Raw genomic sequence first — 72,089 nt, 5'->3', positions numbered from 1 at the left:
GGGAACGATATTCACAAGTTCTGGGTCAACGGAGAACCAGATTAAGGGTGTGTCATTGCTGCTTAGACACCTGCTTTTACTGTACAGCATCGTACTGCAAGTACTGATCAGGTTTGCGTTCAGCCCTGCCTCCACCACCTTCCAGGCATGATGCAATGGTGACCTATGGGGCCACTTGCTCGTGCTAACACCAATTAACTTGATGAACACAGTGAAAAGAGGAAAAAAAACTGATTAGCAATTACTATGTAATTTCTGCAAGTAAATATCAGTGTCATATTTGAAGAAGAGAGGTAAACATCCAATTGTTAGTTACAGATTGCATGGAGTTTTGGCAGAATTTACTTGAAGCATTTCACAGGACAGCGTTCGAATTGCATCTCATTCAGGTTCAAGCTAAAAATGAAAGACCACAAATTCTCAGTTGATTATGTGGCCATGTAAACTGCCTTTAGATAATTCATGTTTCATCCTTGTCTTGCAGAAAACTTCATATCAATGGGGAAGTAACAGCATCCACTGCTTTAATGGACATGTTAAACAAACATACACCAGTTAAGCCCTAACTTATTAAGACTGTTCCCTCAGCCTGACTACTCCCTTGGTTTGCAGCCATAGCTGATCTCTTCATAGAATTAGGACAGCTGTGAAAGCTGTTAGACATATTTACAGGGGGGTTCATCCAAAAGTCAAGTTTCCTATAACCTTCAGTATCCTTCATCAGCTCAGAATGATCCAATATTTTCACGTTCTTGACTATTTCAATGACCTAATGCGGAGTGGGCCCATTCTTTAGCTTCCTTTGGGTTACTTCATTGTGCTGAATTTACTGCATCCTCTTTCATCAGGTTAGGGGCCTATTTAAAAAGATTTAATTTCCAGACAGTGACTTATACTTTTACTGACATACTAAGTCATTCAGGTCCATATTAGACATGTATAATTACTGTATTATGATAGATAACATAGATAATTACCACAGCAACCATACAGAATGCGTCACAGATTGTTTCAGTGTGAAATTTACCCTGTGAACATGGTAATCAATGCGGGTAACAAAATGTTCCTTCAATGGAAATCTGCTGCTTAAATTCTCAGTTTTTTTTTAAGTAATTAAAATACCACAACTGGTGTAAATAGGAAACAGATTGTTTTTTCAATTTGGGATTATACATTCTTCCAATCAGATTTTCACTGCAGTGTATAGTGTGCAAATCAATGATCTACTTATATGACACAATTACTTCAACACTTCCTGTCAGGTAAATAAAAAAATGAAAATAATTAAAGAGCACATATCTCTCTCTAGTGGTTATTCTTGACTTAAAGGTGGAAGCACGAGGCATGCCAAAGGAAACCAGGACGTGGTCACTGGAAGATAAGAATACATTTTGCCGCTCTTCTCTCAGCACTTCATTTGATTGCATCACCCATTCTATATTGGCTGGTTATCAGCATATATTTTAACAGCAATAAGGCAAGTTTCCAAATTAAAACTTGTGACCACTTCCTTTTTCATGGGGGTGGGGAAGGTTGTACTATTAGGAATTTCCAGCATGCAAGCCAGAAATGTTTGTGTGTAAATACATTTATCAGAAATGATGGTGTCTCTTTTAACTTCTCTCTTTTGCCAGGCAGTATTCCCTGGACACTGTGTAACTGTTGTCAAGAGGTGCTATAAAATGCGTTGAGGTAAATTCCCCTTTATCTTTTGCTTCCTCCCCTGCGGAAAGGCCTCCGCTTAGTGATTTGGGAACTCACTACAGGGAAAAGAGTAATCATGAATAAACATTGTATAGGTCTATGTTGTAACATGTTCGCACCTTACAGTAATTTGGGAGACAAAATATTTCTTTCCTCCTGGAGCTTCTCCCCTTAATCCTACCTTTTCTGAGAGGAGAAGCTCAAGCACAGGTACTGATCCAGAGGCCCAAATGTGAGCCTGAGGAATGAGAAATTGGACTGCCACCCAAAGAGGCGGCAAGTTGGCAAAGTTTGCCCAGCTGTCCTTGCCAACCTCTGGCCTAATTGAAATTCAATGGGGAGTTTTTACTTCCCGACGCACTGGGAGGTGGGGAGGGGGCTGTCTGGTAGTGAGCAGGAAACCCGGTTGTCTGGGTTTGCCCCTACCCACAGTATGCGACTCTTGGCCGTGACAGGTTTCCCCGCCCGGAAATCAGCCTGCTTGACAGGCTTGGCATCCAATCGGGCGGGGAGTACTCCGGAAGAGGCCATAGGACCTGATCTGATCCCTGACCCCAGGGCTGGTCTGATCTCGAAGGAGGGTCCAATTCCTGACCCCGGGGAGGGGGACTAATTCTGGAGAGGGGTTTGTATGGGAGGGGGCGGGGGTGGGGGGGTGGTTCTGACGGCAAGGGAGATTTAGGCCAGGTGAAAGCACTCCTGCTCCTCCTGGCCCACAAGAAGTGCTCCCCGAGACAGTCTTTGCCCTGCTGCCGGGTTTCCCATGGCCCGGGAAACCTGGTCAGCCAGAGTTAAACCTGAGTTCCAGCCTCATTAACATATTTAAAATGCCAATCTGCTTCCTGGGACCAGGTTGGCTACTCTCCCCTTGTCTCCCCACAGTAAAAGCCAGAAGTTGGCCTGTTGGATCTGGCTTCCCGATACACTTGGAAATTTTGCCCATTTAACCCTCCCCCCCGCCAACCGCACCCACTCCCACCCACTCACTGATGTTAAAATTCTCCCCTTAGTCTCCAGCCTCAGTTTGAATTAAGCAGGCGAGATGTTTATACCAATTGGGTGTCTTGGTGTAGCTCTCCGGTGGGGGCCTACCGAGTACCACCCGGCTCCACATTGAGCTGACCTGCTCCACCCATTTGTACATGAATTTAATTTGGGGTCTGACAACTGGCATTAGGGCCTTGATTTGCATATGCAAGGAACCTAAGTTGTTGTTGTTGTTATTGTTGTAATACCTGTTACATGTGTGAACCCTTGGAGGCCTAATTGTTGCTGGCTTCCAATTTGGTGGCAGTGCACTTTCAGGGGAGATCGGGTGCGGGACATTGCGACCCGAAATATGTCTGCCTATCGTTCATTTTATGTCCATAATACAGGCAAAATGTTGTCCAATTTCTCCCCCCATCAGGTATCTAACCTGGGATCTTCCTGGACTTTCAATGCCATACCACATAATGTATTTAGCCCTCGAGCCACTTGAGGAGCTAATGTAATTGAAAATTGGGGCAGATATTTGCGTGCTGATGTCAATCATGAGCAAAAGGGGTGGAGGCCCAATGTTATTAGGCTGCTCTCTGTGTTACTCCAGGGTATCCTCCCCTTAGGTCACTATTGTAGCATGCCTGGAGGGTGGCGGAGGCAGAGCTGAACTCAAACCTTATCAGTACTTGCATTGGTTCTGACAGCTTATGCTGTATTGTAACCTGAAGGAATCCTAGCAGCAGATGACACACCCTTAATTTGGGTCTCTGCTGACCCAGAACTTGTGAAGGTAGTTCCCCGCAGTTATTGCCAGTTCGGTGCAACAATGACTGACAAGATGGTTGCTGGCACCTTTTTTGTGCTGTAATACTTACAGTACGCACCGAGCATTCGGAATATGAAAATTGGCTCGTATGCCTTTCTTCCTGTTCGGAAATCTTGCTATTGTGAAATGATGTCTGATTCACGAGGCTGCCACCCTTTTTGACACTCCTGTATTGGCTTCACTTACACAAAGGAATGTCTGGCTTGCAACCGGTATTCTCCATCAGTTGTGAATCATGGGCCGTCTAGCAACCCAAGCAGTTGCGAGCCGAACACCCAGCCATGATTTTGCTGCACACGACCTGTCACTGCTCACAGATAAAATTCACCTACCTGTCGTCACAGGTGGCTGCATTTTTGCAATTTTGAGCCCAGTTGTCATGTGGAGGGACAAACCATAATTCCATCTCGGTAGGGGTGGGTAGAAGGAAAATCTGTCGCCCCAACCAATCAGGAATTGTGTCAATGAGCTGCATTCATTCTGGCTATAGGTGACCAGGCACCCCATGTGAAGGGGTTTGATGGGAAAATATGTTAAGGGAAAATGGGGAAAATGATTTGTTTAAATGAAACACGTTAACATTGCAACTTCTTTAAACAGAGAAACATTATCGTAGTCGTCAAAGAGTTAAATGCAAATTTAAAGATTACAGGCAGTCCTAACCACTACGTGGGTGGGGGAAATAACCACACAGATATACGTAGATAATACTAATACCTTGCATTAGTTAAACACAGATAAGAGAGTGAGGAGTTCTCTTTTCCACTTTTTAGTCAAATGGATTTTTTTTTGCTTACCTGAAAGTTTTATGTGTTTTCCCCATGATTGAAAAACATGTTCATTTGATAAACTTATTGAGACAATTACAAAAATTGTATGCAGTGTCATTCCATTGCTTTTATTTTGAATATCATGCATACATTTGGAAATAATAATTGAGTTTAGTGTTTTTCATGCACCTAGATTTGGTGTAATATATAAATGTTTTGAACATATTCTCCGTGCTGTTTTTTTTCTTATAACACGCCTGTGAAGCGCCTTGGGACATTTTACTATGTTAAAGGCGCTATATAAATACAAGTTTTTGTTATTGCGTTGTTACTGATTGGTCATTCCTAACAGCTGTAGAGAAGTTTGATGCTGCTCAGAACACATGGTAACCGTGTGGTTGTGATGGCACTTATTATTCTCAATAATATGTGCTGAAGGCAACTGGAGGGTCAGAGCACAAACTGATGAATTTATGTTCTGTTTTATTTTTGTAAATTATTTCAAATGTTTATCCCCTTCCCAGTTTTGTTTTAACCATTGCTGACTCAAAGGCTGGGCTGACGACACGCTTCTGATTATCTGTCAATGCTTTGTAACTTACCATGAGGGTGGCCTAGTGATTCGTTCTTTTATTTTTCTTTCCATCACTGTGGGAAGTTCCTGGTATCTGCTTAGCATCAACCTCTGCCAACATGAGTTTGGGACTGTAGCAATATTGTACAAGACAGACTGGAGATCAATGTAGTCCAGGAGCATTATCAACTTATAGTACTTAAATACATAAACAGTTAGAACCAGTAGCTATAACAAATGTCCAGAAATGAAAAGATACTGGAGCAGTGACGAACCCACGCAATCTGGTGTATATAGATAAACTTGTTGAGAGGACCTCACTGTGTGGGTAAGTGTGGGCGTGAACCTGTATCCTATCACTTGTAAGATCGTGTACTGAAACTGTTGCAGAGCAATGCTGCTAGGCATTCTTTATGATATCCCATATACACATTGGTATGGAGAAGCAATACTGATCTTACAGCAGTGCATTATTGATGAAAACCCCTACTAACGATATAAAAAACAGGTGCAAATGCTTTCTACCCGAGACTTGTTCTGAAAACAGTTTACAGTGATATTGTGTAACATGATTGCTCACCAGCAGCCTAGTCAGAAGCAAGCCCAGGTCAATCAGGTCCAAACAATAGATCGAGACAAATGTGCAGGCACAGACAATTGGCCTTTTCTTGTTCCAGGCTCTCTTACGTTCCTATGACACAGGCAGTTAATTGGCACGCAATTCATAAAGGTCCCTTTACATATTCCTGAACGCTTGCATTACAATATCCACCTTATACAGCTCACTTCATACCGACCTAGAGCGAAGACAGTTGCAGACTAGAGTAAGGAGTGGCTACCAAATAAAGCAAGTAGTCACGTGGCAAAACAAAACGGGGTAGGCATATCCAGCATGTTAGAAATGTTAGTTGTGCAGTAGATTATCTCTTGGGTTTAGTGTCACCTATCTCTTCCATAATAGGAACTCACATCCCTTCCAATCAGAAGTTTATCTTTATTGTTAAATAGCTAGTCATATAATAGCACAATTCAGGGGTCATAACAATAAAAACATCCTTGTTATGTCAATTACATAAGAACATAAGAACATAAGAAATAGGAGCAGGAGTAGGCCACTCGGCCCCTCGAGTCTGCTCCACCATTCAATAATATCATGGCTGATCTGACCATGGACTCAACTCCACTTTCCCGCTGGCTCCCCATAACCCCTTATCCCCTCACCATTTAAGAAACTGTCTATTTCTGTCTTAAATTTATTCAATGTCCCAGCATCCACAGCTTTCTGAGGCAACGTATTCCACAGATTTACATTCTAGGAAAAGAAATTTCTCCTCATCTCTGTTTTAAATGGGCAGCCTCTTATTCTAAGATCTTGCTCTCAAGTTCTAGTCTCCCCCATCAGTGGAAACATTCTCTTTGCATCCACCTTGTCAAGCCCCCTCATAATCTTAAACGTTTCGATAAGATCACCTCTCATTCTTCTGAATTCCAATGAGTAGAGGCCCAACCTACTCAACCTTTCCTCATAAGTCAACCCCTCATCCCCGGAATCAACCTAGTGTACCTTCTCTGAACTGCCTTCAAAGCAAGTATATCCTGTGGATGCTGTAATATTGTAAGGGCCCCATGACCATTTCTCCTACCTCCCAGAAGGTGGACTGATGAACACAATAGTAGCATGAGGTTAATTGTAAACCAACAGACTGGTTTATTTTAAATATAATATGTGAAAGAATTGAATTTTAATCTATTTCATAATGCTCCTTTTAACATAGAAAACCCTCCAAAGTAGACCACACTATCCCTGTTTACAGATTAAATATATTTTATGACCAATAATCTCTCTGAAACTAGTCAGCACTAAAATCAGATAGGGATGTCACCCTCACTGTATCTGTCCTTTACTCCAGATCTCTGCAAACTGTGTGTCCTTTCTTTGCTGGATTGACCTCTGACCTTCTCCCGGCTCTCCTTATCTGGGGATTGGGCAGTTGAGCTGCCAATCAAACTACTGCCACATTCCTAAGTATAGGCTCCTGGCAACTAACCTCTGCTGAGCGTAAATGAATCATTTTGTGATGAGTTTACATAGGCAGTGCCATTACATATATTGAAACAGGAATTTATCATGTAAAATGTAAACACAAAGGTGGGACACAAACATGACAATAGGAAGTCAGGTTTTGTAGACAGGAAGTGTGCGCAGATGCAATATTATTAATATATTATACAGATTTACATAACAATGTGCTTCTAGTGCCTACTGCCATGTTTCTCCTTACTGATCCTGTAAGGCATACTCTTCTTGCTGCCTATGTTTGAGTGCTCCTTCAATGGGAAGAGCAAGTGTGCTATCAGACTGCCGTTGTTCATGGCGGATCTCAAGAGATTGTTGTGACTTTGCACCTCTAGGTGCAAGGTCATCAGATTATGCTATTACAACTGGCACTTCTTCAATCCTCTGAGGGGACTGGTTGGTTTGAACAACTATCACCCTGAAAGGATACTTGCTTATTTGTCTCTTCTCCTGCCATATGCCTGGTGCTGGGCACACTTGTCGGATGACCTGTGATCTGTATGAGAGCAGAGCGTGGGGTATTATTGAGCACTGTGGAATCCACTATCATGGCTTTCCTGAGCTACTCTCCAGCCTGTGAAATTGAGTAGTGACGGGCTTCTGTAAGTTGGAGCCCAAGTGCTGAATTGCCATGATTTTGCTCACAGTGCAGTTCCATCCAAGCAGTTCAGACCTCAACTTTGACAGGGGGGTGTCTTTCCATTTCAAAGAAAGCTACCTTTCCTTGTCCCATCTTCTACAATATGTCTTTCATGGAATCAGTGAATTGTGGGGGGGGTGGGGGGGGCTGGGGGTGGAGGCGGCGGGGGGGGGGAGGCGGGGTGAGTTCCTGACATTTCTTCTTGCAAATATTTCTGGTTCATTGCAGCTGTGGCAATGTTTTGTGAATCTTGTTAGTATTTTTCCACTTTAAGAAGAGCTTTCCTAACAGCCAACCCTTCAAGAGGAAGCAGCAGCTCTTTAAGTGCTGCTGCCTTGCTGGATTTTTCACCCGCAGTCAATTGTTCTGCTCTCTGGGCTCCTTATGCATATGTTTCATGCAATGGGGTACCTATTAAAATTGGAAAGAACTGCTACCCTTGCAATTTTTGGCAAGGCTGGTCTTCTCTGATACCCAGTGCACATCTCGCTGATATCACAAATTCGGTGCCATTTTGTCCTGGATCTGTCACTTTCTTTGGGTGTTACTGGCAAGGACTCAAAAAAAACAAGTAACAGTAAAACCACACCTACTTCAATGATATCTCTTTATTTCTTTTAAACATTTTAAAAACAATTTATCCAGGAATGGCTGATGCTCCTCCCCTGTGGCACATTCCATTCACTGAGGTCCGGTGGTAGCTCGCTATCACACGCACTCAGAGACAGCATGAGTTCATGGTTACTTGCCAGAAGGGAAGATTAATATATTGCTGGCAGTAGTACAGCTCCTGGGTATCCGCTGAGGGAAGATTGTACCTTTTGCACCACGGAGGGGAAACATTTACCAGCGCATTCACAAAGGGACATATACTGCGACTTTTTTTTCCTGACCTTGACAAAATCTGAATTGATTTGGGTTCTCAGTGCAGTTTTGGATTCATTTCCATTCAAAGTAGCATTATAATATTTTAATATATCACTTAAAAATAGTAAAACGATTCCTCCCAAAATTAAAAATACCCTTTGCAGTTCAAAGTTAACCCCCACCTAAAACATGGATTATTTTATCAAACAGTTAATTCTAGTACATGGTTGATTGAGAGCGTATATTCCAGCACCTGCCTGCCTGTGTATATCTTCTTGTGTCTTTTTATTTCTTATTTAAGCCTCTCTTCCACCTGCAATTTTCTCCCCTTCTTTTTATGAAGATACTGATTCACCATAGGGTATGGTTCCATGGGTGGCAGCTGCTCTCCGGAACCTCTTCACAACTGAGCCCATCAGCAGGCTATATGTCCGTAGAGAGTAACAAGGCTTTATTTCCCCTTCTCTAGGCTGGGGGATGGGGGCAGGTCAAAGGCCAATTGTAGTTCTCTGACAGAGATCAACTAACTTAGTAAAGATTAGGGATTGGATCTGGGACCTGGGATCTGAGCCATGGCTGAGTAGATAACACTCTCTCCTCTGAGTCACATCCAGAGACTTCAACACAAGAATCTAGGCTGACACTTCAGAGTCATACTGAGGGAGCGCTGCACTGCCGGAGGTGCTTTCTTTCAGATGAGGCCCTGTCTGCTCTCTCAGGTGGATGTAAAAGATCCCATGGCACTATTTGGAAGAAGAGCAGGCGAGTTATCCCCGGTGTCCTGGTCAATGTTTATCCATCAATCAACACCACTTAAAAAAAAACAGGTTATCTTGTCATTATCACATTTCTGTTTGTGAGAGCTTGCTGTGCGCTAATTGACTGCCATGTTTCCTACATTACAACAGTGACTAGACTTCAAAAGTATTTCATTGGCTGTAAAGCGCTTTGTAATGTCTTGAGATTGTGAAAGGCGCTGTATACATGCAAGTCTTTCTTATTCTTTGCTTTCTGTGTTGTATCGCTCTGTACCTCACTGGACAGCGCCCCTTATAAACAAAGTCATGGGGTAATCCTTGGACATTAGTTCCAATTAGTCAGCAATGATATCATCATTTATAATAAACCATACCTTTAAAGTAAATATATTGTTCATCCAAATTCATTTTAATCCGAGGGCTTAAATGATCCATCACTTTTAGATCTGGCTACTGGCCAGTAAAAATCTATGTGTGACTTCACCATTTGTTGACGTGTTTGGGAAATGATGTGAAAAATCTTCTTCTTCCCTGCCTTCAATGAGCCTCAACCACAGATAAAGGACATCTTTGCAGTTTTTATTATTTTAATTTAAAATTTTGCTACACAATTTCCTCCCTTTTTATGAGCTGTAATTTGACTTAAAATATAGAGTTTCTTGTTCACGAACCAGTAAAAGGCTCACACTGTTTTTAGTATAATTCAGTTAGTAACAGTGACAGCTGCAAATGACATGGAGAGGGGGTTTCACAGGCAGACATTAGGGGTAAGACTGTGATTGGCTAGGAAATAGTTTCAAAGAGGAAAAAAAAATCAGGGAGCTAGGTGGGGGGAGGGGTGGATAATCGGAAACGCTGATGTTAGATAATTAGTCTTTTGTGAAAGAAGCGAAGCATACAACATTGCTAACAAACAAAATTATGCGGCAAATGCCTTACAAATGAGGGCTTCCTGACAGAGATCGTCCTTGAGTTTGGGGAGCTGCATCTGTCATTTGACCTGCAAAACTCAGTTAAGTGTGACACGGCATCCTGCGCATTTTTCATGCATCTGTAAGTTTTTGTTTCTAAATTAGTTAGCTGTCTAGGCAGCCTCATCAAATGTGCACTGATCAAAGTCACTGACAGGTCCCCCTTCCACTGCCTCAGTGCAGAAAATGACACACTATGGTACATGTAGATTTGTTTACACAGAGCAGGTTTTAAGCCCAGACCAAATGGAGAGAAAAGAGAGTTGTAAATTATCGCTCTGTTACTGCGATCATTCTACAAAGTCAAAACAAAATAAAACAACACCAAAAACCCACCCTTTTACATTGGGTAATGACTTACCACAAGGCTACTTAAAGGCAGCATTGTTGGGAAGTGACAATGTTACAGATGCATGATGGTTCGATTTGGTTATACAATGACTGATTCCCGAAGGGAATGTTGGCTGGCCGATGATGCTTCTCTAAAACGCCCCTTGTTTATTCCTTTCTGTTTTATAAAGTGACTCCTGGAGAACATTGCTTAATGCTTTGTAAGTAGTCTTGCTGCATAAATAAAAAAAATTTTGACACCTTTTAATTACAATAAAATATTCCTTTATTAAATGCTCAATTTTCTCCTTTTTTTTCAAAAGGTTTTTCTTCCTTTCTTTCGTAATCTCTCGTGACATACCTTATCTTGAACTATTGGCTACAGGAGGCAACCTGCTCTCAATTTCTGCAATAAAATGTTCTATGATGGCCATTAGGCCACAAGAGAGGCCCAGGATTTCCTCTGTGAAAGTGACCGGTTCCAATGATGATTGGCTACAATGGCAGATCTGAAATTGGTAACTCACTTTTAGTAATTGTGGGCACAAAACTCAATTCCACTATTCTGTGGGCCAACCTATTATCATAGAATCATAGAAATTTACTGCACAGTATTGTGTTCCTAACACAGATGAGGCTGCACACAGGGAGGTTAAAGTAACAGTGACCTCAGACTTTAATAAGACACTCCAGAGTGAGCAACAGGCCTTAGGGGCCGGCTTATATACAGTGCTCCCAAGGGAAGCTGGGATCCCTTGGGACTTCAGGGCATGAGCTCCCTGGTGGCGGAACATGGGAGTGCATGCTTTACAGAAACACAACACACAAAAGTAGGCCATTCGGCCCATCGTGTCCGTGCCGGCTGACAAATAGCTTTCTAGCCTAATCCCATTTTCCAGCTCTTGGTCCGTAGCCTTGTAGATTACGGCAATTCAAGTGCAGTAATCCAAGTATTTTTTAAATGACATGAGGGTTTCTGCCTCCACCACCCTTTCAGGCAGTGAGTTCCAGACCCCCACCACCCTTTGGGTGATTTCTTTTCCCTCAAATCCCGTCTAAACCTTCTACTAATTACTTTAAATCTATGCCCTCTGGTTATTGACCTCTCCTATCCACTCTAGCTAGGCCCCTCATAATTTTATACACCTCAATTAGGTCTCCCCTCAGCCTCCTCTGTTCCAAAGAAAACAGCCCAAGCCTATCCAATCTTTCCTCATAGCTTAGATTTTCCAGTCCTACATATATATTCAGTGAATTGATGATTTTAACACCATGGACTCTAAGGGGCTGATTTTCATCAGGGCCTCCGTCCACCCAAGTGCCAACCAATGTGCCGCCGATAGCCGCCGAGATACCGGACGGTACTTTGGGCGGGATATTCATCGCCGAGGCCCCTCAAAGGTTGACGGGCGGCAAATGGACGATGTATGCCGCCAATCTGGGTGGCAGCGGGCGGGAGCTCTCATTCTCGGCGGCAGAGGCGCTTGCCGTTCAAGTGCCGCCAAGGATGGAGTCGGGCCCACGGAGGGTCGAAGACCTGAAAATAAAAATCAACAGTAAAAAATAAAAAAACTTTCCAAAGACCTTCAGGGGACCCCCATCCAGGTAAGTCGCTGCCGGGGGGTGGGGCTGGGGGCATGGCCAGAGAGCTTGGCGGGGGGGGCGCGTGGCAGCCCAGGTGACGGTTGGCAGTGGAGAGCGCGCGGTGGCCACAAAGCCGGGCTTGGTTCCTCCACACTGGAGCACAGATCTTCTTGTGCAGTGAACCCCAAACCTAATAAGAACTGGATTGAGACCAACCAGGTTAGTGCCAACAGAGTCCAGGCTACATCCCATTATATTCAACCCTGGAAAGCAGTTCTTGTTTGGTACAATTGTAGCCCAGAAAGCCCTGATCTTCTCCATCTGCAGTCGGGGCCATAAAAGGAGCGGCGTGCGGCCCAGGGAGCAGCGTGGAGGGAGGCCACTACAGGGTACAGCGTGAGCTGGTGTAGGAGGGCAACGGCAGCGAAGAGTGACGTCACCAAGGTCCAGGTCGGTGATTGGAGCGTGGGCAGATGCAGCAAGGGCGGCGAGGTCAGGTCGAAGGAGCTGTGACAGATTGTGGAGGAATGTGATCGGGGCCCAGGGGAGGCGTGAGTTCGGGACCAGGGGCCCAGTGGCAGCACGGACCAGCCCACACTGCGCTATGTGTGCGCACTAGGTCCGTGCAGCAGAGCAGGTCTCCAGTTGTCAGGTAACCCTTGTCACTGGACCAAGACCTAGCTCCGTCAAGCCCATGTGGTGGCTGGTGTGCAACGGCCACCACACGTTAAAAAAAATCCTCAAGGCAGCTTCCACCCTTGAGGATGTAGTTCGGGTTCTTCATTCGAAACACCTGTGAACTCATCCTTTTTTTTTGGCGTGGAAGCAAGTCATCCTCATTTCGAGGGATTGTCTATGATGATGATGATGTTGAAACATTTAAAAAAAATGTTCACTTACCTTTTTTTTCAGGTTCGCAGTGGTCTATCCCCGTTCTGCTGCTGAGTCCTGCCGACTCCCACCCACAGGCATCTGGGAGCTCGGCAGGCAGGAGGTCAGTTGCGCCACTTGGCCGCCCGCTGATGTCAGCGGGCGGTTTCCGGCGGCTCTCTCCTCCCGCCCGCCCCCTCCAGGCCACCTCCAAAGTGGCACTGGGCGGATCTTCAGGGGGAATGTCGGCGGGAGTGGGTGGCAGTCAGCGGCAGCGTGCGGTGAGGTGATGAATTTTGGCCCTTCTATCTAGCACTGTACCTGGGAAAGCTGAGAATGTGGCAGCTCAGCATTTCTTATTTTATATACAACACATTCCCAGTGAGAAATCCAGGAAGTCACACCTTGACCCGATTTAAATTAATGTGAATAATCTTGGGGCCCTTAATAAGGCTCTTGCACATTTTGTGCAGCAACACTGCGAAGTACATATTTATCTTGGTATGAAAATCACACTTTCAGTGCATTGGCCAAGAAATGGGCCTAAGATCTTCTCACTCGATTTCTGGACTCAGTCGTCCAGCCCACACTAGTTTCATGAGTGATGCAATTCGGAAAAATAGTCTTCTGTCTTTGAGATGAGTCTACACGACCCACTCAGACCTGTTTTATTTCATCTTGGCCTTGGTGCAATTTTTATGTCTTTACCTCCTCTATTTTACATTCAAGGTTTTCCTTTGCATTAAACTAGTAACAGAGGCTCAGTGGGAAGCACTCTCACCTCTGAGTCAGAAGATTGTGGGTTCAAGTCCTACCTCCAGAGACTTGAGCACAAAAAGTCTAGGCTAACACTCCAGTGCAGTGCTGAGGGAGTGCTGCACTGTCGGAGGTGCCGTCTTTCGGATGAGACGTTAAACCAAGGCCCCATCTGCTCTCGCAGGTGGACGTGCCAATATTTATCCCTAAATCAACATCACTACACTGATTATCTGATCATTTTCACATTGCTGTTTGTGGGAGCTTGCTGTGCGCAAATTGGCTGCCATGTTTCCTACATTACTGCAGTGAATGCACTTCAAAACTACTTCATTGGCTGTAAAGCGCTTTGGGACGTCCAGTGGTCATGAAAGGCACGATATCAATGTAAATCTTTCTTTCTTCATTCAAAGGGGGTAAATTTGATTTTGGGGGGTAAAATTGGCAGCCCGTTTCACATCTCTCTCGATTTTTATTTCCATTGAAGTCATTATCGTTCAAAATCAAAATCTTCCCCAAGGAATGTCTGTTGGTTCCAGGCATCCAGCGTTCAAAGGTTGGCACAGAAGGGCGAAAATATTCCTCCCACTGCAGGACCTGTGCATCTCTTGCCTTGCAGAGGCCTCAGGAGGAAGGTTCAAAAGTTAATGAAATAGATGCACTTCACCGGTAGTGTGGATGCTACCAGTAGCCTATGCTGCAGGGAGCCTCTAAACTACGGACCCTTTCTGGTGGGACTTCCCGTCAGAGGTCGGGGAGCGGGTCTCTTGTATTTAAATGACCCGATATTTCGGCCAGGGTAAGGGTTGCATATCTGTAGAAGGTGGTAACTTAACCCCATTGGAAGTGCATCCCAATCAAAGAAAGCTGGAATTCCAAGGATACCTTCCACATCACCCCTGGAGGAGATCCATACCCCTCTTATTCCCTGGAATTCATACACAGGTGAATGGATTAATCAATACCCACTTATGGAGTCTAGGTTTTAAATACTCTCAGCTATTATGGGATGCTCCATTTCTTATGTCGGATCATTTTCTCATTCTATGCCAGCTGCCTATGCGTTTCCGATATGTGCCGGAGGCAGGTGAAGTTCGCTCACTGTGCATAATCACAAATCTAGGCAATAACCTGAACATTTGCTTCTGCACTATTCTGCAATATCACATTTCTTCTATTTCTAGCATTTTCAGTGGACTGTAAGTCAGTCAGCCAGCAGCTCAGTGGGTAGCACCCTGACCTCTGAGTTAGAAGGTTGTGATTCAAATCCCGCTCAATAGATTTGAGTACAAAAATCTAGGCTGACACTCCAATGCAGTGCTGAGGGAGTGCTAAACTGTCAGAGGTGTTGTCTTTTGGATGAGACATGAATCCGAGGGCCTGTCTGCTCTCTCAGGTGGATGTAAAAGATCCCATGACACTATTTTGAAGAAGAGCAGGGGAATTATCCCTGGTGTCCTGGCCAATATTTGTCCCTCAATCAACATAACAAAAACAGAATATTTGGTCATTATTGTTGTGTATGCAATAACTGTTAGACTGAGTACTGTTTTACTCCAAGAGGTATTTACGCAATAGTAAGGAAGGACATTAGTGTGGATGAGGTGGAATCTTTGGGTAGAGCTGCGGAACACCAAGGGGCAGAAAAGGCTAGTGGGAGTTGTGTGCAGACCACCAAACAGTCATAGTGAGGTTGGGGACAGCATCAAACAGGAAATTAGGGATGCGTGCAATAAAGGTACAGCAGTTATCATGGGTGACTTTAATCAAAATATACATTGGGCTGAACAAACTGGTAACAATACAGTTGAGGAGGATTTCCTGGAGTATATAAGGGATGGTTTTCTAGACCAATATGTCGAGGAACGAACTAGAGAGCTGGCCATCCTAGACTGGGTGTTGTGTAATGAGAGAGGATTAATTAGCAATCTTGTTGTGCGAGGCCCTTTGGGGAAGAGTGACCATAATATGGTAAAATTCTTCATTAAGATGGAGAGTGACACAGTTAATTCAGAAACTAGATCCTGAACTTAAAGAAAGGAAATTTCGACAGTATGAGACGTGAATTGGCTAGGATAGACTGGCGAATGATACTTAAAGGGTTGACGGTGGATAGGCAATGGCAGACATTTAAAGATCACATGGATGAACTTCAACAATTGTACATTCCTGTCTGGCATAAAAATAAAACGGGGAAGGTGGCTCAACCATGGCTTACAAGGGAAATTAGGGATAGTTTTAAATCCAAGGAAGAGGCATATAAAGTGGCCAAAAAAAGCAGCAAACCTGAGGACTGGGAGAAATTTAGAATTCAGCAGAGGAGGACAAAGGGTTTAATTAGGAGGGGGAAATAGAATATGGGAGTAAGCTCACAGGGAACATAAAAACTGACTGCAAAAGCTTCTACAGAGAATAAGATTAGTGAAGACAAATGTGGGTCCCTTACAGTCAGAATCAGGCGAATTTATAATGGGGAACAAAGAAATGGCAGACCAATTGAACAAATTTGGTTCTGTCTTCACTAAGGAAGACACAAATAACCTTCCGGAAATACTAGGGGACTGAGGGTCTAGCGAGAAGGAGGAACTAAAGGAAATCCTTATTAGACAGCAAATTGTGTTAGGAAAATTGATGGGATTGAAGGCTGATAAATCCCCAGGGCCTGACAGTCTGCATCCCAGAGTACTTAAGGAAGTGGCCCTAGAAATAGTGGATGCATTGGTGGTCAATTTCCAACATTCTATGGACTCTGGATCAGTTCCTATGGACTGGAGGGTAGCTAATGTAACCCCACTTTTTAAAAAAGGAGGGAGAGAGAAAACAGCGAATTATAGACCGGTCAGCCTGACATCGTTGGTGGGGGAAATGTTGGAATCAATTATTAAAGATGTAATAGCAGCGCATTTGGAAAGCAGTGACAGGATCGGTCCAAGTCAGCATGGATTTATGAAAGGGAAATCATGCTTGACAAATCTTCGAGAATTTTTTGAGGATGTAACTAGTAGAGTGGACAAGGGGGAGCCAGTGGATGTGGTGTATTTAGACTTTCAAAAGGCTTTTGACAAGGTCCCACACAAGAGATTTGTATGCAAAATTAAAACACATGGTATTGGGGGTAATGTACTGATGTGGATAGAGAACTGGTTGGCAGACAGGAAGCAAAGAGTAGGAATAAGCGGATCCTTTTCAGAATGGCAGTCAGTGACTAATGGAGTACCGCAAGATTCCGAGCTATTTACAATATAATTCTTGATTTAGATGAAGGAATTTAATGTAATATCTCCAAGTTTGCAGATAACACTAAGCTGGGTGGCTGTGTGAGCTGTGAGGAGGATGCTAGGAGGCTGCAGGGTGAGTTGGACAGGTTAGGTGAGTGGGCAAATACATGGCAAGTGCGGTATAATGTAGATACATGTGAGGTTATCCACTTTGGTGGTAAAAACAGGAAAGCAGATTATTATCTGAATGGTGACAGATTAGTAAAAGGGGAGGTGCAATGAGACCTGGGTGTCATGGTACAGCAGTCATTGAAAATTGGCATACAGGTACAGCAGGCGGTGAAGAAGGCAAATGGCATGTTAGCCTTCATAGCAAGAGGAATTGGAGTATAGGAACAGGGAGGTCTTACTACAGTTGCACAGGGCCTTGGTGAGGCCACACCTTGAATATTGTGTACAGTTTTGGTCTCCTAATCTGAGGAAGGACATTCTTGCTATTGAGGGAGTGCAGCGAAGGTTCACTAGACTGATTCCCAGGATGGCGGGACTGACATATGAAGAAAGACTGGATCGATTAGACTTATATTCAATGGAATTTAGAAGAATGAGAGGGGATCTCATCGAAACATATAAAATTCTGACGGGATTGGACAGGTTAGATGCAGAAAGAATGTTCCTGATGTTGGGGAAGTCCAGAACCAGGGGTCACAGTCTAAGGATAAGGGGTAAGCCATTTAGGACCAAGATGAGGAGAAACTTCTTCACTCAGAGAGTTGAGAGCATGTGGAATTCTCTACCACAGAAATTTGTTGAGGCCAGTTCGTTAGATCTATTTAAAAGGGAGTTAGATGTGGCCCTTACGGCTAAAGGGATCAATGGGTATGGAGAAAAAAGCAGGAATAGGGTACTGAAGTGCATGATTAGCCATGATCATATTGAATGGTGGTACAGGCTCAAACGGCCGAATGGCCTACTCCTGCACCTATTTTCTATGTTTCTATGTTTTTATGTATGACCTTGGCTCTGCTTTATTAAGGCCCAAAGTGACTAATCTACAAAATGGCCGGCCTTTTATATTTGGGCTGCACACACATATGTGCAACCCAATGACCTCCAACAGTGACGCCATCTAGCGGTTAGTGATCGCAAAAGTACATACATGACAATACACCCCTCTGAGATATTAACACAGTCTTTTACAAATTGAGACAGCTTTATGCTGACCGTCTCAGTTCAACTCCAGCTTTGGGTGAGTGTTCCGAGTCTGTTGTGACTGGTGGCTGGGTGGCTGACCTGATGGGAGTGGCAATGGCCATAGAAACATAGAAAATAGGTGGAGTAGGCCATTCGGCCCTTCTAGCCTGCACCGCCATTCAATGAGTTCATGGCTGAACATGCAACTTCAGTACCCCATTCCTGCTTTCTCACCATATCCCTTGAAGCCCCTAGTAGTAAGGACTTCATCTAACTCCTTTTTAAATATATTTAGTGAATTGGCCTCAACAACTTTCTGTGGTAGAGAATTCCACAGGTTCACCACTCTCTGGGTGAAGAAATTCCTCCTCATCTCAGTCCTAAATGGCTTACCCCTTATCCTTAGACTGTGTCCCCTGGTTCTGGACTTCCCCAACATTGGGAACATTCTTCCTGCATCTAACCTGTCTAACCCCGTCAGAATTTTAAACGTTTCTATGAGGTCCCCTCTCATTCTTCTGAACTCCAGTGAATACAAGCCCAGTTGATCCAGTCTTTCTTGATAGGTCAGTCCCGCCATCCCGGGAATCAGTCTGGTGAACCTTCGCTGCACTCCCTCAATAGCAAGAATGTCCTTCCTCAGGTTAGGAGACCAAAACTGTACACAATACTCCAGGTGTGGCCTCACCAAGGCCCTGTACAACTGTAGCAACACCTCCCTGCCCCTGTACTCAAATCCCCTCGCTATGAAGGCCAACATGCCATTTGCTTTCTTAACCGCCTGCTGTACCTGCATGCCAACCTTCAATGACTGATGTACCATGACACCCAGATCTCTTTGCACCTCCCCTTTTCCTAATCTGTCACCATTCAGATAATAGTCTGTCTCTCTGTTTTTACCACCAAAGTGGATAACCTCACATTTATCCACATTATACTTCATCTGCCATGCATTTGCCCACTCACCTAACCTATCCAAGTCGCTCTGCAGCCTCATAGCATCCTCCTCGCAGCTCACACTGCCACCCAACTTAGTGTCATCCGCAAATTTGGAGATACTACATTTAATCCCCTCGTCTAAATCATTAATGTACAGTGTAAACAGCTGGGGCCCCAGCACAGAACCTTGCGGTACCCCACTAGTCACTGCCTGCCATTCTGAAAAGTACCCATTTACTCCTACTCTTTGCTTCCTGTCTGACAACCAGTTCTCAATCCATGTCAGCACACTACCCCCAATCCCATGTGCTTTAACTTTGCACATTAATCTCTTGTGTGGGACCTTGTCGAAAGCCTTCTGAAAGTCCAAATATACCACATCAACTGGTTCTCCCTCGTCCACGCTACTGGAAACATCCTCAAAAAATTCCAGAAGATTTGTCAAGCATGATTTCCCTTTCACAAATCCATGCTGACTTGGACCTATCATGTCACCTCTTTCCAAATGCACTGCTATCACATCCTTAATAATTGATTCCATCATTTTACCCACTACTGATGTCAGGCTGACCGGTCTATAATTCCCTGTTATCTCTCTTCCTCCTGTTTTAAAAAAGTGGGGTTACATTGGCTACCCTCCACTCCATAGGAACTGATCCAGAGTCAATGGAATGTTGGAAAATGACTGTCAGTGCATCCACTATTTCCAAGGCCACCTCCTGAAGTACTCTGGGATGCAGTCCATCAGGCCCTGGGGATTTATCGGCCTTCAATCCCATCAATTTCCCCAACACAATTTCCCGACTGATAAGGGATTGAAAGCCAATTTTCATTGAACATGTCAGGGATTGAAAGTCCCGATTCACTGATGACCACTGAGTCCTCTGATGACTGGGGGTAGGTTGGTTGGTCATCGATTGTCTCTTCCTCTGACTGTTCTGGTTCGTCTCTGTGCCGCAGCTTTGTCTGATCAATATGTTTCCTGCATGTTTGCCCATTTTTGAGCTTGACAATAAATATTCTGTTGCCCTCCTTGGCCATGACAGGATCAGCGATCCACTTGGGACCCTGACCATAATTCAGAACATATACAGGATCATTTACAGAAATATCGCGTGACACAGCTGCGTGATCGTGATACCCTTGCTGACTTTGTCTTCTATATTCAATATGATTATTCAAGTCAGGGTGTACAAGAGATAGCTTGGTCTTAAGACCTCTCTTCATCATTAGTTAAGCAGGCGAGACCCTAGTAAGCGTGTGTGGTCTTGTCCTGTAACTAAGCAGTATGCATGACAGGCGGGTCTGCAGTGACCTTTGGGTTACTCGCTTCATACTCTGCTTTATGATTTGGACAGCACGTTCTGCTTGCCCATTAGATGCAGGTTTGAACGGTGCTGAACTCTTGAAACTCCTCACTGGTGAAGCTCGATCCGTTGTCGCTAACAACGATGTCAGGCAGACCATGTGTCGCGAACATGACACTGAGTTTCTCAATGGTAGCTGTGGATGTGCTGGATGGTATGATTATACACACTATCCACTTCGAATATGCGTCCACCACAACTAAAAACATCTTCCCCAGGAAGGGACCTGCAAAGTCTATGTGGATCCTGGACCATGGTTTGGACGGCCACGACCACAGACTCAACGGTAATTCCGCTGGTGCTTTGCTGAACTGCATGCAAGTGTTGCACTGATGCACACATGATTTAAGTTCAGAATCAATTCCCGGCCACCATACATGAGACCCGGCGATAGCTTTAATCATTACAATGCTGGGATGTGTGCCATGTAGCTCACGTACAAATTTCTCTTTCCATTTCTTGGGCATAACAACACGATTGCCCCACAGTATACAATCCGACGGAATAGACAGTTCGTCTTTGCGATGAATGTAAGGTCTGGTCTCCTCGCACATTTGCTTGGGTATGGCCTTTGAGGATGCAATTCTTCACTACCGATAAAATTGGGTCCTGGCTAGTCCATGTCTTAACTTGTTGAGCCGTGACAGGGGTTCCTTCACTCTCAAAAGCATCCATAACTAACAATAGGTCCGCCGGTTGTGGCGTTTCCATCTCCGGTGTGGGCAACGGCAGACGGCTCAAAGCATCGGCACAATTCTCGGTGCCAGGTCTATGACGAATGACATAATCATAAGCGGATAATGTCAGCGCCCACCTCTGGATGCGGGATGAAGCATTGGTATTGATACCTTTGTTTTCAGAGAACAATGAAATGAGCGGCTTGTGATCTCCAGTTCAAACCGAAGATCAAGCAGGTACTGATGCATCTTTTTAACCCCATACGCACAAGCTAGTGCTTCTTTCTCTACCGTGCTGTGACTTTTTCCACTTTAGACAAAGTTTTTGAAGCATACGCAACTGGTTGAAGTTTACCTGACTCATTAGCTTGTTGGAGTACGCAACAAATTCCATATGACGAAGCATCACAGGCCAATACTGAACGTTTACATGGGTCATAATGCACCAGCAGCTTGTTAGAGCAAAGCAGATTAGTGGCTTTCTCAAAAGCTCTGTCTTGCGACGCACCCCACACCCAGTTGTCGCCTTTTCTTAGCAGCATGTGCAGTGGTTAAAATGAGGTGCTCAATTTAGCTAGAAAGTTACCGAAGTAGTTGAGTAGACCCAGGAACGAACACAGCTCCGTCACATTCTGCGACTTGGGTGCATTCTTGATGGCCTTGGTTTTCGCGTCCGTGGGCCTGATGCCGTCAGCAGCAATTTTCCTCACCGGGAATTCGGCCTCTGGTGCCATGAAGCGTTTCAGTCTGAGTCCTACTTTGTCCAGACGATGTAGAACCTCTTCCAGGTTGTTCAGATGTTCCTTGGAGTCACGACCTGTGATCAGGATGTCATCTTGGAACACGACGGTTCTGGGAACAGACTTCAGTAGACTCTTCATGTTCCTTTGAAATATTGCTGCAGCCGAGCGAATTCCAAAAGGGCACCTGTGATAAATAAACAGTCCTTTATGCGTGTTAATGCATGTAAGTCTCTTCGACGTTGTTATGTCTTCAGATGTTCTAATAATGATTCCACGAGTCTATGTGTTGTGCTTGAACTATAGTGACCTTCGTCCATTTAATGTAACTCCAGAGTGAGGATCACACCTGGTGGCCTGCCTTTTATATTAGGCCTGGCACACCTGTATAGGTATTCTACAAGTCTCCCACTGCAGTGCCCTCTAGTGGCACACCTTGTAATAGTACAAGCAGTAACCATATAGGATACATGACATCACTCTCCCCCAAGTCCTTAGTGCAAATCGCCTCTGCATTGACTGTGCTCTGGGCTTAGCTCTATCTGGTTGACCCCTGGATGAGTAGGTGGTGTTTCGTTGGCAGTAGAGTTGCTGGTAGTTTCTGTTTGTGTGTCCATGATCACTCCATTCTTTCCCCCTCACCCCCCCCCCACATACAGATTGTGCTGTTGGCTCATTACATTCAAGTCCCCCCAAAAATTTGCATTTGCAGTATAGCATTCGTGGTACTGTGGTGAGGTAAGTACATTTGAATGGTGAGGTACATAGTTGGAATATACTTGGAGTCAGTGCTGGGGTCAGCACCGTTGCGTGAGGACAAACTAGTGCCAGAACTGCTGGATGGTGTCCAGGTAGTCCGGTGGCGGCGCGGTGCCCAGTGCTGGCAGTGGGAACCCGGTTAGCTCAAGTTGCCTGCTCTCGGGGCTTTTGCCATTGCTTCCAGCGTTGGGCAGGTTCATAGATGCCTGTAACCTCCCTGTCCTCTCCTTGTGCCTCGGGTCGCTGCTGCTCCCTGAGGAGCAGTCATCTGGCATTGAACAGAGAACTGCTGACTCGCTTGCCTGGGCGTTATTTAGTTTGGGATCCTGGCTGGTCCCAGTCCCATTTGGGAGAACCGTTGCGGGTGACCCTTTGTTCCCGGATGTAGCCTTGGTGGTGATAGGGTCTGGGGCCTTAGCGCAGTTTGCTCTTTCAGGCGTGTGGCAATTGGTGCCATCAGGTGCCTGAGAGGTGGATCCGATCGGGGGCAGGGTATCAATACCAGTGCTGTTGCCCTCCTGAGATCGCTTGCTCTGCAGCTTGTATATATTAGCTGCTTGTGGCCACACTCTGTGGTGCATCACTCTGGTCCCAGGGATGCAGGCTACAGCATTGGGTAGCTCGCTGGACCTGTGTGCTCCCGATGGGTGTTTGCCCACTGCATTGACTGTATGCAGTTGAAATCCTACATCGCACAACGTTTCATTACTTAGGGTAAATAACCTGTAGCTCCGATCACAATCGTGCGACTTTTCCTTGCTTATTGCATGTACACAACTCTGATCATCAATTACACATTTTACATCTAACTCACAGTTGCTGTTACATTGATTGAGAGTGTGGAACTGTCCCTTTAAGTGTGGTGAGTTGTGGGCCTCCTTTAAGAGAGCCTTGCTATCTTTACCCCAATCCTCTTCTCCGTTTGTTGCCACGTGTTGCTCCATCAGCGCTGCACCTCGTGGTCCGGCCGCCACCACCTTTTTCTTCAACGCCTCACCTCGTGGTTTGGGCACCATCTTTATTCCATCCATGATGTCGACTGTTGTGATCCTCTTCTCCCCGGGTTCTGCCACCGAAGCTGGGAAGTCGCCTCTGAGTCCGATTTTCTTCCTCCGGAGTCCTGCACTGGAGCCTGGAAGGTGCGTTCGGGTCGGTCTCAGCTGGATCATCTCCATGCAGTCGTGCTGAGCGATCTGTGCCTCAGGTGCTGTGCTGGCCTGCTCTCTGGTGCCGGATCCAACCTCAGGTGGGGGTTTGCTTTGCCTCTGAGCGCGGGGGACGTCGATCGCTGGAGGGATGAAATCTTCCCAGCTCTAACGGATCTTCTCCATCCACCTTCTTCCGAGTAGCGTTGGTCCATCACCTGCAACAATCCACAGTGGTAACTTGTGCATCGCGCCATCATGGAGTACCTTTACATCCGCACTACCAATGGCTGGGATAATTTCATTGGTGTAGGTACGCAGCTTTGCCTGAACCGAAACCAACTTGGGTCGTTCAGCCTGATTGTCCCATAGACTCTCAAAGGCTTCTTGATTCATTACTAACGAGCTCGCCCCCGTGTCCACTTCCATGAAGACTGGAATGCCTTTTATCTCGACTTACATCCTCAACGGAGAACATTCGGTGGTGCAGGTAAACATGATATATACCTCATCGTGGGGCTGAGATGCCTCCCTGACTTTCGCTTCACAATCCGTGCTGGATTCATGGCCATCTGCAGACTCTTCATCAACACATTGAGTCATATTTCTTTTACACATTCGCTGGAGGTGGCCCTTTGTGCTGCAGCCTTTACACACATAGTCTTTAAAACGGCACTGGTGAGCCCTGTGATTCCCTCCACGATGCCAGCCTGGAGCTACTCGATTAGCCCCCCTCGGGAGACTCTGAGTTAAGGGACTCGGGGACCTATTCTCTCTCCCCTGAGAAGATTCACATTCTACAGTCCAGCCTCTAAAAGGCGCCATTCTGTGCAAATACTTGCCGGGTTTGAGTCCTGAGGATGAGTCATCTGCCTAGAGCCGTAGGCCGAGGTCATGAAGGCTTGGCTCATGGAGATGACCTTCTGCAGTGTGACTGTGGCATCCACAGATAGTAGCTTATGAAGAAGGCCCTCATGGCCGGTTCCAATGACAAAGATATCCCGCAGCGCTTCGGTGAGGTGGTCACCAAAATCACACAGTGCCGCCAGCCTCCTGAGGTCTGCAGTATATTTCGCGATTTCCTGGCCTTCGGGCCATCGGTGTGTATGAAACCGGCGTCTGGCTGTGAGGATGCTCTCTTTGGGCTTGAGTTGTTCTTGGATTAGCGTTACAAGCTTCTCATGTGTCTTGCTTGTTGTCTTCACTGGTGCCAGCAAGTCCCTGACGAGGCCATAGACGGTGGGCCCACAACTGGTTAGCAGGATAGCTCTGCGCTTATCAGCCAGTGTGGCCGGATTGTCGCCTGCCAGGTCGTTTGCTGTGAAGAAATGGTCGAGCCTCTGCACAAAGGCTTTCCAATCATCACCATTGGCGAACTGCTGTAATGTACCAAAGTTAGCCATTTTCGCGTGAAGGTCCGTAATCTCGTCGCCAATTGTTATGTCTTCAGATGCTCTAATAATGACTCCACGAGACAATGTAATATGCTTGAACTGTAGTGACCTTAGTCCATTTAATGTAAATCCAGAGTGAGGATCACACATGGTGGCCTGCCTTTTATACTAGGTCTGGCACACCTGTACAGTAACCTACAAATCTCCCACTGCAGTGCCCTCTGGTGGCACACCTTTTAATAGTACAAGCAGAAACCATGTAGGATACATGACAGATGGCTCGACCAGCTCCTGTGTCATGTAGGCCAACGTCAAGTCCAGTCTTGTGAATGACTTCCTCCCGGCTAGCATTGCAAACAAGTCATCAGCCTTCGGTAACGGGTACTGATCCTGTTTCGAAACCCTGTTGATTGTAGCCTTGTAGTTTCCACAGATTCTAACTGTGCCATCATTTTTCAGCACAGGAACAATGGGGTTGGCCCATTCATTAAATTCAACCGGTGATATGATCCCTTCACATTGGAGTCTGTCCAGTTCGATTTCGACCTTCTCCCTCATCATATACGGAACTGCCCGAGCTTTATGATGGACGGGTCTTGCATCCGATTCCACTTGGATCTGCACCTTGGCTCTCGTGAAGTTGCCGATGCCTGGTCCGAACAGTGAGGGGAACTTGCTTAGTATTTGGGCACATGTATCTTTCTCTGACGACAACGCCTTGATGTCGTTCCAATCGCATCTGATTTTTTCAAGCCAGTTCCTGCCATACAGCGTTGGGCCATTACCTGGGACAATCCACAGCAGTAACTCATAAACCGCACCGTCATACGACACTTTAATTGTGGCACTGCCAATCACCGTTATGAGTTCTTTGCTGTACGTGCGCAACTTGGCATTGACTGGACTCAGCCTGGGCCTCACAGCCTTAGTATCCCACAGCTTGTCGAATGCCTTCTGGCTCATTATTGATTGACTCGCCCCCGTGTCCAGTTCCATCGATACCGGCACCCCATTAAATTTCACGTTGATCATTATCGGTTTGCTCTTAGCTAGGAACGAGTACAGTCCATACACTTCCTCCTCTGGTATCTCAGATTGCGTAGCCGGATCCGCGCTCGTCTGACTATCATCCTCCATGTGGTGTGCCACACCACGCTTACTCATCTGCGGACACTTGCACTGGAGATGCCCCACTCTCAGACAGCCTTTGCAACTATATTGCTTAAATCGGCACTGCTGGTGCCGGTGATTTCCCCCACAGCGCCAACACGGAGAAATCGGATGCATTACCGCTGGCGGACTTTGGGCAGCCACAGGTTTCGCATACGCAGTCGGGTAGGCCCTGCCATGTGCCGCTCTGCCGAACACCGAATCAATCATATTTACAGTACTTGCTGAGTTTTGATTTTTCACTGATATCTGCTTTAGACTTCTATCCGTCGTCATGCATGACTGAGCGATCCTGATGGCCCTGTCCAAGTCCAACGTCTCCACCGTCAGTAGTTTACGCAGGATCACCTCGTGGTTGATGCCAATTACAAAGAAGTCCGCAGCATGTCTGTCAAAACAGCCCTGCTAGGCGTCTCAGGTCGGCAACGAATTCCACCGCATTCTGGCCCTCTGAGCGAACGTGCGTGCAAAATCTGTATCTCAAGATGATAATGCCTTCATCTGGCTTAAGGTGATCCTGTACCAATGTACACAATTCTTCATACCTCTTCTCTGTTGGACTCACAGGCAGGAGTAGATTCTTTATCAGGCTATAAATTTTTGGACCGCAAACCGTGAGGAACACCGCCCCCTGCCGATCTGTGTCGCCAACCTCCTCCATTTTGTTGGCCACGAAGAACTGGCTCAAGCGGCTCACAACATCTGTCCAATCTTCACCTTCCACGAATCGCTCCAACAATCTAATTGTGCTCATTTTTGCATGCAAAGGTTCTTCTTGCCTCGTTGCCAAATGTTGTGTGTGCAATAACTGTTAGACTGAGTACTGTTTAACTCCAAGAGGTATGACCTTGGCTCTGCTTTATTAAGGCCCAAAGTGACTAATATACAAAATGGCTGGTCTTTTATACTTGGCCTGCAAACCCGTGTGTGCAGCCCAATGGCCTCCGACAGTGACGCCATCTAGTGGCTAGTGATCCCAAAAGTAGATACATGACAATTATCACATTGCTGTCTGTGTGAATTTGCAGTGTGCAAATTAGCTGCTGCATTTCCTACTTTGCAACAGTGACGACACTTCAAAAAGTACTTCATTGGCTGTAAAGCACTTTGGGATGTCCGATGGGTAGTGAAAGGCACTATATAAATGCAAGTTTTTCTTTGTTTTAAATAGCATTATCCTAAATTTTCACTTTGTATCCTGGGTTCTTGTCTCTGAACAAACTACAGCTGATTTTATAGGCCATATGGAACAAAAGGGTTTTACAATCTAAATCACTTAATGTTTGAGATTATTTAATGGTAAACAAAACAAAACTGTGACATTAATCTCAAGGAAAGCATATACCTTTTCATGGACTATTTTTCAGCAATAGCCTATTTGTGGTAAGCCACCTTACAAGGAAATTACACAGCTGTGCAGGCAAAAGCCACGTAAAATGACAAGATTAATAACAGTGAAAATAAGAATCTGCTGATTAAATTGCACTCATCCTAATGAGGTAAAATGATTGGAGAGCTGACCATTATATCTTTGTTGTTCTGTTGTATTAAAATCACCTTATACTCTCTGCTGGTGGGTTAAGTCACACAAGTTATAGTTGATAAAATCTGGTGAAGCTTTGTTTATTTCCCCAGAGTGTTAAATACACATTTGTACAGCTGTCATCTTTTTCATGATGTTTCACAATTTTGTTTTTATCAATACAATTTTTCATTAGATTGTTTCTTACATCTCAATACAACTTTAAAAGAAACATAGTTATCACGATTGTTCCTGTATCTTCTGCCAATATTTCAATGCACTGAAATGTTATGGTCTCTGCTATTAATCCTGAAGCATTCAACCTCACCTGCAGGTTTTAACACTTAACCTCTTCACAAAGCTTTAAGATGTTAGTAGCCACTGAGCAATTGATTTTCATAAGAACATAAGGATTAGGAGCAGTAGTAGGCCATTCGACCCCTCGAGCCTGCACCAACACTCAATAAGATCATGGCTGATCTTCTACCTCAACTCCACTTTCCTGCACTATCCCCATATCCCTTGATTCCCTTAATATTCAAAAATCTATCAATCTCTGTCTTGAATATACTCAACGACTGAGCATGCACAGCCCTCTGGGGTAGAGAATTCCAAAGATTCACCACCCTCTGAGTGAAGAAATTTCTCCTCATCTCAGTCCTAAATGGCCAACCCCTTATTCTAAGACTATGACCTCTGGTTCTCGACTCCCCAGCCAGGGGAAACATCCTCCCTGCATCTACCCTGTCAAGCCCTGTAAGAATTTTGTATGTTTCAATGAGATCACCTCTCATTCTTCTAAACTCTAGAGAATATAGGCCTCGTTTGCTCAATCTCTCCTCATAGGACAATCCTACCATCCCAGGAATCAGTCTGGTGACCCTTCGTTGCACTCCCTCACTCCCTTTCCAGCCGTAACAAGATAAAGGATCATCTCCCTCCCCTTGCCCCCATCCTCGACAAAGCAATTTGCACAAGTAACGGGGTTACCTCTCACATTCATTGTTGCTTCTCTTCTCTGCTGTGTTGAGTTGGATCCTTTGTGGCTGGTTGTGACTCAACCATATCCCACCATCTCCTTGTCTGTACCAAATATTTATTTAACTCTATTTTAGGATTCGGGCAAGTCAAAATAACAGTTTTAGGTACTGAAAGGTTGACTTCAATAAGTTCAAGCTGAGTTCTAGTCACAAAATGGCAGCTAATTTTCACAATATTTATACTATCTCTTCATCCAACAATGGTTAGAGCATTTCTATCTAAGGTCCATACTCATGGTGCTTGCTTGCTGACAAATGTCTGTATAAACACCTCAGATTCTTACAGCGTACACTGTATGTCTCAACTACTGATACTTCAGGCTTTGATTATACCTATTTCAGTCCATCCTCTAGACCACAGAACCATGCATTATAGCGTGTAATGATATTCATGAGAATGGTCTAAATACTATGAGATTCTGCCTTTAAAAATAGGGAAATCGCAGTTTTAATTCACACAGATCATGCAAAATCCTTTCTGGGTATGTTTGTTTTCTAAGCTAGCTCCAGTATTGTCTCAGATAATAAAAATATAATAATACGAGATGCTAGTTTCAGCAAACTACTTCACATTCCAATTAATATAAGATATGATAATATCAGGTGCGAGTTTCAGCACTCTCTCACACTGGAGTCAGGTTCGCTGCAGGCTGAGCTAAAGCTTTGTAACATGTCAATCCCTTTCCCATTGCCAAAGTAACATTAACCAGAATGATGACAGTATTTAGTGTTGTCTGACACGACTTGGTTCACTGTGTTTAAAAAGTGAATAACTGTTTAGTCATCAGTCCAGCACCACCCAAAAGGTCAGTGAGTGCAACAAGAAAGGATCATCAATTATCCGCACTTTTAGGACATTCCATTAAGCATCTTGGCTGCGGACTGAGAAAATGCATGAGGTCTGCAGTACAAACCTCATTTTAGAACACCCTGATGGATAGAAGGACCCTAATTGTTCTACCATACCAGGACATACAGTGATGCCTGCGCTGCACTGTGGCCTGTCAGAGAAATTGTATCCTTCACAGAAATAAATGACTTATGCACGGAATCCACCCAAAACATTCAAATCAGGCTGGTTCCAGAAAATCCACCACCATGTATGGATCGCTGGGGAGGCAAATCATGCCTCAGGAAGTTAGAGACTGTAAGTTCTTGGACTTGGATTCAAATCTGGCCCAGAGGAATGGGGCAAAAGTTTCCTCTATCCGCTGGCTGTAACGGTCCTGGGGGGCGGATATAGACGTAAGTGCAAGGATGCATCCTCCCGGAGCGTTGCTGGCTCGAACATTACATAGAATTTACAGAATGTCCAGCACAGAAACAGGCCATTTGGCCCAACAGGTCCGTGCCGGTGTTTATGCTCCACACAAACCTCCTCTCACTGTACTTCATCTAACCCTATCAGACTACCCTTCTATACCTTTCTCTCTCATGATTTCCGCATGCTCTCAGCGACGAGACTCGAGGTGCTCAGTGCCCTCCTGGATGCTCTTCCTCCACTTTGGGCCAGGGATTCCCAGATGCCGGTGGGGATGTTGCACTTTATCAAGGAGGCTTCGAGGGTGTCCTTGAAACATTTCCTCTGCCCACCTGGGGCTCGCTTGCCGTTTCGGAGCTCTGAGTAGAGCGCTTGTTTAGGGAGACTTGTGTCGGGCAAGCAGACAATGTGGATCGCCCAACGGAGTTGGTCGAGCATGGTCAGTGTTTCAATGCTGGGGATGTTGGCCTGAGCAAGAACACTGGCGTTGGTGCGTCTATCCTCCCAGTGGATTTGCAGGATCTTGTGGAGGCAGTGCTGGTGGTACTTCTCCAGCGCTTTGAAATGTCTGCTGTATATAGTCCACATCTCTGAGTCGTATAGGAGGGTGGGTATCACTACTTCCCTGAAGACCATAAGCTTGGTGCCAGATTGCCACTTATCAGCTCAAGCCTGAATGTCATCTAGGTCTTGCTGTATGCGGGCATGGACTACTTCATTATCTGAGGAGTTGCGAATGGTGCAGACATCAGCGAACATCCCCACTTCTGACCTTATGACGGAGGGAAGATCATTGATGAAGCAGCTGCAGATGGTTGGGCCTAGGACACTGTCCTGAGAAACACCTGCAACGATGTCCTGGGGCTGTGATGATTGTCCTCCAACCACCACAACCATCTTCCTTTGTGCTAGGCATGACTCCAGCCACTGGAGAGTTTCCCCCTGATTCCCATTGACTTCAGTTTTACGAGGACTCCTTGATGCCACACTCAGTCAAATGCTGCCTTGATATCAAGGGCAGTCACCTCACCTCACTTCTGGAATTCGGCTCTTTTGTCCATGTTGGGACCAAGGCTGTAATAGGGGCATAATCGTAGAATAAGGGGCTGCCCATTTAAAACTGAGATGAGGTGGAATTTCTTCTCTCAGAGGATTGTAAATTTGTGGAATTCGTTGCCTCAGAGAGTTGTGGAAGCTGTGACATTGAATAAATTTAAGACAGAGATAGACAATTTATTAACCGATAAGGGAATAAGAGGTTATGGGGAGCGGGCAGGGAAGTGGGGCTGAGTCCATGATCAGATCAGCCATGATCGTATTAAATGGCGGAGCAGGCTCGAGGGGCCGTATGGCCTACTCCTGCTCTTATTTCTTATATTCTTATGTTCTTATGTAATGAGGTCTGGAGCCGAGCAGTCCTGGTGGAACCCGAACTGGGTTTGGTTATGCCTCCTTGTCTACCATATCAAACCCTTTATTCATTTTATACTGCTCAATTAGTTCACTGCTTTATCATCTATACTCAAGGGGATGCAAGCCTAGTCTATGCAACATGTCCTCATAATTTAACCCTTTTAGACTCTTTTAGACAAGATGAGGCCTGCCCAGTTGGATCTCTTAATTGCTACTTGCTGTTGTTTTAGATTATACTTTCAGTATAATTGTATTTTTTTCAATTATGATTTTTTTTGGGGCTCCCTGGTGCTGCCTTTTGGCAAAATTGCTCTGCTTGCTGCACTATGCTTGCGTTTAGAGTACTAAATAATTGCAGCAATACAAACATTGGGAGGCTGTGTCATCCTCCATACTGTTGAATAATCTGGATAAGGAAGACCATGCTATGATGCAACATCACAAGCGGGTGCAAAGACATTTCAGATGTGTGCTCACCACCATCACTCCAGCAATCGTGTGTGCCGACCGAACCACTCTTACCTGGATCTGTCAGAGCAGAACTGTGTCCTCCACATCTTTCCACTGCAAACATAGTGGTCAAGCCGTGCCATATGCTGCAGCAATAGGCTACAGCAGCAATTGATCCTTGTTGACACTGTGCTGGGATTTATCTCCTCAGCAGCTAGCTCTGGGGCTGGCCTGACTGTGGAAGTTTTGGATGGTGTAATGTATTTGCTTCATGAGTTCTTTGCTTAAGAATTCATTGCTATTACAAACTAGTTGGTTTATTAACAAAGGTTTAGCAATCACATTACACATTACCAGTTCATCCACTAGGTTCACAACTGCATACCTCATTGTAGAGGACCTAGACCCAACTGACTGGGGTTTTATTGAGTCTTGTGAACATCACGTGACTGGCTAAGCCACTCACAATGCAACAGCTCTACAAACCTGTGAGCATACTCACAGGTGCATACATTACAGATGGGCAGGAAGCTATACAACTACGTATGACCCTGACTGCAATTACCTGCCTGTATTGTGAGATGGTATTATAGTATGCACGCTGTATAAAATAATGATCTGGAGCGGGTAAACTTCTGGAAATTAGATAAAAATATTTATTTGTGGCTGGAGGATGGGGAGGTCAATAGAAATGAGAAGCAGAGATGGAAAGTCATGGGCCCAGAAATTGCAGCCGGAGGCTTCCTGCGGGCGGACGCCTCCAACTAAAATTTTTTTAACGAAAGTAGCTGGTGGCCCCGGAGAAACGTACACTTGTGCTTTGAGGCCTCCATTCGCAGTCCAGCGTAGGGGCTCATGTATTCCAGGAGCGTATGTGCAGCCTGGGATCACGTGGGCCGGACCAACCAATTAAAATTGCGTATCTCCATTCACAGTAATGGTGAGCTCGGAGATCACCATTTCTGTGACTGGGGATATCCCGAAAAACACATAAACGTTTTAAATAAATAAGAAAAACACTTCACATATTTAAAATGAATTGAAATTGAAGTTAATTAAATGTTTTAGAACAAAAACATTTTACAATTTAAAAAAATGTTTTAATGGGGTGAAACTAAACTTACCTTAATTGACAGGGTTTTTAAATATAAAAATTATTGATAAAATGTTATTTTTCTATCTTTTAAAACTGTTACACTGGTAAAAACAGGTCTTATGCCTGCTTTTACCAAGCATAAGAGTTTGAAAGACATTTGCTGGGCAGGAGTTGGGCAAATAGCCCAAAATCTCTGCCCGCGAAGACCCTTCTTCTGGGGATGCGTGCGATCTGTCAAAAGACCTATCCCGCGTTCGTGTATCCCGCGCCGACAACGGGCAATGTGAGGCCTCTTCGGGCACATGCGCACATTGTACCCACCCGGCGAGGCCGCAATTCAGGGCCCATGATGTTTATACACAGAAGGCGACCAAAAACCTTGTTATGCAAAACTTCTTTGTGCAACTGACAACTTCGCTCACCTACAATCTCTCATCAAAACTAGGATGTCCCATACAGTGTAGGCTTCACAAAAAGCACCTTCACTGTACTCATGCTGAGCTGGCAGCTTGTCACTTTCCCCCCTCACCCTTGATACATTATGGAAATGCCAAATGAAGGGGGAAATAAATCTTAATAACTTATTTCAGTTTATATACAAAAGTGAAGTAATCTGTTTCTTACACCTGTGCTTTTCCCTTGGGGACTATATAAGATGTGATCAATCTACTTCTTAACTTTAAACTGTGCCCAAGTGCTCCCCAAGTGGGAGGAGAAAATGTAATAGCTGGCAGAGTAAAGGTGCTCTCAGATGCTTGGGAAGGTCATGGTTGGCTATGACCCTTAGAGTGCAGGGGGCCCATATGTCCCTGGATAGGGGCAGTGCTGTAATTGCCAGAGTCTGCCTGCTCTCAAGCACTTTCTCATTCCTTTGTGGGGCCGGACTGAAGTGGGAGTATGTGCGGCCACCAGATTGAACTTTCTCCAGCCATGATAGTGTTGCTGGATGCCACAGATACACGGCTGGCATGAGAGCAGTCTGTAGGATGTCGCCAATGTTGGCCATCATTGCTCTTTCCAAACAATCGCCAATCTTTCCAATGATTGATGGTGTCTGGTGGCTGGGTGGCCAAGGCCCTGGCACTTGTCACAATATTCAGGAGAGACCAATTTTGTGATTGGTGTTTCTCTGCTTTGGGGCTCCCTGCTGATGACTGTGAAAATGCCACTTCCTCCATGGGACTCTGCATGGGCCAGTTTACAGCTTTGGACAATTGTTGCATGCTGCTCATGATGATGAGCGATTTCAAGCACTCTAGAAGTGCCCAGGACTCTTTGCACGTGCACTGGAGACACTTTGTTGCTTGGGCAGTAACCTAACAGTGTGGTTCAACTGCCCATGGTAGAGTCCACTCAATTTTAATCCCATTGAAACCACATCTGCGGACGCCTGAAAACTGGATCTGGGAGATCTGGGAGACTGCATTCATCTCCTTCCAGGTAGCTCACGCTACCATCCTTGCAGGAGGGTGTCCCTGTACTTCATTTGCTGAATTTATACACAGCAGGACCTGCAAATCTTCCTCATGGAAACGGACAGTTTTGCCCATGTCGGTCTATGCAGCCATTCTACGGAGAAAATGCTGCTTTGCTATGAGATAAAATGACTCCCCTTTAAATGCTGCTGGCTGGCCAGAATTTGCAACTGGAAACCAGTCCCTGTGCACATTTTCCATGAGTAGAAAGTCGAGGCAAATGAAATGGTGCACCTTAGATTGCAAAATTTGGTGTGGCCGACCCCCACACTACTGTAACTGCACACTTAATTAGATGTGGCCCACACCAATTGCTTCATAATAATCAACTGCTCCACAAGGCTGGAGACCTCTAATGTAAGACAAACAGCAGAGTGATGAAGAGGGAATCCACCTGGAGGGTTTAATTCACTCTGAGACTTAGTGATAGTATATTACTGTGCAGTAAATTAGTGAACTTGACTTAATGCAGTGCGCGCTACATTTTGCTTATGCTCCACAGTTAGCTCCTTGAAGCAAGCAGTTGTAACACACAAGACTGTACATTAAGGCTTTTTTTTTTGCTGGTTAAGTGATTGCTAAGCACCAATTAAAACCAAATGTAAATTTGCATCTCTGCAGCTTCTCTGTACAACAACTAATTGTCCACATTTAAAGCATGTTGGATCAGAGGAGACGACGGAAAGAGTTTGAAGGGTGAGCAGAGTGGGAGTGAGCTCAAATGCAACAAGAAACATTACTGAACATTGCAACATGCCATGCATTTGGGGGACATTTTGAAGGAGGAGGAGAAAGATGTTTGAGGGTCATCTGAAACAAAAACTTACGCGCTCACAACTGACCTGGAGTCAAAATCGGGGCCAGTATTTTAGATAGTGCTGCAAAATACCACAGACTTCCCTTAAACTGCTGAGTTGGCAATCCAGAATATTAAGATCAGCTTCCAATCGACCGTTCACTGAACCTTAGACCCACTTTTTAAATTTCCAAGTAGCTATATTAATTAAGCACACTTTTCTAGTCATTACCACTTTCTTAAATATAAAATTGACCAAAATACTCTGAATGGAGCTTTTCTCACTCAATAATAGAAACGGGGCACCTTTACTGAAGAAAGCAACCCTTCTTTGAGGTCACCTGGGGGACACTGATACTCAGAATTATACCAAGGTGACCCAGTCAGTTACCAACAAACGACATGAACATACGAACGATGACGGACAGGAAACGACCCCCCTGGACCATCCAGCTCGCTCCACACAACTGCAATGCTTTATTCATCACAATGGCCTGAAATTGCGGTCAGAGGCTTCCCGTGGGCGGATGCCTCCGACCAAAATTTATTTTACGAAAGTACCTGGTGGTCCCAGAGGAACGAACACTTCGGCTCTGAGGCCGAGATGCGCAGCCCAGCGCAGAGGCCCCGCATGCCGGGAGCGTACACACATCCTGGGATCATGAGAGCCTGGACCACCAATGAAAATAGAAACATAGACACATAGAAAATAGGTGCAGGAGTAGGCCATTCGGCCCTTCTAACCTGCACTGCCATTCAATGAGTTCACGGCTGAACATGCAACTTCAGTACCCCATTCCTGCTTTCTCGCCATACCCCTTGATCCCCCTAGTAGTGACTACATCTAACTCCTTTTTGAATATATTTAGTGAATTGGCCTCAACAACTTTCTGTGGTAGAGAATTCCACAGGTTCACCAATCTCTGGGTGAAGAAGTTTCTCCTCATCTCGGTCCTAAATGGCTTACCCCTTATCCTTAGACTGTGACCCCTGGTTCTGGACTTTCCCAACATTGGGAACATTCTTCCTGCATTTAACCTGTCTAAACCCGTCAGAATTTTAAACGTTTCTATGAGATCCCCTCTCATTCTTCTGAACTCCAGTGAATACAAGCCCAGTTGATCCAATCTTTCTTGATATGTCAGTCCGGCCATCCCGGGAAACAGTCTGGTGAACCTTCGCTGCACTCCCTCAAAAGCAAGAATGTCCTTCCTCAAGTTAGGAGATCAAAACTGTACACAATACTCCAGGTGTGGCCTCACCAAGGCCCTGTACAACTGTAGTAACACCTCCCTGACCCTGTACTCAAATCCCCTCGCATTGAAAGGCCAACATGCCATTTGCTTTCTTAACTGCCTGCTGTACCTGCATGCCAACCTTCAATGACTGATGTACCATGACACCCAGGTCTCGTTGCACCTCCCCTTTTCCTAATCTGTCACCATTCAGATAATAGTCTGTCTCTCTGTTTTTACCACCAAAGTGGATAACCTCACATTTATCCACATTATACTTCATCTGCCATGCATTTGCCCACTCACCTAACCTATCCAAGTCACTCTGCAGCCTCATAGCATCCTCCTCGCAGCTCACACTGCCACCCAACTTAGTATCATCCGCAAATTTGGAGATACTACATTTAATCCCCTCGTCTAAATCATTAATGTACAATGTAAACAGCTGGTGCCCCAGCACAGAACCTTGTGGTACCCCACTAGTCACTGCCTGCCATTCTGAAAAGTACCCATTTACTCCTACTCTTTGCTTCCTGTCTGCCAACCAGTTCTCAATCCACGTCAGCACACTGCCCCCAATCCCATGTGCTTTAATTTTGCACATTAATCTCTTGTGTGGGACCTTGTCGAAAGCCTTCTGAAAGTCCAAATACACCACATCAACTGATTCTCCCTTGTCCACTCTACTGGAAACATCCTTAAAAAATTCCAGAAGATTTGTCAAGCATGATTTCCCTTTCACAAATCCATGCTGACTTGGACCTATCATGTCATCTCTTTCCAAATGCGCTGCTATGACATCCTTAATAATTGATTCCATCATTTTACCCACTACTGATGTCAGGCTGACCGGTCTATAATTCCCTGTTTTCTCTCTCCCTCCTTTTTTAAAAAGTGGGGTTACATTGGCTACCCTCCACTCCATAGAGAATGATCCATAGTCTATGGAATGTTGGAAAATGACTGTCAATGCATCCGCTATTTCCAAGGCCACCTCCTTAAGCACTCTGGGATGCAGTCCATCAGGCCCTGGGAATTTATCAGCTTTCAATCCCATCAATTTCCCCAACACAATTTCCCGACTAATAAGGATTTCCCTCAGTTCCTCCTTCTTACTAGACCCTCTGACCCCTTTTATATCCGGAAGGTTGTTTGTGTCCTTCTTAGCGAATACCGAACCAAAGTGTTCAATTGGTCTGCCATTTCTTTGTTCCCTGTTATGACTTCCCCTGATTCTGACTGCAGGGGATCTACATTTGTCTTTACTCACCTTTTTCTCTTTACATATCTATCGAAGCTTTTGCAGTCCGTCTTAATGATCCCTGCAAGCTTCCTCTCGTTATCTATTTTCCCTGCCCATATCAAACCCTTTGTCCTCCTCTGCTGAGTTCTAAATTTCTCCCAGTCCCCGGGTTCGCTGCTATTTCTGGCCAATTTGTATGCCACTTCCTTGGCTTTAATACTATCCCTGATTTCCCTTGATAGCCACGGTTGAGCCACCTTCCCTTTTTTATTTTTATGCCAGACAGGGATGTACAATTGTTGTCGTTCATCCATGCGGTCTCTAAATGTCTGCCATTGCACATCTACTGTCAACCCCTTAAATATCATTCGCCAATCTATCCTAGTCAATTCACGCCTCATACCTTCAAAGTTACCCTTCTTTAAGTTCTGGACCATGGTCTCTGAATTAACTGTTTCATTCTCCATCCTAATGTAGAATTCCACCATATTATGGTCACTCTTCCCCAAGGGGCCTCGCACAATGAGATTGCTAATTAATCCTCTCTCATTGCACAACACCCAGTCTAAGATGGCCTCCCCCCTAGTTGGTTCCTCGACATATTGGTCGAGAAAACCATCCCTTTTGCACTCCAGGAAATCCTCCTCCACCGTATTGCTTCCAGTTTGGTTAGCCCAATCTTTATGCATATTAAAGTCACCCATGATAACTGCTGCACCTTTATTGCATGCACCCCTAATTTCCTGTTTGATGCCCTCCCCAACATCACTACTACTGTTTGGAGGTTTGTACACAACTCCCACTAACGTTTTTTGCCCTTTGGTGTTCTGCAGCTCTACCCATGGAGTATAATCATTGATAGAAATGGTGAGTTCCATTTGTACAATCAATGAGAATACTCCCCAAAACACAGAAACACAAAACATAAATAAAACAAAACACCTCACATATGTAAAATTAGTTGAAATTGATTTAAATTAAATATTTTAGAAAAAAATAAATTTTTTTGAAATTTAATTTTACTATCTTTTAAAACTCTTACACTCGTAAAAGCAAGCGTTACGCCTGCTTTTACCAGGCGTAAGAATTTTAAGGACATTCACTGGGCAAGAGTTAGGCAAATAGCCCAAATCTCCTGCCTGCAAATGTCCTTCTCCTGGGGAGGCGGTCATCTGTCAAAAGAAATGTTGACAGTTCGCAAGCGTCGGGTTTAGTCGCATGCACTTTGCACATTGTACGCACCTGGAGAGGCTGCAATTTACGGCCCCATATATACATTCTCCACCCCACCCCATCTCCCGGAAGAGGTGAAAAAACAGATAAAATCTCAGGCCAATTTGGGAAAACAAATCTGGAGAATTGCTCTTTTGGCCCCATCAGGCGATCAAAAGTAGTCCAGGAGATCACTCAGGAACTTGTTAATGTCATGCAGTAGCTATCTTTGTGCGAGGTGATCTCCAACCCAGGCAGAAACAGGTCCAGCTTTCGCTTGAAGGAATTCAACAAATCGATGTTCACCACATGAACCGGCAGCCTTTTCCAGAAGTCCAATATGCTCTGGGTAAAGAACCACCTCCTGACATTCAACCTAGTCATGGTCTTATATAACTTGAAATTATGACTCCTAGTCCTCCCTAACCTATTTAGTTGAAATAAGCTATCTACACAAACACAATCTGTCCCCTGCATCATCTTATAAACCTTGATCACTTGGTATTCTCCGAGTCTTTAATCTGCACAGTATCTCTACATTGCTATCCTATGACAATTATTGTCAGGTCGGTTACTGTACACACTAATGGATGTGTTCCTACATATTCTGTAATCATAACTAATTTAATCATTGGGTATTTTACCATTTTAGAAATTTTGTGATCATGGGTTCGCCTGGAACTATGACAATACACTGGCACTGGATACTGTAGGTGCTTTCTTTGTCCTGGGGTGTCATGGACTAAATGTGTTACAGGGAGGGGTGTATTACACAGATTAAGTGAATGGGCACAACTGTGGCAAATGGATTGCAATATAAGCAAATATGAGGTCATCCACTTTGGACCTTAAAAGGATAGAACAGGGTACTTTCTAAATGATGAAACGCTAAAAACAGTGGAGGTCCAAAGACACTTGGGGGTTCAGGAACATAGATCATTAAAATGTCATGAACAGGTACACAAAGTAATCAAAAAGGCTAATGGAATGCCAGCCTTTATATCCAAGGACCAGAATACAAGGGGGTAGAAGTTATGTTGCAGCCACACAAAACCCTGGTTAGACCACACCTGGAGCACTGTGAGCAGGTCTGGGCATCACACCTTAGGAAGGATATATTGGCCTTGGAGGGAGTGCAGTGTAGGTTTACCAGAAGGATACCCGGACTTCAAGGGTTAAATTTCGAGGAGAGATTACACAAATTAGGGTTGTATTCCCTGGAATTTAGAAGGTTTGATCAAAGTTTTCAAGATATTAAGGGAACAGAAAGGGTGGGGAGAAACTATTTCTGTTGATTGGGGATTCTAGGAGGCATAGTCTAAAAATTAGAGCCAGACCTTTCAGGCGTGAAATCAGGAAACATTTCAACACACAAAGGGTGCTAGAAGTTTGGAACTCTCTTCCGCAAATGACAATTGGTGCTAGATCAATTGTAAATTTTAAGTCTGAGGTTGATAGCTTTTTGTTAACAAAGGTATTAAGGGATATGGGCCAAAGGCAGGGATGGAGTTAGGTCACAGATCAGCCATGATCTCATTGAATGGCGGAACAGGCTCGAGGGGCTGAATGGCCTACTCCTGTTTCTATGTTCCTATTCCTAAAGCATATTAAGCCACTGACTATCTTCACTATCACAATTTATGTGGATATGTTATTAATGTGATAACCGTACACTTTAATTTCTCTCTATTAGCAATATTAATATGATCAGTGCTTTTCTGAACTTTCGTCTCTTGTTCACCATAAAGCCCCAAATATCGACTTCGTCCTGTCTACATCCCCATTGTTGTGAAGATTTGAGTAATTGTACAGTCTCCTCCTGCAACAAATTCCTTCCCCAAATCTTATAACTGGGAAACACCTTGGCCCCAAAGATCCATGGTGTAAATGCCGAGATATGCCAGGCTCCACCATCGACACTGCCAAAGTTCATGGGACCAGAGGGTGCAGTCAAGAAGTGGATTTTTGGTGCTTGGGAATGCATTTGGTGTGCCACCCCCCACAGCTGAACACCATGGTATAAGTTGCCTTTGTGGGGGGAGGGGTGCCACGACCCCCCAAAAATTAGTCGAAGTTGCTCCTTATGGTTTCCCTTTGTAAGAGTGCTGTTCTTAAATTAACAATTTTTTTTCCATCTTTCTCTTCAGTTGTCCAGACCATGGCCCCATTCTTGGCCCTCAAATGCACCCAACTTCTGTCCCTCTGATCGGCCAGTACATCAGGTCTTACCAGGCGAGCCTGTGCCAACTATACTCTGGGTCCAAACTGGGGAACCAGCTACTCCTGCACTGGCTTTGTACGAGATGGGCAGAGGCTCTGTCCGCTACAAGATCTGTAGAGAGCCTCTCACAATCCCTTCAATGTGTATTGAATTGGCATGATGGTTTAATACACAATTCCTACTTATTAACTGAGACCAGTTCTCATTATATGCAAGATATGATCTGAATCTATTTCTAATAGTTTTTAAATTTGATAAGTGGGCTGCGCATTTCATTCAAAAGTCGTTATCAGTACCTGTAGCACCTCTTACTGCAAGTAGGTGATGTTGTGATAGGCGTTTTTAATGTTAAAATTGTCAATCTTTCCCGTCACATCCTGCATCACACACAATGGGCGGCACTTTCAATTTTGGCAGGGCCGTAAAATGAGCGAGATTGGTCCCGCTGTCTGTTATACATCTCGCCTGAATTTCCTGTCATTCAAACCAATGAAGCAACAAAAGGCACTCGCGGTAAGCAGTGAGAGACTAATTTGTGTGAGCAAGGCAAAAAAGGAACAGAAACAAGCAATCTCTCAGCTCAACAATCCCTTGGAAATCCACTGACCACAACAGCACTCTGGTTCCTAGGATCTGAGAGCCTAAGCTGAATGCCCCTGTAAATAGTGCTTCCAGTCAGTCAGTCAGTGCCTGAAGCCAGTCCTGCGAGCTTTTCCTCACCTGGTTGGCCACTGAGCGGGCTGCCGTTCTTCCCAGTTTAAAATCATTTTGGGGTCCTAATTACAGCATCTGACCCCGATTTGCAAGTATCCATGAGGCGTCCGACTGCTTCCAGAGGGCACCCCAGCCACCTAAATAAAGTGATCAGTTGAAAGCGTGTCCAGAGCGATTACAGCGGGCACAAGCGGTTAGTCAAATTGATCTGTTTTTAACAGCCACCTCACCCCATTCCCTCCAGGAATCGACATCATTGTAATTGAGTTCATTTCTTTGTAAAGGTACATTTTGAAGCAACCAGTCTCTGATTATCCCATCTGATTATTACCTGACAGCTAGAAAATGTAAATATTCTAATTACTAGAAGCTGTCAGACACATAGGCATAGAAAGAACACACAGAACACCACTGATTGCCTGAAACATTGCTGATCAGGTAGGAAATGCGCCAATTAACAAGTAGCAATCAGGTAGGATGACTATCAAACAAGAATCAGTAAACAGCTACCTATAAACAATTAGCAATGAAGAGAAAATCGGGCCTTGGGCCTCAGCCTCAATGTCACGATTGGGGTGAGGTCTGTCATGGCACTAGAGGCAGCTCACCCATTTCGATCCATCCAATAGAGGTGGCCTGCATTAGCGGAAGCGGTCCTGAGGCAAGTCCCAGGAGGGAGAGGGGGATGGGGAAGGAGAATGGGGGGCAGGAACGCTCATGGCCAGCAGGAGGCCCTCAGGAGGGCGGTGGAACCGGGAGGTCGTACTCCTGTTCCTGCTGGATCCACATGAAGAGTGTTGTACTCCGACTTCCCCTATGGTTTCTCTGGTATTGGTACCTGACGGCACCTAAAGTGGGAACAGCAATGTACTTAGCATGTGTAATGTATGCACCTATGAGTATGCTCACAGGTTTGTAGAGCTGTTGAGCTGGAAGTGGCTTAGCCAGTCACATGATGGTCACAAGACTCAATAAAACCCCAGCCAGTTGGGTTCAGAGGATCCATGATGAGACAGGTGGTTGTGAGCCTGGTGGATGAACTGGTAATGTATCGCGTGATTGTTAATAATCCAACTAGTTATTAATAGCAATGTCTTGCTATGAGTTCTTAAGCAAAGAACCCATGAAGCAAATACATTACAGCATGAAAATGAATATCAGAGTACTTTACATCCAAGCTTCCTTCAAGTAACATCCCTTTGGCAGCTCAGGAGAAAACTGGCCTCAATGACTGCTGTTTGGGTCCTTGCAGGTTAGGGCCGCCATGTCGAATGCCGGGTCAGGCTCCACGCTGCTCCTTTGAAGGTCCCGACCTGCTGATGACCCCAATCAGCAGGTCAGGGCCTTCAAAGGAGCAGGGTAGAGCAGACCACCAAGGTACAGTGCGAGCCGGTTCAGGGGGGCAACGGCTGTGAAGAGGGCGACTGGATTGCACATCACCATAATCCAGGTCTCTGGTTGGAGCGTGGGCAGGTGCAGCAGGAGCGGCGAGGTCGGGGTGAAGGAGTGGCGAGAGATTGCAGAGCGACATGATCAGGGGCCCAGAAGAGGCGAGGGCCCAGGGGCAGCACGGGTCAGCCCACACTGCGATATGTGTGCGCACTAGGTCCGTGCAGCAGAGCTGGTCTCCAGTCGCCTTGGTTAATCCTTGCCACTGGACCAAGACCTAGCTCTGTCAAGCCCGTGTGGTGGCTGGTGTGCAACGGCCACCACACGTTAAAAAAATCCACACACCGCCATCTTCCACCCTTCAACATGTAGTTCGGGACCTGGAATATTAGGTCCTTCATTGAAACACTTGTAAATTCATCCCTTTTTGGCATGGAAGCAAGTCATCCTCGATACGAGGGACCGTCTATGATGATGATGGTGATGTTTGGGTGTTGCCAGGTTTAGGACACGAGCTGATATTGCCATGGGAAGACTTTAGTTTTGACTTTTATAATAAAAAAGATGGATTTGCTGCTTCAGGACTTGTTGCAGAATGCTGGTAGTATTTTTCATTAATAATAAAAGCTATGTTCAATACTGTGCCACTCCCCTCCTTTTGTGACAGGTCTCATTTGGAGCCAGATGAGGGGAAACGAGTATAGCTTCCCTGACAGCTGCTGAAATCATTTGCCTGGGCTCTCTTGAGCCAGTAACAGCTGTTTCCCCACCATGGAGTAGGAATCCCCAGTCCAGCACCCTTCTCCTATTCCCATACCACCATTCTTCATACCCTTACTTGTTTTCTCTGTTCTTCCATCTACTGCTTGGCACCGGGTGTTGGCCCCTTGCCAAAGTCCTCCAAGACAGACTGCTGCTTGGGGTGTTGCTGCCATCGTAGCCACGATAGAGCAGCTCAAACTCATTCAGAACCTTTAATTGAAACTGAAGACCACTGACGCAGCTCACAACTTCTGGCACTCATTCATTAATTAAAAAACCTACCGTTCCTCACTAGAAAGGGCGAGAAATTGGGTAGCATCCCGTTTGATGTGATAACTTTTGCGGGAGCACAAAAATATTGCTGGGCGCTGCACAATTGATTCCGACGGGAACTTCTGCTTTAGCGCTCCAAGAGGGAAGTGGAGCGCTAAATCAAGCTAAAGGGAGTGAGGGGGCGGTCGCGGGAGAGCGCTGAGCAATGTCCCGTGCAGCGCTGCCGCTTTTACTGGCTCCTTCCCTCCCTTAAAGGGAAGGGCCAATGCTGCGGTCATTGAAGCCCAAGGCTGTGTATGTTTGTCGACGGCACCTGCGATACATGCATAACAGCCCCAAGCACTCTGAGAGAGGGCAGGGCTGGAAAAAAATCAAAATACAGCACACTGGGTATATTATTACCTTTTGGTCCAATTGACCCCCACCACCTTTAATTAGCGCTCCCCAAGTGACCAGCCGAGGTGACAATGCCTTCTGCAGCTGCCATTGTTGACGCCCGGCGATGCAGCGGGGCGGGAACGATAATGGGGCACAGTGCACTGGATGGCATCAGGATCTCTGGAGCGAAAGTGATCGAGGCGGTAAGTTTTAGCGCCAGTGCTAACCTGCCTTGGAAGTTCGCAGGCGTCGGTGATTTTGTTGCGCCCGGCCAGTAAGCTCTTAGCACCCTGAAATCTCCCCCCCCTGGAGGCGCTAACAGGAAACACAAAGGAGGCCAATTTCTCCCCCAAAGTGTCCAGACAATAGTTGTGCTTTATTATCTGCAACAGGGCTTGTCCCTTTAAGATCAAGGAAGCACCTAGATTCCTTCTCTCCTCATGGCTGCAGCCAATACTATACGCCCAGTATGCCCAAATGGCACATGCCTGAATTTGAATTGGGCTCGAGGGCAAGTTTGATTGCTGAGTTTTGGGTCCCATTGGAGCACATCTCTGTTGCATTCTGCACTAATTGCTTTCGGACAACACCAGGAAAGGAAGATCTGGCCCAATGAGTTTATTGCATGTACCTCTTTTATTCAGGCATGGGGAATGCTGCTGTTATTAGCATGCTGAGCTGTACAAGTCTATTTAAAATTTCTCAGATGTTTCATGGACTGCAGAAGTGTAATTGAAATTTAGTGGTAGAGTTTTGGCCATCAAAACCATCATTAGGACCTTTGCCAACAAAAACTCCCTGTTTCAAGGAGAGATACATCACATTTGTCTTGATGTTATTTGTCCAAAATAGCAGTAAAAGTGAATTTGCCAAACCACAATACTAAGCGCACTCTTTATAGTATTCCGCCCATGTTCTCCCACTGTCAGCCAGAGCGTATTAATGACACATTTGCAGTACTCTGTTCAATAATAACGGTACCGTGCAATGGAAGATTTAGTTCTGAACTCTAAGGAGGAAATTGTAACTCTCGGCTGGGAAGTGAGAGCTGCAGTGAGAAGGCAGGTCCATTTTAATGGCCAGGCCTCATCAACATCCTGCCGGACAGTTGCCCACCCAAAACAGGCAACCAGGTCTGTGGCTCTACAAAGTGATGTGGAGGGATGGAGGGGTCGGGAGGGGGAGCCCAGTGTGGCAGCGTAATCAGCTCCTCAGGGCCTCCCGCAAAATTACATTTTGGACTTACCTTGTGGGCCTCCACTGGGTGTCCGCTTGGTTTTACTGGCAAGGTGTCTGCAGCAAGTGCCCCACTCAGTAGGCAGTTAAAATAGCATCGGAGTCCTATCTAAGTGATAGGACCTCAATTTGCATATATTTATGAGGCTCCCACCTGAGTCAAGCGGGCGCCTCAGCTGCTCAAGGAAAAGCAGTGTTAAGAGATTCTAGGTGGGAAACGGGTGATAAGTGCATCACTTGAATTTTACTTCCTGTTCCACCTGTTGGGAATATAATGAAAAACTATAATGGCACTGTTAAGGTTTTCTAATCCAACCAATGGCTCATATTTATATCGACATTATGTATTCACTGTCGAAATAAGTATTTTTTTTTTGCTAATTAGATCTACAAAAAAGATTCAAGTCATTCATACATATTCTGGTTTTTTTTAGTTTTAGATATATTATCATATAGATTAATGATACATAAGCCAGGGTGGGATTCCTTGTAAAACGAGTTCCAAATCAATACCAGTGTTATGGTAAAGAATACCGTCATGTTGGGCCAGGACTGAACTGTCTGTATTTTCTGCTGCCATGGTTCAAATGTAGTGACCTTTCACGAATAAAATATAGAACCAGTATTTACCTGCACCATATATAACCCAGAAAATCTATAAAATGATGAAAGCAAATAAAAAGAAGCAACAATTGGTAGTGCCTTGAGCCTGAAGCAATAAAATTGTATTGGCATGGCAACCAATGATGGCAGTCTAATGGTGAAATAAAGAACAAAATAACAACACAGATGATTATCAATAAGCTGGAGATATAATCATCCAATATTAAGTATAACACATCTTGGTTAAGGAAAGATGATAAGCAGCTGTCAAGAGAACATTGCAGGCTATGAAGGCAAATTGCAGCCCATAATTTAAATAGCAGATAAATTAATAAATGGAAGTCATAGAAACAATAATCTTGGGGCATTTCAATGTGCTGAGGGGTCCAAAGTTGCAATGCTTCTTCAATGAAATCCTAGTCAGTGCATTCTGAAGAGGTCTGTGTAAACTGATGTAATTTTAGCTGTTTCAGCTTTAGGGCTACAGTCCATATTTAACCAGATCGCTGAGTACCACGGCTGACTCCATACACAAAAAGATGAGGAGTAAGAGTTTTCACCATTTTCTGTGGGAAGTTTTGAAAGGGAGGTTCTTTCAGATTATCTTTAACTGTTCTGGAATGTTCCCCTAGTGCATGATGAACTAAATATTTACAAAAATTGTTATGGGAATCAGTCAATCGCCAGAGCTCCAATTTCTCTGTTCACACCACCTAAAACACTCACCACTTACTTGGCAGATTGGATTGTTCCAAAACGACAGCTCTAATTTTGTCACCTCCTTGGATCGGTATTTGATATGAGGAGGACCCCCTCTGTCAAAGAACTTTCTATACCACATCCAGAATCTCCACCACACCCCACACCAGAAGTCGGTACTATATCCTCACATTTCTTCTCCTTTTCCAACCCCAGCCATGAAGGAACTACTGCTGGCGGAAAGCTGACAATATGATGAGCCTCCGCTTGCAGGCTGGGTTATGGAATATGGGTAAGGAGGCAGAGAAGTTTCTTTGCTCTTCTCTCTGGAATCTTACGCACAGTGATTTCTTTTCACTTCAAAAAAAATCTATTTTATATCAAGTAAAATGCTCTAGAGAATATCCATTATTATCACAACGAATAGAGAACTGTGCCGGGTACCACATTCTTTGGCTGAAACAGATCATCATAGGCAGCCCCTCGGGATCGAGGAAGCCTTGCTTCCACTCCTGAAGTGAGTTCTTCGATGGCTGAACAGTCCAATATGAGAGCCGCAGACTCTGTCACAGATGGGACAGATAGTCGTTGAGGGAAGGGGTGGGTGGGACTGGTTTGCCGCACGCTCTTTCCGCTGTCTGCGCTTGATTTCTGCATGCTCTTGGCGTTGAGACTCGAGGTGCTCAGTGCCCTCTAGGATGCGCTTCCTCCACTTAGGGCGGTCTTGGGCCAGGGTCTCCCAGGTGACAGTGGGGATGTTGCACTTTATCAGGGAGGCTTTGAGGATGTTCTTGTAGCGTTTCCGCTGCCCACCTTTGGCTCGTTTGCCATGAAGGAGCTCCGAGTAGAGCACTTGCTTTGGGAGTCTCGTGTCTGGCATGCGGACTATGTGGCCTGCTCAGCGGAGTTGATCGAGTGTGGTCAGTGCTTCAATGCTGGGGATGTTAACCTGAGTGAGGACACTGATGTTGGTGCGTCTGTCCTCCCAGGGGATTTGTAGGATCTTGCAGAGACATTGTTGGTGATATTTCTCCAGCAATTTGAGGTGTCCACTGTACATGGTTCATGTCTCTGAGCCATACAGGAGGGCAGGTATTACTTCAGCCCGGTAGACCATGAGCTTGTTGGCAGTTTGGAGGGCCTGACAACTGACAACAGATAGGATATCATCAATAGGTGGTTTTGTAAATCTTAAAAATGTGTTTATTCACCTGAACAAGAAGCTTGGAGACATCATCAACTCAGGCATTGCTTCCCATTTAACAGGTCGTTGGCAACATTGCCATAATCTGGGCTTTAGTACTGACAGGCCAGTGGGTCTTCTGGAAGAACAGTGCAATGTTTGCAACACAAGGTGAGTTTATGAGTTCTAGACTTTGAATTGAACACAAAGAGTGATGGATTGCACCCTTTGTTCGTTCGTAGGACAAGCAGAAGATCCTTTGTGCTGATTGTAAGATAGATCATTTGATCCAGAGTGGCTCAAAGATTTTGCTTTTCCAGTATTTACATAATGAACTACAGTTCCAGTCCAAGAAGTTAAAGGTACATTGTTTTGTGCCAGCCCTGAGATGGCAGAGCTGGATCACAGCAAGTATTATGCTTGCCAGTTTGCATGAATGCTTAGCTGACATGATCTTCTGGAGTTGGTCAACTTAAATATTCATAGATAGCTCCTGACCGAGATTGAGCTTGCTACTGGGTGGGGTTTTCTGCACAGCAGCAGCCCTGAATGCTGCAATTTTAAAAGGAGGTGATATTCTGCTGGACTGTCACAAAATCTTTCCCAGCAGTATTTTGTTCAACAAAATTCTCAGATGCAGCAGTTGATGAAAGTACAAGGAAGGATAGTTGCCTTGTTTGGGTGGAAGAGTATCCTCCTTGCAGGAGAACCTTAAACACTGCAATGGAGGAGGTGGCTCGAGGGATGAACATGGTCTTCAACAGGAACTGGGATCAGGTGAGCACAAAGTTCTCAGGAAAACTGCCACGGTAAGTAAGACTTGCCTAGGCAAAGTAAATGGGAAAAGTATGCATGCTACAAACAACTTCTTCTCAACCTGTGACCTAAGCTTAAATAAAGGAGACTACAAAGGTATGATGGCAGAGTTGGCTAAAGTGGACTGGGAAAATAGATTAAAGTGTAAGACAGTTGATGAGCGGTGGCAGATATTTCAGGAGATATTTCATAACTCTCAACAAAACTATATCCCGATGAGAAGGGAAGACTGTAAGAGAAGAGATAACCAACAGTGGCTAACTAAGGAAATAAGGGATGGTATCAAATTGAAAACAATGGCACACAATTTGGCCAAGACTAGTGGGAGGCCAGAGGATTGGGAAACTTTTAAAAGCCAGCAAAGAATGACTAAAAAAATGATAAAGAGAGGGAAATAGATTATGAAAGTAAACTAGCACGAAATACAAAAACAGATAGTAAGAGTTTCTACAGGTACATAAAAAGGAAAAGACTGGCTAAAGTAAAAGTTGGTCCCTTAGAGGATGAGACTGGGGAATTAATAATGGAGAACAGAGAAATGGCAGAGACATTGAACAAATATTTTGTATCGGTCTTCTTGGTAGAAGACACTAAAAACATCCCAATAGTGGATAATCAAGGGGCTATAGAGAGGGAGGAACTTAATACAATCACTATCACTCATGAAGTAGTACTCGGTAAAATAATGGAACTAAAGGTGGACAAGTCCCGTGGACCTGATGGCTTACATCCTAAGGTCTTAAAAGAAGTGGCTGTAGAGATAGTGGATGCGTTGGTTGCAATCTACCAAAATTCCCTGGATTCTGGAGAGGTTCCAGCGGATTGGAAAACCGCAAGTGTAACACCCCTATTTAAAAAAGGAGGCAGACAGAAAGCAGGAAACTATAGACCAGTTAGCCTAACATCTGTTGTTGGGAAAATGCTGGAGTCCATTATTAAGGAAGCAGTAGTGGGACATTTGGAAAAGTATAATTCAATCAAGCAGAGTCAGCATGGTTTTATGAAAGGGAAATCATGTTTGACAAATTTGCTGGAGTTCTTTGAGGATGTAACGAGCAGGGTGGATAAGTGGGAACCAGTGGATGTGGTGTATTTGGATTTCCAGAAGGCATTCGATAAGCTGCCACATAAAATGTTACTGCACAAGATAAAAGTTCACAGGGTAATATATTAGCATGGATGGAGGATTGGCTAACTAACAGAAAACAGAGAGTTGGGATAAATGGGTCATTTTCCGGTTGGCAAACAGTGACTAGTGGGGTGCCGCAGGGATCGATGATGGGTCCTCATCTATTTACAATCTATATTAATGACTTGGATGAAGGGACTGAGTGTAATGTAGCCAAGTTCGCTGATAATACAAAGATGGGTGGGAAAGCAAATTGTGACGAGGACACAAAAAATCTGCAAAGGGATATAGACAGGCTAAGTGAATGGGCAAAAATTTGGCAGATGAAGTATAATGTAGGAAAATGTGAGGTTATCCACTTTGGCAGAAAAAATAGAAAAGCACATTATAATTTAAATGGAGAAAAATTGCAAAGTGTTGCAGTAAAGAGGGACCTGGGGGTCCTTGTGCATGAAACACAAAAAGTTAGTATGCAGATACAGCAAGTGATCAGGAAGGCAAATAGAATGTTGGCCTTTATTATAAGGAGGATAGAGTATAAAAGCAGTGAAGTCCTGCTACAACTGTATAGGGTATAGGTGAGGCCACACCTAGAGTACTGTGTACAGTTTTCGTATTTAAGGAAGGATATACTTGCATTGGAGGCTGTTCACAGAAGATTCACGAGGTTGATTCCGGAGATGAGGGGTTGATTTATGAAGATAGGTTGAGTAGGTTGGGCCTATACACATTGGAGTTCAGAAGAATGAGAGGTGATCTTATTGAAACATATAAGATAATGAGGGGGCTCGACAAGATGAATGCAGAGAGGATATTTCCATTCATAGGGGAAACTAAAACTAGGGGACATAGTCTTAGAATAAGGGGCTGCCCATTTAAAACTGAGATGAGGAGGAATTTCTTCTCTCAGTGGTTTGTAAATCTATGGAATTCTCTGCCCCAGAGAGTTGTGGAGGCTGGGTCATTGAACATATTTAAGGCGGAGATAGACAGATTTTTGAGCGATAAAGCAGTAAGGGGTTATGGGGAGCGGGCAAGGAAGTGGAGCTGAGTCCATGATCAGATCAGCCATGATCTTATCGAATGGCGGAGCAGGCTCGAGGGGCCAAATGGCCTACTCCTGCTCCTATTTCTTATGTTCTTATGTTCTTATGTTTGACTGAGACCATATGCAAAGCAGTCAGACAATCTTACAACTCTTTAATAGAGTTGTAAACTTTATAGCTGCTATTGAAAGCGGAAACTCTTGTCACATATTTATCTGTAAAGATGGGTCTTCATTGCAAGCCTCCACAAAACCTAGGTGCATAATGAATGTCCGTTGACTCACACACAAGTGTGGCACTTTGATGTTAATGTCTTCAAACTTTCAGTATCTCAACACTACTGCTCGATTTGCAGGAGAAGATGGCACATAACAGGAAGCAGCAAAGGTACATGAGATAAGAGCCTTGCAACTACAGGCCTTGAAGCCAATTTGAAGAGGCAACCCTGAAAATCTTGGGGTCAGAAAACAAAAAGGGAATAAGGGAGGGTGAAACTGGATGGCTCTCCATACTTAGGGCTAAGACCATCCTTTTCCTACTATTAAAAAGCAAGACTTACATTTATATAGCGCCTTTCACAACCTCAGGATGTCCCAAAGTGCTTTACAGCCAGAAATGTAGTCACTGTTGTATTGTAGGAAACTGTTGTAATGTAATGTATTCTTTTCCCACTACTCCCTCACTCACAGGCCCACACTACAGGACAACAGCTTGGACACAAGCTTTCAAGTATTCAAGTATGAAGTGATATCTTGCAGCTAGAATTCCAACATATCTTTCTCTTTGGTTACAATAAGCATCCTCTCAGACCTAACCAGAGGTCCCAGTCCTGTAGATAAAGCAGCATCTCACTGCATTCTTTGTCACTCATTCTACAACTATTTTGTTGAAACTATAAGTCAAGTGCCCCCTTATTAAAGGAGCACTAAAACCGACAAATTTAATCAAATTAAACTTTTAACATTCAAGAATCAAATTTAAATTTGGTTGCCGGGGGTGATGATGCACTCCAGTCCCTCCAGCATTCACCTCTCGCGGAAGGCCGCGAGCGTACCGGTGGACACCGTGTGCTCCATCTCCAGGGATACCCTGGCTTGAATGTATCCACGGAAAGAGGCAGGCAGTTGCGCTGAACGACCCGCTCGACCGCCCGCTGCCTGGACTGGTTGATGGCCACCTTGGCCATGCCCACGATCATTCACTTTACAACTCTTTTGTTGTGAACAAACAAACAATTAAATCAAAGGTCTCCTGATTAAAGGGGGGGGGGACACTCCAACAAGTGCCATTTTTTTTGTCTCTTTTTTGGGGGTTTTTTGTGTTTTTTAATGTTTTTTTTGGGCACCGAGAGGCAAATTATACAAGTGCCCCCTGATTCGGGGGACACTAAGAAACCGGCAATAAAACAAATAGAACTTTAAAACATATAAAATCAAATTAAAATTTGGTTGCTGGGGGTGATGATGCACTCCAGTCCCTCCAGTGCCCACCTCTCGCGGAAGGCCGCGAGCGTACCGGTGGACACTGCGTGCTCCATCTCCAAGGACACCCTGGCTCGGATGCACGCGCGGAAGAGATGCAGGCAGTCGGGCTGAACGACCCCCTCGACCTCCCGCTGCCTGGACCGGTTGATGGCACCCTTGGCCGTGCCCAGGAGCAGTCCTACGAGGAGGCCCTCGGACCTACCCACTCCCCTCTGCACAGGGTGTTCAAAGATCAGGAGTGTGGGACTGAAGTGCAGCCAGAATTTGAGGAGCAGCCCCTTTAAATAATGAAACAGGGGCTGCAACCTCACACATTCGGTAAAAACATGGAACACGGACTCTTCCCGACCGCAGAAATTGCAGGCGGCCTGGGAGCCCGTGAACCGACTTAAAATTTGGTGCACGGGACTGCTCCGTGCACCACCCTCCAGGCCAAGTCCCCGATAAATAGTGGGAGGACTCCCGCGTAGCATGCACTCCATCGGGGACCCCCGCCTCCTCCGGGCAACAGCTCTACAACTCTTTTGATAGGAGACAAAATTAACCAGTTAAATCAAGTGCCCCCCAATCTGGGGGACACTCCACACATTTTTCAAGGCCCTTTTTTTTTGTTTTTTGGGGGCACTAAAATCATAATTGTTACAAGTGCCCCCTATAAAAGGGGAGGGGGACACTAAAACCGGCAATTAAAACAAATTAAACTTTAAAACATATAAAATCAAATTAAAATTTGGTTGCCGGGGGTGAAGATGCACTCCAGTCCCTCCGGCGCCCACATCTCGCGGAAGGCCGCGAGCGTACCGGTGGACATCCTGTGCTCCATCTCCAGGGATACCCTGGCTCGAATGTATCCACGGAAGAGAGGCAGGCAGTCAGGCTGAACGACCCCCTCGACCGCCCGCTGCCTGGACTGGTTGATGGCCCCCTTGGCCATGCCCACGATCACTCACTTTACATGTCACAAGCACCACCACAGGTGCATCCACTTGCAGGATTTAGATAGTCAGCACTGGGTGAAACACTGAGCGTAAGGAGAAGCAAATTCTGGTGGCGTCAGAGGAACAGGAACCTGCCTGCCTCATTTCTTACCTGTTGAGGCGTTTGATTGGGACCTCCTGGATATAAAGGTGTGCTGCTAACTGAGCAGCAACATTTTACGCAGCCATTTGAGAATGTGAGAAGCAAGCTCAATGGTTTGGAGAGAAATCCACTATTTGCATGTGTGCAGTTGAGCATTGCCACTTAATCGATATGCAATCATTTCTCCGTATTGAATTTACTCTTATCCTGTTGCAGCCTCACTGACGCAGTATGCAAAGTGCAAAGCTCCAAATTTGGCTCTTTCACACATGCATATCAATGTCCATATTTCTGTAACACAAAAATTGTTGTTGGCACTGCAATATAGACATATATTTTGAGTAAGCAAATTCTGGATAGTCTTACCTTGGCATCCTCCCTGAAGCCTGAGAACCTCTTCTACTTTTACTAACACAATCGATGAGCATGAGAGATTGCATTCATTTGCTGAGTTCCTTCTACCCAGGCATTGTGGACATTGCTCCAATAGGATGAGGGCCCTCAGCTCTTAAGAGAGCACCCCTTCTTTGCTGCATCTTGAACGCAGCATTCTTAAATAGGGCAGTCCTGATCGTCAGATTTCAAAAGATGAATTTCTGATTTGCCGTTATTCAGGACCGCTTTAAGTGTGAACAGTAGCCCTTTAAGAGCTGCTGCTTTGCTTGGTACCCCACATACCCTCCAATCAGCGAACACCCTGTCCCTGGGGCAGTATTGCCGGGAGGGTATTCAGATGATGCTAATGAGCTGACCTCGCTGATGTTCTGTCCTCGAGTCATGATATCCATCTTTATGTTAAACATTGTATTTGCCAATGCACAGCAGAATGTTGTATGAAATGGGAGGAGAGTGTTTTATTTTTCCTCCTCCCCATTCTCTGCTGCATGCGCGTGAACATCTGCTGTTAACTTTTAATCATCACGCAGCGAACAGATGTTAAAAGATGGCAACAGTGATTTGCCACAATTGTGCTGCGTCACTGGTCAATGCAGCTTCTTCTTCATTCTAGAGTGATAGTGATGTTTACTGTTTGGATTAGTGCAATTAATTCTCTTAATTTTCAATGATTATGCATTGCAATTTTTAATTTCCACCCCTATATGTAGCTACTTATGTCCTCCAGTTCTGTAATCACAGTCCAAGATAAATAACTTGATTGCATCCATAATCTATCCATGCCCCTGAACAATTTAATTAGCTGAATTATGTCCCTTCGCAATCTTTTCTCATGAAAATCAGTTAACTTCTTTGAGTCTGTCTTCAACCGTGGCCCTGTGGAATGTCAGCTGTGGCTCAGTGGGTAGCACTCTTCCCTCTAGGCCAGAAGGTTGTGGGTTCAATTCTCACTCTAGAGCCTTGAGCACATAATCTAGGCTGACACTCCAGTGCTGCACTGTAGGTTGTGCTGCCTTCTGGATGAGATGCTAACCTAAGGCCCCGCCTGCTCTCTCAGGTCAATGTAAAAGATACCATGGCACTATTTCAATGAAGAGCATGGTCAATTGGCCAATCAACATAACAAAAACAGATTATTTGTTTGTGGGAGCTTGCTGTGCGCAATTGGGTGCTGCTTTTCCTACATTACAACAGTTCATTGGCTGTAAAGTGCTTTGGGATGTTGTGAAAGGCTCTATATAAATGCAAGTCTTTATAACTGAGAATATTATGTTCCATACTCATTCTCTAAACTCCTTCCAATACATTGAGGAGAGGAAGCGTTCGAGGAGAAAATTGCCTGTGGAATGAAGAAATCTTGGCAAACAACTACCAAGATTAATGACACTATAAAGAGAGTTGGATAGTGACCAGGAACCCTGAATTTTTTTTCCACCCTTGCCTGGAAACAATGAAATCAATTGGACCACCTCAGCTGAGATTGGCTAACTTAGCACAGACAAGGCTGAAACCTGAGACTATGTTGATCTGCACATCTTATTGCCACACCATGCACACTTTGCATTTACTCACTGAGTCGGATGGATTCTGTACCAAGTCTTTCCTTTAATGTGAACTGTAATGTATTTGCTTCATGGGTTCTTTGCTTAAGAATTCATAGCAACACAGTGCTATTAAGAACTAGTTGGTTTATTAGCAAAGGTTTAACAATCACACTACACATTACCAGTCCATCCACCAGGCTCAGAACCACTTGCCTTATCATGGATCCCATGAACCCAACTAGCTGGGGTTTTATTGAGTCTTGTGACCATCATGTGATTGGCTAAGCCACTCCCAACTCAACAGCTCTACAACTATTTTGGTAAAACAAAAGATCAAGTGCCCCCTTATTAAAGGGGCACTAAATGGACAAATTAAACAAATGCACTTTTTAACAAAAATGATTCAAATTAAAATTTGGTTGCTGAGGCTGATAATGCACTCCAGTCCCTACCTCTCACGGAAGGCCGAGAGCGTACTGGTGCTCAAAGCATATCACAGTGATGTCAAAACCAATATGTTCATATTTAGCAGTAATGAACATCAGAAGTGAGATTTGAACCACATCTCTCAGAGGAGTCTGCAACCTGAAGTCAGCACCTTAGACCACTCAGCCATCCTGACTACTAAGGGCTCAATAGCTCTACAAACCTGTGAGCATACTCACAGGTGCAAACATTACATGAACAAATATAATATAATGCCAAAGCAGATAAAAAGCAGGAAATGTAAAATACACGAGTAGGTCCTTGGAATATTGCTCACAGATAGTCCTGTACCTGGAGGGCAACTTTTAATGTTTATTGTGGTCTGCTGTATTCTAAGTGCAACTTTGGTTTGCCCATTGGTGTAATATAGCAAATTTATTACTGAAATATATCACTTGATGGATATGAAAAATAAAAATACCACACACTGATACTGAAAGACATATATAAGAACTAAGTTATCTACCATTTTTCAGTATGTTCTTAGGTTGCTTTCCTCTAATTTATTTCTGTTTTGCATTCTTTTTCATGGTGGATTTGCACTATTTGCTTAAAATGCAAGTGCTTTACTTATTTGTTTATCCTTCCCTTTACAAAACCTTATTTCTTTTTCTCACTTATTTTACTTGATTATGAAAGATATCCTTTTCCTCCCTTTCTTCCCATTCTGGATACATAGTTCTTGCTGAAGCTGATATTTGGGCAGCACTGCATGAGGGAGGTTTCCCCCGACAACTTCATCAACATCCCCAGCCCTGGCACAATCATCAGTCCCTGCTCATTAAGTACCTCTCAGTGACATATTACAAAACTCTCGTCCTAACATCATCATTGGCTCAGAATTTTTACCTTGGAATATAGGACGAGGAGTTGGCCAGTCAGCCCCTTGAGCCTATTCCACCATTCAATTAGAACACGGCTGATCTGCATCTTAACTCCATCTACCTGCCTTAGTTCTGTAACCTTTAAGACCCTTGCCTAACTAATACCTACCATTCTCAGTTTTGACATTTTCAATTGATCTAGATGCAACAGCTTTTTGGGTATCAAATTTATTTGTTTTGTCTTAAAACACTCATGTGAAGCGCCTTGGGACATTTTACGACGTTAAAGGCGCTATATAAATACAAGTTGTTTTTGTTGTTGAGAGAGTTCTAGATTTCCACTACGCTTTGTGTGAAGATGTGCTTCCTGACATCACCCCTGAATGGCCTAGCTCTAATTTTAAGGTTATACTACCTTGTTCTGGACTCCCCCACCAGAGGAAATAGTTTCTCTCTATCTACCTCAGTTGGTAGGCCCGGCTAGCTCAGTCGGTAGAGCATGAGATTCTTAGGCTGGAATTTTCCAGGGGGTTGGTGGGCGATGTCAGTGGTGGATTGGGTGGAAAAGTGTTTCTTTGACAGGGGTTCGAGACCCTGCTGTGAACCTGCTGCCATGTGCCTTTCCCAATGTTGGGTCTGTCAATGCTGAGCAGACCCGACTGGCAGCGGCAGGGGACCCAATGAAAACGATTTGCATCCAGTTGCCAGATGCTTAACAGCCTTTTTTCACTTACCTTTTGTCTTTAACTTCATGACCACGAGATCCCCGCTGTGCACAGACCACGGCTGTCAAACTGAGACAGGAGTTCAGTGGCCATTGCTCCAGCTGATTACTTGACAGCTTCAAATGTACCGAAAAACTCCCACCTGACTGATATTCACTTTCCTCAGGCAGAAGCTTTGTCTCACTCCATTTCCAGCACAGTTTCTGAAGGCTTTCCACTTTCCACTCTCCAACCATTCTCACCTCATTGGAAGAACTCTCTCACCATTGACAGAATGCTTCTGTCATCTCTACTTCACCTGCCATCTATTCCATCAACATGGGTGCCCTTTATACTCTCTCGCCTTGCTCCTCAAAATCCCACCACAATCAGCCCCAACACCAGCAGCACCAACGGCAACACCAACCTTCTCCGCAATCAACTGATGCTGCACAGGACACAGGGCATCAGCACCCGACCACATTGCTGCCTGGGAGACCAGGCATGGCCAGATTTACTTCACTTGATGCCATACACCATGGCTGCCACATGATCCTACACCAACACCATAAAGCATCCCTACAATACCCAAGCCATTTCTTTCATATTCATCATCATTGCGGGGATACAGTTATGTCTCACCAGTCACTGCAGCTCACTGAGCCATTTCCAAAGGTCACACAAATCTGTCCAAGAATGCAAATTGTTGAAAATAAAGGTTTCAATGTTTGACATTAACACATTAACAGAAACTTTATGTGAAAATAGCATACGACACCCAAATGCCTACCCTTATGTATTGTTAGTTGGTATGATTGCACTAGGACGAGGGTAATTTTGAGGGATGGCTAGTGAAATAGGGATCTGATAAAGTAAATAGGAGGTCCAAGATAAGTTGGTGTGAGTAAGGATGTTGCAGGACTAGGATAGGGAAGACAGAGTAATGGGGATGTGATGAGAGGCACAGCAGGAGAGGTTGAGTGTGGCTTTGTACTAATGTTTCACGATCTACTGAAATCATTGAAAGGTTTGTGGCACTGCACCCAGGTCCTCCTGACCACATCCCTGGTTGTGCCCGCCTCTGCAGTGTGCAACCAGGCTGTATTGATCTCCTGGGGAGGTCTTTTCTGCATATGGGAAGGGAAAAAGACCTCCCTGCGTGCTGTGACACACTCCATAAGCATATGGAGGGAGTGATGGGAGAACCTGAGTGCAGCCTGCACCTCTGTGCTGTCATTGTCAGTGTTTGCAGCACCTCAATGCTGTAGAACACTGACAGCACAAATGTCAAGACAGATGTGCCCATTGTCCCTTTAAGGAAACCGGCTGATGACATGTCCTGAAATGACATCACTAGACCCGCTTCCTCTAATTGGGCCAGGTAATGTGCTGGGTGGGCTTAACAAGCCCCATCAACGGAAAGTCATTTTACACAGAGGACTGGAGCCAGCAGTGAGGTGGGGACCCGCTACTGACATCACCCACCATGGACCCGCCGAGGTAAGTATAATCGCAGCCTTAATCTCAGGGTCGTGGGTGCAAGCCCCACTTTGGGCAAATTATTTGTGGCGAACATAAAAGGGTTTTTATAGGCATATTAACACTAAAAAGGTTGTCAGAGGAGTGGTGGGGTTGATTAGGGACCAAAATGGAGGCAGAAGGCATGGCTGAGGTACTAAATGAGTACTTTGCATCAGTGTTTGCCAAGGAAGAGGACTTTGCCAAAACTGTGGTAAATGAGGAGGTTGTCGGGATACTGGATGAGATAAAAATAGATAATGAGGAAGTACGAGATAGACTAGCAGTACTTAAAGTGGATAAATCACACAGTCCAGATGGGATGCATCCCAAGTTACTGAGGGAGGTAAGGGTAGAAATTGTGGAGGTACTCCACAAAGGACTGGAGGATTGCAAATGCTACACCCATGTTCAAAAAAGGGGAGAAGGATAAACCTGGCAATTACAGGCCAGTCAGTTTAGCGTCAGTGATGGGGAAGATTTTAGAAACAATAATCCAGGAGAAAGTTAACAACCATTTGGACATGCATGGACTAATAAAGGAGAGCCAGCACAACATTGCTGAGGGAAAATCGTATTTGATTAATTTGATTGAGTTTTTGATGAGCTAACAGAGAGGGTGGGTGAGGGCAGTGCAGTGCAGTTGATATTGTTTATATGGACTTTCAAATGGTGTTTGATATATTAGAATATTTATTGCAAACGGGATGGAGTATAAAAGCTGGAAAGTCTTGCCACAGTTGTATAGGGTATTGGTGAGGCCACACCTGGAATACTGCGTGCAGTTTTGGTTTCCATATTTATGAAAGGATATACTTGCTTTGGAGACAGTTCAGAGAAGGTTCACAAGGTTGATTCCTGAGATGAGGGGGTTGACTTATGAGGAAAGGTTGAGTAGGTTGGGCCTCTACTCATTGGAATTCAGAAGTATGAGAGGTGATCTTATTGAAACGTATAAGATTATGAGGGGGCTTGACAAGGTGGATGCAGAGAGGATATTTCCACTGATGGGGGAGACTAGAACTAGAGGGCATGATCTTAGAATAAGGGGTCGCCCATTTAAAACTGAGATGAGGAGAAATTTCTTCTCTCAGAGGGTTGTGAATCTGTGGAATCCGCTGCCTCAGAGAGCTGTGGCAGCTAGGACATTGAATAAATTTAAGACAGAAAGAGACAGTTTCTTAAACGATAAGGGAATAAGGGGTTATGGAGAGCGGGCAGGGAAGTGGATCTGAGTCCATGATCAGATCAGCCATGATCGTATTAAATGGTGACGCAGGCTTGAGGGGCCGTATGGCCTTCTCCTACTCCTAATTCTTATGTTCTTATGTTCTTATGTAATAGGCTTGTTAGCAAAATTAAAGCCCATGGGATAAAATGGGCAGTAACAGCATGGTTACAAAACTGGCTAAAGGATATAAACAGAGGGTTGTGGTTAATCATTGTTTTTCAGACTAGAGGGAAGTATCCAGAGCTGTTCCTCAGAGTTCAGTACTTGGACCACTGCTGTTGTTCATGGACATTAATAACTTGGACTTGGGGGTACAGGGCACAATTTTGAAACTTGCAGATAACATGAAACTTAGAAGTGTAGTAAACAGTGAGGAAGATGGTAATAGATTTCAAGAGGAGATAGACAGTCTGGTGGAATGGGAAGATACATGGCTGATGAAATTCAATGCAGAAAAGTGTGAGGTGATATGTTTCGGTAGGAAGAATGAGGAGAGACAATACAAGCTAAATGGGATGCAAGAACAGGGCTGTTCATGTATAAACCTTTGATGGTGGAAGGACAAGTTAACAAAGCAGTTAATAATGCATATGAGATCCTGGGCTTTATAAATAGTGGCATAGGGACCAAGTTTCCACAGGAGTTGCTCCTATTTTTTTTGGAGCAACTAGTTTTTTTTAGAGTATTTTAAAAATCACAATTCTCCACATTTAGTTTGCTCCAGTTCAGTGAGTTGGTTCAGTTTCTTTTTAGTTCATTTTTTTTTCAAAAGGGGGCATTACCAGCCACTTACGCCTGTTTTGGCCATTTAAGCAAGTTTAGCCAGTGAAAAGTTACTCTAAAACTAACTTAGGCCAACGTATGTATCCACTTTTGTATACTCAGAAAAACCTTGCGAAGACTTAAGAAATGAGCGCAGGTAGCCAGAGATGGGGGGGTAAGGGAAGTTAGAGGATTTTCCAAAGCACTAAACACCTTCACAACAACATTAAATAAGCATAAGTACATTTAAAGCACTAAGCACTAAACAAAGCAGTACATTTAAAGCACCAAGACTTGCAAAGCACTAAACAAAGAACAAAAAGTAATAAGCAATTAATTAGCAAATAAAAAATAGAAGGAACCCTGCACCTAAAGCACCAAGACCAAAGTAATAAGCAATCAATCAATCAATAACAAATAAAAAATAGAAGTCCTACCTTTATGTGAAGGGAAGGCAGCGGGCCGCCAATGAGGGAGAGGGGAGGAGGGGAGAGGGGAGGAGGGGAGGAGGAAAGGGGGGGAGGAGGGGGGGGGAGAGAGATGAGGGGGGAGAAGACGGGGGGGGTTGTGGGTATCGTTAAACAGATGCGCCTGCTCAGGTCCCATCCTACTCATGTCTTAATCTTTGGCAAGTTAGTGGAAGGTGCCTGGCACTGTGGAACAATATCCATTATAACCCACCGCTTTCAGAAGAGTAGCAAGAGGAGAAAATCAGAAGGATATATGCTAGCCATCACTTCCTTATTGAAAGGGCTATTTTCCCCAACACTATTAAGACATGAACTGCAAGAATATCCAAGTCTTTACCCATCTTTTCTGTTTGATGACTTATCGCGCTAGATTCATTGAAAACGATAATAAGCACAACACAAAGGGGCCAAGTTCCCCAGAACCTGGGGGCGAGGAGCTACTGCACATGCGCGCACACTCTAGCGTGCATGTGCAGGGGTTCCGGCACTGTTTTCAGCGCCGGGACCTGGCTCCGCCCCCCCGCTGGTTCTGCTGCACTCTGCCGAGTCCGAAGGAGGCCTGAGGAGCCTGGCGAATACCACGGTAAGGATTAGGCGGGCTTTTTGTTCCAGAAAGCCGGCGGATCTCACGGAGGTGCGCCGTTCTAAGTGTCGGTAGAAACTTGGCCCCCATGGTGTATAAAAGCCAGGAAGTTATGCTAAATCTCGATAAAGCTAGTTCAGCCCCAGCTGGATGTGAAGGCTTTGGAGAAGGTACAGAATAGATTTACTAGAATGGTTCAAGGGATGAGGGAATACAGTTATGTGAATAGACTGGAGAAACTGGGGTTGTTCTCTTTAGAGTAGAGAAGGCTAAGAGGAGATTTCATAGTGGTGTTTAAAATCACGACCGGTTTATTTTTTTTTAAATTCATTCCGGGATGTGGGTGTCACTGGCGAGGCCAATATTTATTGCCCATCTCTAATTGCTCTTGAGAAGGTGGTGGTGAGCCGCCATCTTGAACCGCTGCAGTCCATGTGGTGAAGGTACTCTCACAGTGCTATTAGGGAGGGTGTTCCAGGATTTTGACCCAGCGACGATGAAGGAATGGTGATATATTTCCAAGTCAGGATGGTGTATAACTTGGAGGGGAACTTGCAGGTGATGGTGCTCCCATGCACCTGATGCCCTTATCTTTCTAAGTGGTAGAGGTTGTAGGTTTGGGGGATGCTGCCGAACAAGCCATGGCGAGTAGCTGCAGTGCATCTTGTCGATGGTGCACACTGCAGCCACGGTGCCAGTGGTGGAGGGAATGAATGTTAAAGGTGGTGGATGGGGTGCCAATCAAGCGAGCTGCTTTGTCCTGGATGGTGTCGAGCTTCTTGAGTGTTGTGGGAGCTGCACTCATCCAGGCAAGTGGAGAGTATTCCATCATACTCCCGACTTGTTCCTTGTAGATGGTGGAAAGGCTAGGAGGAGTCAGGAGGTGAGACACTCGCCTCACTTATGTGGGTGGTCCAGTTAAGTTTCTGATCAATGGTGACTCCCAGGATGTTGATGGTGGAGGATTCGGCGATGGTAGTGCTGTTGAATATCAAGGGGCATTGGTTAGACTCTCGCTTTTTGCAGATGGTCATTGCCTGACACTTGTGTGGCATGAATGTTACTTGCTACTTATCAGCCCAAGCCTGAATGTTGTCCAGGTCTTGCTGCATGCGAGCATGGACTACTTCGTTTTCTGAGGAGTTGTGAATGGAACTGAACACTATGCAATGGCCTACTTGGCTATTGCTTATGCTTCTGTGCAAGCTGCTTGCTGCTTGGTGCAATGTGGCTCCTCACCCTCGCAGCACCCCTTCTTCCTTTTATGGTTGCAGATGATACCCCCAGTGTCATCATGAGTGACACAGCCACCCTTGAGGCGACTGGCAGCCACAGTCAGGGGGAGACACTTGACACCCTCGATGATCTTGGCGGCATCTCGGATGAGGGAGATGGAGAGGGGGAGAGCTCTGCCAGCAACAGTGAGTCACTGCTTCCTACAGCCCCATGCACTAGCTCAGATACTGGGAGTCCGCGGTCAGGTATCTTAGATTTAGGAGAGGGATCTGCACTGGGTGAAGCACCGGGGCCTAGTTGGCTGCAGCATGGTGGAGGGCAAAGGGAACCTCGGGTGCCATCACCCCGGGGGGTGAGAGCGCAGTCGAGTCCTGCTGAGGAGGACTCAGATGAGCCCATCGATGTTGAGGGTTATGAGCAAAGGGTGGAGGCCATGCAATCCAAGCTCTTGGTGACAATGCAAGGGGTGCCTGAGAGGCTGTCGCAAGTGGTGAGGAGTGTGGAGGAGTCTGCCTCTTTCATTGTGGACAGCTCTGTGCATACCATGGGGACCATCATTGCGAATGTGCAGACGATGGTGGAATCCCAGAGTGAACGTGCGGATCCAACTGCGATAATGCATTTCTTGACGGAGGTGACAGCCGCTATTGCAGCACAGGCGCGGGGGAGCGAGCGTGACTATACTTCTTTGGACAGGATGGCCGCTGCCCTGGAAGCTCAGAATGCTCTGGCCAAAGGGGCACAGAGCGTCTGATTGCTGTCGTCTCTGATTCCAGAGTGTGGCTGGTGTCATGCACTCTCAGCTGGAGGCCACGCGAGATCTGACTGCTGCCATTGTGGCTGGGTCCACACGGTCGACTGGGGGCCAAACGGTGCCACCAACCCTGCCGACCTGTGGTGCAGCAGCTTGGTGGGAGAGGTGGGGTACTGCCCCGGGGGTGTGGCACTGGCTCCTCGGACCAGGAGACTGATGTGAGCTCTCTGGTTCACAGCAGCCCTGAGCCGAGACCTGCCACTCTGCAATTGCTGCCAACCATGGCTTCGCCCCAGCCACTTCCAATTGAAGGCGCACAGGAGGATGTGGCCCAGTCTGCAGCCAGTCCTTCCAGGGCTAGAGCTGGTTGAGGGTGTCCGAGAAGGACATCTGTAGCTTCCTCTACAGACACACAGTTGCCTTCCCAAAGCCATGAGGCAGCCACAGGGGAGACATTGCAGTGTAGTTTAAGGATAGGTCGGCGTAAGAGGGGTAATAAGGAGTTGCACAAGGGTGATAATTAATTATGTGACTGTTTTGCAAACCCATTGATTGGGTTCTAATAAATCTTTATTTTGTGTTTGGAATTTGTGATCAGGTCTCTCATTTTACTGTGCGGGAATGATATGTGAGAGGGCTCACAGGTTGGTCCATGGACATGGCCAGATGCAGGCTACACAGGGCATTAAGTTACGTGAACCGCACAGTTATGGGATGGCTTTGTGCTTCCTTTGCAGAGTCACGATGGTGACACCGCCTCCTGCGTGTCTGCCCACATGCATCTTGATCCTCCTCCTCTTCCTCCTCCTCCTCCTCATGCACCTCCTCCTCCTCATGCGCCTCCTCCTCTTCCTCCTCCTCCTCCTCATGCGCCTCCTCCTCCTCATGCGCCTCCTCCTCTTCCTCCTCCTCCTCCTCATGTGCCTCCTCCTCCTCCAAGGTGCCACTTCTCCCTCGGCCTCCAATGGCTGTGCCCTCATGATAGCCAGGTTGCGGAGCATGCAGCACACCACCAACGAATATGGAGACACGCTCAGGCAAGTACTGCAGCACACCCCTCGAGTGGTCCAGGCAACAGAACCCCTGTCTGAGAATGCCAATAGTGTGTTCGACGATGGTCCTGGTGGCCATCAGACTCTCATTGTACGCGAGCTGCCCTTCAGTTCTAGGGTTGCGCAGAGGAGTTATGAGCTAAGTGTTCAGCGCGTAGCTCTTGTCACCAAGGAGCCAGCCACAATCTTCATTGGGACCAGAGAAGAGGCGTGGCACACTGCTCTGGCACAGTATGAAAGATTCTGGGGAAGCCCACAATGCACAGGAATGAAGTCTGGCACTCCAATTGCTTGTCCCTGGTCATGGGGAAGGAGATGTAGTCGGCCCTCCTCCTATACAGAGCATCTGTGACCTCCCATATCGATGTGAAGACTGAAATCTCAAGTTGTTGCACATGTCCGCAGTGGCAGCTTGAAAGGATCCAGTGGCATAAATGTTGAGGGCGATAGTCACCTTGGATGCCATGCTCAGGGCTGTCCTCACCCGTGTCTGTGGCTCCAATTCTGCCTGCAGGAGATTACAGAGTTCAGTCACGACGTCCTTCCAGAATCTCAGTCTGTGCAGGCACTGATCATCATTCATATCCCTGTATGAGAATTGCTGGCGGAAGACCCTTTCTCGAAATGGCCTGTCGCCCTCACGTCTGTGTAGATGACTTGCTTTGTGACGTGGCTCATTGACATCTCCCTGCTGCTCTGCTGCCTCCTCCATCTCTGCAGGCTGCTGCTGCCCAGCATCTGGCTCCACTGCAGGCTGCCTCCTGGCCTGCTCACCCAGTATCTGGTGTGGGGGGTCAGCGTAACTAGCTTCCTCCTGAGGGGACGCCCTTCCTGAGGGCATTCCTGTGGAAACTCTCTTGCCTTCCCTCTGTTGCCATCTCCCTGGCCCCCTCTCGCCATCTCCCTGCGACCCTTGCCCGCTGCCTCTGCAGCCGTTGCCCTCAGCGCCACCTTCTCCTCTGTACCTCGGCGGCACGCACAATGTGCAGGAGGCGTTGGCCTGCCAGCATTGCCCCCAGCTTAAAGCGCTCCACAAGCTCAGCCTTCTTGGAGTCGCCTCCCTGCTCTGCAGGTGGAGGGCGGCTCCAGCACTCGCAAAGCAGCGCGCACTGTATCCTTGCAGTGTTAGTGAAACAACGGGGAAAAGTCGCCAACACAAAATCAACACAAAGCAAGACACCTTTAAGGCACTCCGGCAGTGTTCATCAGGAACTATGCACCACCTAAAAAAAACAATTCTTGCCACCGTCGAGCGGTCGGACAACTTTTATAGGGCAATGGGGCTTCCGGCCCGGGACCTCGGTGGTGCGCGCAGTGGTGATTTAGGAGTGCTGGACATCACCGTCGCAGATGTGGGAGGGGAAGTGGCGTGGTGATGTACACCGCCGGAAAACTGCAGCAGGGCAATGGGGCTATCAGCGTCCATTCCACAAAAACTCGGCGGCCACTGCGCTCCGCAGCATGGCCGCCGATTTGCGGTGCGAACAGGCCTTAAGGAGAAGGACAATTTCGGTCCCAAGGTGTTCTGAGGCCTTGGAAGGATTTGTAAGTGAGGATAAGGATATTGCCACTAATATGCTGGAAGACAGGGAGCCAGTGCAGTTCAGCAAGATGAAGACGAAGGATGAGAGGGACTTAGTATGGCACAGGATGCCATTGGGTTTTTTGTGAAAGAATCCTGTTAACTGGAAAGTGGGCTGAAGATGCCTACATTTGCCCTACTGTTGACTCTGAACAGTATTCTGACAGAAGAGTGTTTTACTCACCCAGCTGGCTTGAATTTGAACTCAGGTCCCAGAGGCGAAGAGAAATTTCTTAACACCCAAACCAGTATTAGCAAGTGTAAAATCTAAGTGATGATGTTATAGTTGTCTAACAGCTGAAATAACATTTGTGTTGCAAAGATGGCAAAAAAAAGCCTTGTATTTCCCGTGCTAAATCTAACGCTTCAAATCATCTCTCTGTTCACAAATAAGAATTCCTTGCTTGCAAGCAAGAAGTTTCTGATGATTTTAGGGCTTTAAAATCCCTCGTGCGGAAAACATATGTGAGGCACCAATTTGAAAATTCTTCTGTACAACTGTAATGCGAATTGCCCTGAGATATAATTACATTACTCCGTGGGTGTTTTAAGATTGTTCGGAGTATCCTGTGTTGCTGGAAATCTTAGCACCAATCTATGGAAATTAGCCACTAAATCCATCTGGCACAGAAACATATGCACCAAGCAAACATTAAACCAGGATAACTTACCTCTGCTTTGCATTTTAAATGAATACTGATTGTTGGCTCTTTTGGCTTGCATTAGCCTAACTCAGGATTATCATTGTGACTACCCAGGATTAATCCTATAATACTTTTGCGCTTAACCCATGCGACATTATCATAAGGTTGGATCTGTCCTTGTCATGCTTTTGAATGGGTGGAAAAGTATTTGCACGGGCTTCAGTGGGTTGAGGTTTTTAAGCAACATTCATAACTCCGGTTCTGTGGTTTTACCTGCATTGATCGACCTTGTGTCATAACTGGAGTCTCGTTGCAGGATGTCCCATCGGCTGCTTCAGCGCAAAACCACACATTCTTGAGTTTGCACATCCAAATGACTGCAGGTTACTGTACTTTCACATGTCAAGTGTTTGAACTTTTTTTTTTAAACTGTCAACAACCTCAAGTTAATTGAGCAGTATTAGGGTGCACTGTTTTGATTTGCAAAACGAATAAGCAAAATCGAGGGCACAGTCTTCTGCTCAAAAGGCTGAACTGAAAAGTTGCTGCGCGCAGGTGGTTCCGATGATGCAGTGCGCTCTCTCTTCTGTGATTCCCCGTGTGGTGAGGTTCTGATCTCAACTGGGTCATTTTGCTGAAGCACCAAATATAAAAACGTAGAAGTAGTTAGGAAAGGTAATTTAATGATCTTGCAGGTCTGGGAAGGTAAGAAGAGCTAAGCACAACTTCCAGGAATGTATAACACTGAAGAGCTTTGCACCTCCCAAGTGGTACCGTGGGTCCTTTCCACCCCCGGTCTTCACCTGCAAATATTCCTTTTCTCTACTGAAAGCCTCACATGGTATGTAATCGGCTCACACTCCTCATCGCCCCTATTCGGATCTGCATGCTGACTCTTGGGTTTGACTGCATCTCCTGCCGACTTTTGCTCACACTCACTTTGTAGATTATTTTTAAAGGAGAAGACAGCCTAGAGCAGCAGAGAAAGATTCACCACAGATCATGTAGCCCTCAGCCTGTGCTTCCTTGCTTTCTATGCGGAGGGAGCATCAGAGCTCTGGGAAACACAGAGCAGTCATCAGTTATGGGTAGTCTTAATCTCCCAGAAACCATGAAGTGGCTTCAGTTTAACTGCTCCACCCCCTCCCCCTCCCCCCACACCGCTCTGTTTCCGCTGATCAGTGAGAGTTAAGAGCCCCCTTTAATTTCTGGGCCATTGGCTCATTCCAAGGTCAGTCAGTTTGCTGTCCCTTCTTGCATAAAACAAGGTCTAAATGCACTGTTTTCCAACAGAGCTCCGTTCATGACATTTGATACAGGAGTAAGATAATTGAGTGAATGGGCCATTAATTTTCATCAGATCACTGGGTTTCCACGGGTGCTTGGAGCTATAGATTGAACTTGTCGCCATTCATGTCCTTCCTGTCAACCCACAACATAATGTCAACCAAAATGGATAACACTACATTAATGTCCAAGTAGTGCAGCTACAGGCACTGTTCTCTGCATGTCAATACCCAGAATGTAGGGAGCTGTAATCATTCATCCCGCAGTCCAGTGTTCCTGTGCTCATTCAGAATCAAGGGCAAAGCACTGGCTTGTTTCTAGGAGACAAGAGGTCTCCAACACTATCGGGGCTATTAACACTATTGAGAAGGACCACCAGTGAAGGAGAAAAAGAAAAAGAGATAGAGAGTAAGGTGAAGCAGAAAAAGAGCGTATATGACAGATGTCAGGTTGAGAATACCAGTGAGAATCAGACTGAATTTAGAAAGTTCAGAGGGGAAGTGGAAAAGAAAATAAGAGGGGCAAAGAGAGAGTATGAGAATAGATTGGCAGCGAACATAAAAAGGGATTTGAAAGTTTTCTATAGGCTTATAAATAGTAAACAGGTAGTAAGTGGGGCCAATTAGGGACCAAAAAGGAGACCTACGTATGGAGGCAGAGAGCATGGCTGAGGTACTAAATGAGTACTTTTCATCTGTCTTCACCAAGGAAGAAGATGCTGCCAAAGTCATAGTGAAAGAGGTAGTGGAGATACTGGATGGGATAAAAATTGTTAAAGAGGTACTAGAAAGGCTGGCTATACTTAAAGTAGATAATTCACCAGGACCAGATAGAGTGCATCCTAAGATGCTGAGGGAAGTTAAGGCGGCAATGCGGAGTTTCTGGCTATAATCTTCCAATCCTCCTTGGATACGCAGCTCGTGTCAGAGGACTGGAGAATTGTAAATGTTACACCCTTCTTTAAAAAAGGGTGTAAGCATAAACCCAGCAATTTCAGGCCAGTCAGTTGAAGCCATGGAATTGGCAAAGTGACAGGAAACAGAGAGTAGTCGTGAACGGTTGTTTTTCGGACTGGAGGAAGGTACACAATGGTGCTCCCTTGAGGTTGGTACTAGGACCACTGCATTTCTTGACATATATTAATGACTTGGACTTGGGTGTACAGGACACAATTGCAAAGTTTGCAGATGACACAAAACTTGGAATGAGGAGGACAGTGATAGACAATGAGAAGGATAGTGATAGACTTCAAGAGAACATAGACAGGCTGGTGGAATGAGCGGACACGTGGCAGATGAAATTTAATGTAGAAAGTGCGACGTGATACATTTTGGTAGGAAGAACAAGGAGAGGCAAAATAAAATAAAGGGTACAATTCTAAAATGGGTGCATGAACAAAGAGACCTAGGGGTATATGCGCACAAATCATTGAAGATGTCAGGTTAGGTTGAGAAAGCGGTTAAAAAAGCATCTGAAATCCTGGGCTTCGTAAATAGAGACAACGGGTTGGATTTTTGATTGGAGACTTTTTCGGGCGATAATGGCAGCGGGGCAGGAAATAGTTTGCATCTGCAGCCACAAAATTCAGCAGCTGGGCCCTGAGTGTGGAGCGAAGCGCTAATGGAGGCGTTCCACACCTCTCTTAGGGCGCTAGGCCGGCTGAGCAACTGAAAATCCGTTGCTAAAGAGCTGGAAAAAAAAATCACCACAAAAAACACAAAAATCATTCCCAATAAATTGCTTAGATAAGCCGCAACAATAAAACAAAAAAAAACAATCACACTTACCTCATGCAGTCGTTCCTTCTCTTGCCGCCGGGACAGCTCTGACCGCCTGGTTTTTCAGGTGGGTTGTGTTATGTATGTACACCTGTAAATACCATGTCTAACCACCAGGGGGCTTATCCCCTGGAGTCCCAAGGGATCCCACAATCCCTTAGGAGCACCTGTATATAAGGAGGCCTCACAGACTGAAGAGGCACTCTGAGATCTGTAATAAAGGACTATGGTCACACCTTACTTTGAGCTTGCAGTATCTAGTCTGACTCTTTAATCAAGACATAACAACTGGCGACGAGATACAAATGACGAACCCCACCGCAACAATGCAGAGAACCGTGAGCATCCTGGAGAAATTTTCGGAGGGAGATGATTGGGAAACCTTCGTGGAGCAACTCGACCCATACTTTGTGGCCAATGAGCTGGAAAGAGAAACGAACGCTGCCAAATGAAGGCCGATACTGCTCACCCTTTGCGGGGCACGAACATATGGCCTCATGAAAAACCTGCTCGCTCCAGCAAAACCCACAGAAAAGTCATACGATGAGTTGCGCACACTGGTCCGGGAGCATCTAAACCCAAAGGAAAGTGTATCAGTTCTACACGTACAAGAGGTCAGAAGGCCAGGCAGTGGCGAGCTACGTCACCGAGCTATGGCGCCTTGCAGGACATTGCGAATTTGAAGGACACTTGGAGCACATGCTCAGGGACTTCTTTGTACTAGGCATTGGCCATGAAGTAATACTTCACAAACTTTTGACTGTAGAGACCCCAACCTTGAGTAAAGCCATAGCGATAGCCCAGGCGTTCATTGCCACCAGTGACAATACCAAACAAATTTCGCAGCACACGAGTGCTGCTGCAAGTACTGTGAACAAAAGTAATGTTGTTTTCGAATCGAAATGTACAGGGCAGGACTTGCACGCCTGCAGCTGCGTGTCTGCAGATGACTCAGAGTCCACCATCAAGGGTGGTGAATACAAGGCCATTAACACATTGTTGGCACTGCTGGGGTGATCATCGTTTCCATTCACGCTGCTTCAAAGGATAGGGCTGTGGCACAATGGGACACCTCCAACATATGTGCAGGCGAGCTGCAAATCCTGCTAATCCTGCAAACTACCATGTTGCAGAGGAGGACAGATCCACGGTGGATCACGACGAACAAGAT

Source organism: Pristiophorus japonicus, chromosome 18, assembly GCF_044704955.1.
Source record: "Pristiophorus japonicus isolate sPriJap1 chromosome 18, sPriJap1.hap1, whole genome shotgun sequence".
Classification (NCBI taxonomy): Eukaryota; Metazoa; Chordata; class Chondrichthyes; family Pristiophoridae; genus Pristiophorus; species Pristiophorus japonicus.
Note: the sequence above shows the minus strand (reverse complement) of the source record.